General features: G+C 35.2%; 1 protein-coding gene across 1 annotated transcript; it reads left to right on the top strand.

The window, feature by feature from the left end:
- The first annotated feature begins 35,978 nt into the window (after nucleotides 1–35,978).
- LOC131035726 (CBL-interacting protein kinase 23) lies at nucleotides 35,979–65,082 on the top strand. The gene is made up of 14 exons (XM_057967462.2): nucleotides 35,979–36,837; nucleotides 38,096–38,158; nucleotides 38,323–38,394; nucleotides 39,110–39,217; nucleotides 39,410–39,490; nucleotides 42,305–42,358; nucleotides 42,524–42,649; nucleotides 42,758–42,847; nucleotides 42,995–43,117; nucleotides 62,989–63,108; nucleotides 63,372–63,485; nucleotides 64,165–64,221; nucleotides 64,428–64,502; nucleotides 64,607–65,082. Exons 1-14 carry the CDS (start codon nucleotides 36,661–36,663, stop codon nucleotides 64,676–64,678), a joined length of 1,332 nt encoding a protein of 443 aa, XP_057823445.1. The 5' UTR covers nucleotides 35,979–36,660; the 3' UTR covers nucleotides 64,679–65,082.
- Nucleotides 65,083–72,089: the final 7,007 nt, after the last annotated feature.

Genomic DNA, 72,089 nt, shown 5'->3' with positions numbered 1-72,089 from the left:
AATTGTAAATTAATTTGACTAATTTTCAAATTAATTATTGTATATGCAAATATATGTAATTGTAAATTAGACATGTATTGAAATTTAAAATTAAATTTGTAGTTGTTGTTTAAATTTCTTTTGTGCATAGATCTAGAAATTTGTCTTTATATAGATAATTTTAACTTGTATGCATTTATGACGTTTAAATTTCTTTTTTGTATATCTAATTTTTTTAATTTACATGTTTAAATATGTTTAAAATGATTTAAATGTATGTATAATTTTATAATTATTGTAATGTGTACTGCATACATGCACATGTGCAGATATATATATACATTACCCACTCACATCATGTCTGATGAGTCTGGATCCCATAACACTAGTAGCTCTGAACCTAGTGTTCATCCTCCTGGGAGTGAGCAGACATCACATAGGTATGCCACAACTCCACATGAGAGACATCAACTCTACAATCAGATAGCAAAGGCACTCCAACGTGCCCTAGATCATTTAAATATCACATTGGAAAACATGTGTGATCAAAGAAATAAGCAAAGGGGTGAGATAATTAAACAAGAGCTACTTCATATGAAATAAGCAAAGGGGTGAGATAACTAAACAAGAGCTACTTCATATGATTGACCTCATTAATGATTATAATCCATATGACAAGGTCAACATAGAGGAGTTCTATAGATCCCTTTTACATAGTGTACGTGGTACGGTGAAATGGGACACAATGAATGATAGGGTTTCCATAGCTGATGTGAAAACCATGTTTCCTCATTATCAGGCCTTTGGTAGGGTGAAGGGTTATATGCCTACCAGGTGCATGGATGCACTAGTAGCACCTTTTATCTATCCTATATTATTGGCCACTCATCATAGGTGGCCCCAAAAGGATGATTTGCCCCATTATTTTTGCAAACAATTGTTTGCAAAGTTTCATTTGTTGGATGATGTTGACTACATCGATTTTTTGAAACATGTTGAGCAAGGGAAGGGCATATTTTTAGATAAGTTTAGATGACCAGGTGCACCCCCACCCATTAATAAGTGGGCAATGATTATTCCAAACCTTGTGGTTCTTTCCAAGAGTGCGGACCTAGCACATGTTGCAGATAGTGTACCAAATGACACTCGACAGTCCATATTTTCTAGTATTGCTACTATAGCCACATAGGTGGATGAGATGACATCAGATCGGGTGGGTAGATATTTGTTGCACTCTCATACTAGCATTCATGGAGCTCATGATGCATCGGCGAGTGACAATCCATATGTTCAAGTAGACATACCATCGTCGATGGATGTTGCACGCACGTATGACATAGGTCCTTTATGGCAGATGAGCGCATGCTTATCCAGTGATCTCTTGGATTTATATTAGGTCATTTCTATGGAGCATGGGATCCTAATAGAGGAGGCCCCATCATATGTTAGGCATGTACTTGGTAGACCGTCTGCTTCTAGCTGTGGTTGTCAGCATACAGATTCTCATCCTACTGTTGCTACACATCCTACAGCCCCGCCCCAGCATACAATAGTTGGTCAAGATACACCTCCTCCTATTTATACAACAGTTGATCAGGCCACAGTACTTGGTACTGGATTTCTAGGGATGTTCACTACCATGCTTATGGAGCCAGACAGTGAGGGGGATCATGTTGCAGTGGGCTCCTTGCATGATACTGACATCAGCAGGATCAGACGAGCCTTACATGTTGCAGGAGAGGTATGAAATCTAATATATAATATACTAATTTTAATTTAGAAATTTTATATAGCAACTTGATTGTACACATGAACTGTATAGATTAAACTAATTATATATTGGATTGTATTTTTTAAACTATATAGGGTATCACGTTAGGTCGATGTATGGAGATTTGGATGCTGCCACTAGACCGGGTGTTCATCAGGAGACATAGGTATATATAAAATTTAAATTATTATTTTTTTGTTTTTAAGTTCTATTTAAAGGGATATCTATGTGTTGATTAAATAATTTCAAGTTATTTAAATTATATATATTGAACAAAATTTGTGCATTGTCTAGGATGAATGAGTATTGCGCGGGATGAGCCATTAATCCCACAAATGTTCTAGAGTCCAACATGTGCGCGATGGAGGTGTTAGAGGCCCCGAGGTATGTTTATCTACAACCACGTACATGTACATGTTCAACTAGATTCAATTTGATATATATATATATATATATATATATATATATATATATATAAAACTTAATAATGAATGTTTAAATAATGTACATGTGAGTTCATGTGTAATTTATATTGCAAGCGCAGGGGCGATGTTTGAAGATTTGCACATTGCCATCGACCCTATTCATCAAGAGACGCAAGTATACATTATAACTTTAAATTAATTGTTTCTTAAATATTTCAATTCTATATTTAAAGGGTTAGGTTCCAAGTTATAAATATATGTGTATGTATATCTAACAAAATTTCAACATTGCAGGATGCACCACTATCACGTAGGTTGAGCTCCTCATCACATAGACGTCCTAGAATCATGCTTGCACATGATGGTGATGTTAGAGACCCTTCAGTGGTATGTTTGTCTACACATATGCTCTTAATATATGTTACTTAACAAAATTTATTCTAGTATGAATTAAATGTTTAATGTACGAGTTTATGTGTGCATACTCTATTGCAAGCGTAGGGGGCGATGTTTGAGGATTTGCACATTGCCACCAGCCCTGTTCATCAAGAGACATAAGTATACATTATAACTTTAAATTAATTGTTTCTTAAATATTTAAGTTCTATATTTCAAGCATTAGGTTCCAAGTTATAAATATATATGTATGTATATCTAACAAAATTTCAACAATGCAGGATGCACCACTATCACGCGGGTTGAGCTCCTTGTCACATAGACGTCCTAAAATCCTACATGCACATGGTGGTGATGTTAGAGACTCTTCAGAGGTATGTTTGTCTACACAAATTCTCTTAATCTATTTTACTTAAAAAAATTTACTCTAGTATGAATTAAATGTTTAATGTATGAGTTTATGCGTGCATACTCTATTGCAGGCACATGGATCGGGACATGGTTCAGGAAAGGGCCCCGAGTGACCCATTGTTTATATATGTGCATGTGCACACATTTTCTAGACATTTCATATTTGTACATGTGTACTAGACATTTCATACATGTGTACTACACATTTCATATGCGTATGTGTACTAGATATTTATTTTCCATATTTCATGTGTGTATGTGTACTAGACATTTAATACATGTGTATGCGATAGATAGACATATATATGTATGTGTTATATAGATCTACATTTCATACTACTTTGTGTGTATATATATATATATATATATATATATATATATATATAGAGAGAGAGAGAGAGAGAGAGAGAGAGAGAGAGAGAGAGAGAGAGAGAGAGAGAGAGAGAGAGAGAGAGAGAGAGAGAGAGAGAGAGAGAGAGAGAGAGAGAGAGAGAGATTAGGTTTTTGAAAGTTAAGTGTTTAAATGATAGATAGTCATTTGAATTTAGTTAAGTGTTCTAGTTAAGTGTATGTGATTGATATAGTCATTTGAATTTAAATTTTGTATATACATATATGTGTTAGGAATCTACATTTCATACTAGACTTTGCATGTTTTTGAAAGTTAAGTGTTTAAAGATTACATTTTTGAAAGTTAAGTGTTTATGTATATTTTAGTTGTTCATTGTTAAACAAATTTAATCGTTAAAATTTAATTTAGTTGTTCATTTTAGTTAAGTATTTATGTATGTTTAATTAACTTAATTCAAGAATTTAATGAACTTATATTTATATATTTAAATTTAATGAACTTATATCCATGACGCAAATATCCCCTTAAATCCCCTTAAGACCACTTAAAACACCTTAGGATAACATAATTAGATGAGTCCAAACAACATAATTAAATGAAACCATATATGTGTAAATGCAAATTAAATGAATACATAGATGAATACAACAAATCCATGCATGTGTAAAAATATAAAAGAATCCATGACGCAAATATCTCCTTAAATCCCCTTAAGACCACTTAAAACACCTTAGGAAAACATAATTAGATTGAAATTTAATTTAGTTGTTAATTTTATTTAAATCCCCTTAAGCATACAAATTTTGTCGTTAAAATTTAATTTAATTGTTCATTTTAGTTAAGTGTTTATGTATGTTTAATTAACTTACTTCAAAAATTTAATGAACTTATATCTATATATTTAAATTTAATGAACTTATATCCATGATGCAAATATCCCCTTAAATCCCCTTAAGACCACTTAAAACACCTTAGGACAATTAAATGAATCCATACAACATAATTAAATGAAACCATACATGTGTAAATATAAATTAAATGAATACATAGATGAATAAAACAAATCCATGCATGTGTAAAAATATAAATGAATCCATGACACAAATATCCCCTTAAGACAACATATATATATATATATATATATATATATATATATATATGATCTCTTGGATCATGCATATATATAAATGAATCGATACATGCATACATACATTAAAAGATGATTTAATAGGTGATTCACATATTGAAAATTCAAGCTACCTGTGTAACTATATATACAACATAATTAAATGAATACATAGATGAATAAAATGAATTCATGCATGTGTACAAATATAAATGAATCCATACATGTGTTTAAATGACCCCTTAAGACAACATGTAATGAAATGAATTCATACACATAAATAAAATTAAAAATTAAAATCAATACATACATATTCAATGCATAGACACAAAATATTTAATTTAAGAATAAAACATGTAAAATCAACATATAAAACGCAAAATAGATGCATCAGCAAAACTAAATTTCCATAAGTTAATCAAATGTAAACACATGTCTAAATATCTAAATATATATGAGTTTATCAAAATAAGACCTATCTAATATAATTTACTTGTTCAAATATGACAAGTGAACTTAAAGCTCCTGGTACATATAATCTGGATCCTCCCTATCTTTTATAATCTCTAAAAAAAATTCATGATCTTCAATAGGCAACCTCCACTTTTGGTTGCCATGTCCTCTTTTTGGCAATGTCTCCAACTGCAATCTTGTCGCTATTACGAAGTGATGCTCTGCAAAAAGGACAAGGTTAGCAAATGACAAACAACACAAGACAGAAGAAATCATTAGTGTTATTTAACCAAAAACTAATCTAAATAGACATATCAAAAGAGATGCTAAGAACATGAAAGAATATTTAACTAAAGAAGCAAATATGATGAAGCATCTCCAAATGCCTCCTAACATGCCCTTGGCTCCTTCTCCTTTGTTCCTCTCCTCTCTAAGTTCCAAAATAGTGTAGCTCTCAGCAGCTTTTTGCACTATGGATGCTTATGGAGGATTGAGATTTAAGTATTTGCTCCAAATGTAGAATGAAAAGCTAAAATACTAGATGCTATTAAAAATGATTGATTTTAACCAAAATAACAAGATATTAGATTGTTATGCTAAATGTTCTCTTAAAATGCCTATAGGTTAAATGCATACAAGTTTTTAGGATCTAGATTATGAAGAAATGGGCTCTATTTATAGGAAAAATGGAGCAATGGATGGTTGAAATTGAGTAATCTCAACAAGGGTCGGGATTGAATGATATTCAATCCATGTGAGAGCTTTCAACCCAATCCCAGGATGACAAGTGTCAATGCGAGATAGGTTGAGAGGAGAAGGAATAAGCATTAAATGCTTGACATGACCTTGGGAGTTAAGGTCAAGGTTAGATTGAGTGAATAAACATCTTTATTCAAAGAATAAAGCTTTTATCCAATGGATAAACTCTTGTGCAAAGGCAAAAAGGGATAAACATGGTCAAAGCATTAAATGCTTGAGGAGACACATGAGTGCAAGTTGAAATAACCATAAATGGTTATGTAAGAGCCATAAATGGTCATGTAAGAGCCATTAGTGGTCTTGGAAGACTTTAGAGGTTAAATTGTTGAACACACAAAGCATTAAATGCTTTTGAAAGACTTTGAAGTCTTTGAGAAGTGACTCCAAGTTGCTTAGGAATGTGACAATAATCAGGGGATGGATTAGGCTAATTAGGAAGGGGTTAGAAGAATCTAGAAGGGGATTAGATTTGCAAGTGGATTTGGTGGGTGAGGGAAAATAGGATTTTTATTTAAAATAAATTAATATATTTCAATAAATGTGTGCAAGTTGCATTTGTAGGAAAATGCAAGTGGGAGGGGGGATAATGATATAAATAAATGTTTGATTTAATTTATTTAAAAGAAGAAAAGGGGGACTTAATTAAATAAATAGATTTTATTCATTTAATTGATTGGAATTTGATTTAATGAATTAATTAAAATAAATTGAATAATTTATTTAATTAATAGGAGAATATTTTGAAGATGAATTAATCAAATATTAATTTAATTAACTGATGGCTAGTGGATTTTTAATCAAATAAATAGCAAATATTCATTTAATTAAACTGGACAAATTTATGTGACTATACTAAGTGATTGTAGTGTAGAAATTTTTGGCTAGGCATATAATCAATGAATGTTACACCATTTGTATCTATCTTTATTTGTTGATAATAGGTGCCCTCAACAACAACTGAACCAGTGGGATATTGTTGCCCATCATCATCATTGACTGATCCCAATAACTTGCATTTTGGTTTTGTGTATCTTAGTAGATAATAATCTACACTTTTAGTATTGTCAGGATCAGCAATCACTACAAAAATATCACCTACGAAAATAGACCACATGTATATATATTTCAAGCAATATTAGTTCATTATACATTTTTAACTTAATTTTGAACAATATTAAATTAAATAAGAATTTTAAAAATTTGTACATGTACATATATAATTTACAAAATATGCATGCACGCACCTGTAAAAACTAAATCAGAAAAACATTCATAATCAACTAAATAGAGGATCATGAATATCAATAATGTCACTATCTTCGTAAGGAGACATTGAGTAAAATTCTTTCATTTCCCATTGCAAAACATATCTATCAACAATATTCTGACAATGAGTATATGTGTTGTTCGCAATGCAATCAACACAAAAGCATGATTTTCCTCTTGCAAGAATAACACGAGGCTTGCTAAATCACGTAGTCATGACTTATGAAAACTTCTAATACCATTAATTGATTGACAATTATAAGGATTTGATCGATCAATATCTGATAATACAAATTATTTAGTCCATTTAGTTCATTTCACACACACACACACACACACATTTTAAAAATAATTCATGAACATTTGAATGTTTAAGAATATATATATATATATATAAAACTTCTCAAAAATAACGCTTGTTGTAAGTTGTATCACGACCAACAAAATGATTTTTGCACCATTCAATAATATCATTAGAATTACGTATGGTGTTACCTGTACAAAAGCTCTCGCTTTAGAAAATTGGACAACTCGTGTACATACATATATATATATTTAAATTAATCTATGAAGAGAATTAAAATTGTACACAAATATGAAGAGAATTTACCTGCAAGTTCATGTTGGCGAAGTGCACGCTTCACACATGCTACTGCTCCATCATGCTCTCCTTTTCCATGTCCACTCTCAAAGAAGTTAAATAAAAACTTTATGCTACGTCGAGCATGTTGTAGGGATAACCAGTTAAAAGCTTTTGCATACTTAAATTGCCCTGACATGAATAACATATATATATTTAAACTTTTGAACTGTTATATACAATCAAATCATATATAAGAAAAAAATCAACTTATAATCAATTTCAAATCTAATGTACTTACCGGCACATCCATCTGACCAAATCCAATGTTGTGTACTTACTGGAACTATCTATGTGGAATGCCAAGTGGCAGCCACATCAACAAAAATGTTGATAATCTGAAACTTGTGACTTCTTCAAAAAAAATTCAATAGGTAAATTAAATTTATTAAAAAAAATAAAAATACCCTTTTGTAGAGATCGAATTCACGATTCTACTCATGTAATTTTTTGATTATATTTAATATATAAAAAATTAAAAATACTACAAGTAGGTATTCTTTTGTTCGGTAAGAGACTGGTTTGAAAAACAAACAAAAAATATCGAATAACTTAAAAAAAAATTGAAAAAAAAATGGTTCACTAGAGGAGAGAGTCTTCTCCAAAAGTGTATTTTTGGTTTTTTAATTATCATAAATTGAATAGACAAATTATGGTGGGAGACAAAAACTGTCAAATTCTGGTATATTCGACTTCCAAATGCTATAACAAAGAAAATATACATCAAATTTTTTTATTTTTTTTTGATACACTATATATATATATATCATCTATAACGGATATCAAAATCGGAAAAAAAATAAGTTGATTTACATTTTCTTTTGTAGTGGGAACTAAACCCCCTATTTTTCAGCAATAAAAAAAAAATGGACTTTAAAGCTAAAAATAACATATAAATTATTGACAAAGAAAATTCAAAAAATAGTAGACTTAAACTTCACCAAATTTTACACATTTCATCAGTTTACATCATCTTCAAATTCAAAATACAAATGTCACTTTTATGGCGACGAAATTGAACAGTTATTATTGTGTTAACCTTTTCCTTTGTAAAAGTGTGACATAGGTTTGTACTTTTACCCTTGAGAAGATGGTTTTAATTTTCATTCCATTAAAAGGACCATTAAACAAATAGTTTAGATTTAATATCTCTAATATTTTTTGATATTTTACTAATCAAATTAATTACATTTTTTTATTAAAAGAAATCCTTTACATAATCTTAAATTCATAATTATAAAAATGTGACAACTTAAATTATAATATAATTTAAATATTGAAATTAATCTCTTTTTAAAACTTTTATTATAAATTAATTTTAATAAATTTTTAATTATTTAAAAAAAACATTAAAATAAATAAATTATTTTTCAATAATTTAAAACAATTCTGACATTCTTGACTGGAGAGGGTCTGACCATTGGCCTATCAAGCTGGTCTCTTCTTCAGCCAGGGTTGCTCGCTCTCCTTCCTTCAAATTCTAACTTATGTGGCTTCGGGATCCCGCTCTGCACGTTCTAGTTGAGCAGTGGTGGAGGAAGGGGAGGCCGGCCTTTGGCACTGCCATGTTTACTTTTGCCAAGCAGCTGCAGTTTGTTAAGTTTCAGCTGAAACAGTAGAATAGGCAGGGTTTCGGGAACATTTTTCATGCTAAGAAAGCTGCCCAAACAGTGTTGAATGGCATCACCAGCAAAATTAGAGAGCAAGACTTGTCTGAATCCTTGCTTAAGGAGGAGGACGGGGCTCTCAAGGATTTAGAGGAATGGGAACTCAGGGAAGAAATTTACTGGAAACAAAGAGCTCACGTTGATTGGCTTCAAGCGGGCGATAAGAACACTGCTTTCTTTTTCAACTCTGTGAAGGCGAGATGCCATGGGAACTCCATTTCTGCTCTGGTCAATGGTAGAGGTGAGATGTTATTATCCTTGTAGGAGATTTCTAGGGAGGCTCTTCAGTATTTCCGTTCCCTCTTCAGTGAGGATTCTCAAGGGGAATTGGTGGAGGAGAACCAGGTCCTCGCTTGCATTCCTCCTTTTGTGTCTAGGGAGATGAATGAGCAGCTTATGTGTCCTATTTTGTTGGAAGAACTTGAGCAGATTGCTTTTCACATGAGGAAAGGAAAAGCTCCAGGACCGGATGGGTATCCAGTTGAATTCTTTCAAGAGTTCTGGGATATCATCAAAATGGACTTACTCGAAGTAGTCCAAGAGTCCCAGAGGAACAAACAGATGCTTCGGGCCTTAAATGCGACCTTCATTGCACTAATCCCTAAGTGTGATGGAGCCAACATGTTAGGTCAGTTCCACCCTATATCTCTCTGCAGTGTGATATACAAGATCATTTCTAAATTGATTGCAGAGAGGCTGAAGAAGTGTTTGGGGACTATTATCTCAGAGGAACAGAGCAGGTTTGTGGAAGGGCATCAAATTTTGGATGGTGTGGTCATTGCTACAGAGACCATCCACTCTATGGTATCCTCCAAGGAAAAAGCTATGTTTATCAAGTTGGATATGGCTAAGGCTTACGATAGAGTTCGCTGGTCCTTCCTTCTGAAGATCCTCAGGTCTTTTGGCTTTGCTGAGGAATGGAGCCAATGGGTTATGAGTTTTGTCACGTCCACCTCTTTCTCAGTGCTTATTAATGGTGATCACACAGAGCTATTTGGTGCGACTAGGGGACTTCATTAGGGGGACCCCCTCTCCCCTTACTTATTCATTCTCCTAGCTGAGGGTTTAGGGAGGCTGATCAAGCATAATGTGGGTTTGGGTAGTATTCAGGGCTGGATTTGGGGTAATGATCTGCAGCCTCAGTCCCATTTGTAGTTTGTTGATGACACGACCCTGATGGGTCTGGCTCTGATAAGAGAAGCTACTAATCTACAGAAGGTTTTGGATGTCTATCTGGCAGCCTCGGGTCAGTTGATCAATGAAGATAAGTCTTCTATTCTTTTCTTCAACACTCCTGGAGCTATTCAAAGGAGGATTGCTCTTATCTTGAGGTTCCAAGTGGGTACTCTTCCCATGACTTATTTGGGTATTCCTATCTCTCCTGGTAATCCTCCTCGAGAGTCATGGAAGGGTATCTTGGATAAATTTCGCTCGAAGGTGGAACATTGGATGCACAGATGGTTATCTTTCACTAGGAGGGTGCAACTGATTCAGTCGATGGTTCAGGCTCTTCCGATTTATCGTTGTATGCTTCAAGTGGCTCCTATGTGGTTCTTGAAGGGATTGGACTCTTTGGCAAGGAAATTCTTATGGGCAGGCAATCTATCCTTCTCCAAATGGAGTCTGGTTAATTGGGACCTGATGTGTAGCCCGAAATAGTCGGGGGGGCTTGGTTTATGGTAGGCTATTTTATTCGGGGAGGCTCTGACGGCTAAACTGTATTGGAGGTGGTGTGTCGAGCAGGATCGTGGGTGGGCTAAGCTTTTGGCTTTCAAATATATGCAGAGGATCCCAGTTTAGGAGGTTCCAAGATATCCACTTGAGGGCAAAAGGCTCAACTATTTGGTATACTCTCAAGAAGGGGGCAACTCTCATTAAGGAGGGACTCTTTTGGATCTGCAGGAGGGGGGAGGAGGTCCTTTTCTGGAATGACTCTTGGGATGGGTACCCCCCCCATCCTTGTGCAGTTTCCCAATCTTGGGAACCTCAGCCAAAGATTCCTGGAGGCAGGGTGGTCAAGGGTGAGTGACTTCAAGGTGGTTTACCGGTGTGGGCGGTTGGAGATGGAGAGGTGGAAGGCTCCTAGTGAGTGGCTGGTGGTTGGGATGGAGGAAGAGTGTGCTGAGCTGCAAGGCATTATGGCGAGTAGACACTGTAGTGCTCTCAAGGGTAGGGATGGTCTTGCCTGGTCTCCGAATCCTAAAGGCGTATTTACTGTTGCTAGTAGTTACCGGGTTCTTTTGAACAGAAGTTTGGAGGGTAGAGAGGTGCATTGGTGGAAACAAGCTTGGAATAGTTTCTCTTGGCCAAAGTGCAATTGCTTTGCTTGGACTCTAGCTTTGAACAAATGCCTAACTTGGGATAATATTCGCAAGAGGGGATTTTTGGGGTGTGCTTTGTGTGGTAACGGGGAAGAAGATTCCTCACATCTGTTCTTCAAATGTCCCTTTTCTATGCTTATTTGGCACTACTGGTGGGGTGTGTGGAAGTGTCCATGTGTCCATGTTGACTCTCTGGTGGAATTTTGGAGCAGTTTGGGCAGACCACCTATTCTGTACTCCTTCCTCCAGACGGTTTGGTATATTGGGCCCATCTTCATACTCTGGTAGATTTGGCTTGAGAGGAACAAAAGGATCTTTCGTGAGGCCAAACTATTAGTGCAGCAAGTATGGAATAGAACCATGGTTATGATTCGGGAGATGGTGGAAGTGAAGTGTGAGGTTAATCTTCCTTTGAACAGAGATGAGGCAGACATTGTGAGCAGGTTGGGCTGGCATGAGCTATCTCCTACCTCTGCTTATGTCAGAAGAGGTAGATGTGCTAGGAAGAAGGTCCAAAGGGTTGGAAAGTGGAGCCCACCTCAGGATGAGATTATTAAGATTAACACTGATGGCTCCTCCAGGGGTAACCCAGGCCTAACTGGGGTGGGTGGGATAGGTCAGAACTGTATGGGAGAGGCGGTCTTCCTCTTTTCGGTGCATAAAGGGAGGCAATCCAATAATTTTATGGAGGGTCTTGCTATCCTCTATGCCCTGGAGCGGGCCTGGGAGTTGGGTTGTAGGAAGGTTATCTATGAGTCAGATTCACAAATTATTGTTAATTTGTTGATTGAGAAGAAGATGAGTGGGACTCATTGGCAGCTGGCAGGGATTGTGCATCAGATCCTTCAGATTAGTTCTTTAATGGAGCAGGTGTCCTTCATACACATTCCCCGGGAATGAAATAGAGCGGTAGATTGTTTGGCTAAGTGGGCCTCAGAACATGATAGTGATTGGAAGCTTGAAGGATGGGAACATCTCTCCCCGGATTATTGTCAAGTCTTGTGGAAGATTCTTGTTGAGGACATGGAGAGTTGCGATGTTGACTGAGCTTGGTCTGGGCCTAGGGTTCTTTTTTGAAGGACCTTGGGGCTTTGGTCCTCCTTGTAATTTTTTGGTCTAATCTTCAATAAAGTTTTTACCCCTTTTATTCAAAAAAAAAAAACAATTTTTAAAAATATCAATTAATATTAAATAAGTTTTAAAAATTTCAAACATTTTTTTTAATATTTAAAATATAACATGGGGTCCCGTGGGCCCCACCCCTCTGTAGGTCCCACCTGCATGTGTGGGCTTGCACATGCAGGGGCTTGCAGTGGGGGGATGTGTGGGACCGCAGAGTGGGGGGAAGGTTACAACCCTCCTCTCGCCTTTCAAAAAAAATTGTTTTTATTTATTTTATTAATATAAACTTTTTATTTTCTTTAAATTTTTATTTATATTTACATTATTATTATTACGAAATTTATTTGAACTTCGTTTATCATTTTATTATTATTGTTTTTTGGGATTTTTCTTTAATTAATTAAATCTACATTTAATTGATATATATATATATATATATATATATTTCTCTTTTAAAAAAAAACAAAAACCTTTAGAATATAAGAAATGAAGAATTTCTTCCAAAAAATAAATTTAAATATTATGTACATTTGTATATATGTTGTTTAAAGAAAAACTTCTAACTAATTTGATAAAAAAAATGACAGTAAAATATACAAATTTATTTGATAAAGATAAACAAAACATATATATATATATATCAAAATCTGAAATAAAAAAGATTTTTTTGAGAAATATGAGAAATAAAACGCTTATATTATTTAACCATCCTCTTTCAGATTTAAACAAAGAATCTATATTTTAAAGCTACATTTATCCTCTAAATTTTCCATAGAAAATACAACATACATACAAATAAAAATCCCCCCTCTTTTCTCATTTTTTAAAGAAAAACATATAAGCATCAAGAAAGAATGGAAGAAGGGAACTTGGATCTGCAAGATATATGAAAACCTTGTTATTGAATCAAACTCTCATTTCCCCAGCTATCCTTTTTCAATCCTCTTCCTATAACCCAGTAAAGATCTTCTCCAAAACAAGAAAATCGAAAAACCCTATCTCATACTATGAAACATGTTTGCAAAATTTCTCCTACAACTAACATAATTCGAAATAATTTTTCTTAAAAATTCGAAGACTAATTTATCACCCAAAAAAAAAATGAACTCTCTTTTTGAACATCTAGTATTCATTATATAGAAAAAGAGAGCCATTTCCCACTTTCAAAAGAAATTAATGATTTAGAGATTCCTTTCCCAAAATAATTTCATGCAAAATTATTATTGTCATATTTTATGACATATTCCTTATGGCTTGTCATAGTGGGGTTAACACTTGTCCATTGCATCCTCAAATTTAAATTTGAAATTTCTTTTTTCTCTCGTATGCCATGTGTCAAGAATTTTCTCATTTTTCCTACACCATGTGCTTAATTAATATATTAAGTAAATAAATAATTTTCAAATAAATTTATGACCTCATGTGTGTTACCACTTATTAATTCGACCATATTCAATTTATCATTTCTAACTAGCATTACTTGTAAAACTAATATAATAATACGACTGCGATGGTTCAAGTGGTAGACATTAGAGAGAGATTATTTGTGATTCTCCATTATCTGGAATAGTATCTGAATAGAGACTAGACTACTTAAGCTTTCTATGTAATCTGATGAACCGAATGTACAGGAGCTATCCCCTTTTGATAGCACTTAATAATTAAAAAAATTAAATAATAATAATAATAATAATAATAATAGCAAGTTTTGTCAAGGTCTAGAAAGAGGGTTATGACACCCTGACCCCCATAGAGAGCCACTCCCCCTTAATGGACCTAGATAGCCTATCCTCTATGGCTCAAAATATAAGCATCATGAAACATATGATATACAAATAGGAACATCAAAATCCATATACATGAATAGATTGCACAATCTACAAATAGGACTTCCAAAAAACCACCAATCACAAGATCAAGTCCTAAAACCGAGTCATAACCTCAAAAATCACTTTTTTATTTCATAAGCCAAATCAGGAAAGATCATAAGAACACCAATTCAGCAAAAATAAGACCAATTAGATATAGAAATCCAAAATTGGCAGGGATCACAATCACTTATAGCCTATGGAACTAACCAAGAAACCAAATTGACCGAAATTGAAAACCGGGATAAACCCAGAAGGCATGCGTAGTTGCTTGGAATGTTGAGCAATAAAGAAAAACATAACATAAAGACTCAAAACTAAAATCCAAAAAAACCCATTTGAACAAGGCTTGACTATATATATATATATATATAAAGGAAAACCAAATACAAAGATTCACACAAGGATTTCAATCATGCACAAAGAAAAAAAGGACAACTTGAAACACTCAATCCCCAAATACCCGATTTGAGAAAAATTTAAACTTTACAACACATGAATTAAAAGTTGATTTATTCCCAATTCCCCCTAATAATCCATTTTAATCAAAATTGTAAATTAAACCGAAATCTAAATTAGAAAATAGGAACCTACTTGGAAACCTGCAAAGAAGGATGAGAGAGAGAGAGAGAGAGAGAGAGAGAGAGAGAGAGAGAGAGAGAGAGAGAGAGAATTTGTGGGCGAACTCTTAACACAAATCCTCTTCTAATTATAAAAATATCAACAATTAAGCTCAATAAATCGAATCCATGTTTCAAGCAAAACTCATAAAAGCAATCTTCCAATCAATACACAAAAATTGCAAACCCTTCTCCAAAATTCTCCTTCAAAATCTCCCAAATTTTTTTGAAAAGAAAATGTAAAACAAAACTCTCATAAAGAGAATATATATAAAACTCAATTACAACCTAAATAAAGCTTCACAAAAATATGCACAAAAGAAAAGCAAAACCCTAATTCAAAAATCATAAAAAATTGCACTAAATCAATAATATTAAATTAATTTCAAAAATAAAAATCTCCATAAAGCAATTAAATATTAAATCGCCAATTAAAAATACCCTAAAATAATTGACTCCCACTTGACAACCAAACAAATAATAAATAATTAATTCCAAATAAAAATATAATTATCTATAAAAATAGGACAACTAGTTCCACCAAAATAAAATAAAAATATAATAATCAGTTCCATAATAAAATATAATTTCCACAATAAAATAATTCCCACAATAAAAATAGTCACATGCACAATAATAATTCAAATAATATCCAATAATAAGAATATATTTATTAAATCAAAAATATGATTAAAGCAATAATAATTAATTATTAATTAATTTATAACACTCAAGTTATAACTTATATCTATAATTAAGATAACATAAAATTTCACACACTCAACTAAATCATAAAATAATACCAATAGCAAAACAAGACTTGCCATAGACAACAAGGTGATCAGATATTGTCTATATGACAAATCTGATGGGATAAAAATAAAGACTAGATAATTGTCCCTAGGTTAGGACAATGGCTAGGGCTAGATACAATTTGGGTCTTCTACCATCTCTTGTACCACAATTGGGATTTAAAGACATGCTCAAACTTATGGGACTAAGTGGAGTTGATGTTTGGTAATTGCAACTTGCACAAAACATGTTGTATACAAATACACACACACACACACACACACACACACATATCTACTCCCATCTAGTGAAAGGAAATTGTGATGTTGTATGGAGCTTACGAATGAGTAATACAAAATCGGTCATTTCACCCTACTTCCCAAGCAAACAATACAATAAAGATCTATTCTACACATAAAATTCATAAGCATCAATTTAATCAATAATCAATCATCAATTCCAAATAATAACATTTGTTCATTGATTAACATCTCATAAGGCATCATAATAAATCACCAATATATAATACAAATCATAAACCATCACTAACATCAATATGTCCATCTCAAATAATGTATAATAGTAATCATGTCCTAAAACATATAAGCATCATAAAATAGTCCAATAACATGGATCACATGAATGTATCCACACACACACACACACACACCAACTAAATAAACCACACATAACGAGTCAAACATAGTCTAATAAGTATCTGAAGCAAAGCATGGGGGGTACTACAAAATATGAAATTAGTTGCTACTACTTACTTTCCTTCTTTTAAACCAAATACTTTAGATAGTTTGCTAAACTTCAAGAATCCATGGATGATGCACTTAAAAGTTTGTTGAGTTCTAACTTAGTTAGACTCTTTTCATCAATCCATTGAATCCCAACAAACTACTTCCTAAAACATAAAACAACCAAACATTATCCAAATATTATCGAGTTAGACGTCATTATGCACATATATTTCTTTAATAGTAAGAGTGAGGTACAATATATTATTGATAACAAAATAATTAAGGTTGAAGGGACTAATGATAATGCAAATCCATCAATTCCATCATGTAATAATAGATTATAAATTATACAAATACATTACCATATTATTCACATAATGTTGAGGCACATGATATGGAAGATAATGATGACAGTGTTGAATGAGAGGATATAACATATGAGATTTTTTTGTAGGAATATGGAGTCTAATGCCACCACTCCATCTCCTCATGTAGCATCATTGATTCCATTTTCTCATAAGGATCCCAAATTAATCATTAAAATGGTTCATCATATATACTAGGTAATTTCAAGTATTCATAACCTACTAAGTTTCTTATAATATAACATTCATACTAAATAAGAATTGTTTAACACTTAAGTTAGGGATTGAGAGTATGTCATTAAAGGGTTTCATTAAAAATGACAAATAGAATCTTAATCAACACATTAATATGCATCATTGTATGATTGAAGGTTGGACCTAAGGTATTAACTATTTATGTCATAAGAAAAAAATGGTGCATTGGGAGCCTTTGGTGTGGCTGTAGCCTCTACAATGGAGGCCATGGAACAGGAATGGACCCTTATAGTTTTTGCATAGGAAACCATGGTAGTGGGAGAAGGAGATTGAATACTCCAAGTCAAAAAACAATGCAGTGGCTACATGTGTGAACTACATCCCGATGGGTGAGAGGAAAGACAAAATTCCTCTTAACATGTAGGAGGAAAACCCTAAGTGGAATCTTAATGAATCAGGTCCGAAGATCACCAAAGGATCTGAAGCAATCTCACTACTTCCTTGAAAAATAGGTTCGAAGATCACCAAAGGATCTGAAGCAATCCATACAATCTCACTACTTCCTTGAAAAATAGGTCTACTACATGTAATGCATTTGATGTCTTCTTACAAGGTATGAAATGAGCCATCTTCGAGAATCTATCCACTACCACAAATATAGAATCATTCCCTCTCAGTGTTTTGGGCAATCCAAGTATGAAATCCATGCTTATATCCTCCCAAGGTATTACTGGTACTATCAAAAGTTTATACAATCCCACATTCTGAGTACTACTCTTTGCAACTTGACAAACTCTACAACTTTGCACATGTTTCCCAACATCCTTATGAATCTGGGGCCAAAAGTAATGCTCACTCACCAATGCTATTGTTTTGTCAATACCAAAATGTCCGGCTAATCCTCCACTATATTTATCCTTTATCAGATTCTCCCTCATAGAATTCTTAGGTATGCACAACTGAACTCCTCTGAATAACATCCCGTCCTGAATGAAGTAATCCAACCACTTGCTTCTATCTATCATAACCGGTTCTCTACATGCTCTCCAAGGTTCTGCAAAATCCGGGTCATCATCATACAAGGTCTTCAATTCCTCAAATCCTAGTACTGACACACTCATCGTTGTCAGTAAATTCCTTCTCCTACTCAGTGCATCAACAAATTTGTTAGATTTCCAACTTCTATGCTTCAACACAAAGGTGTAACTCTGCAAAAATTCTACCCATCTCATGTGTCTCTGATTCAACTTACTCTGACTGTTCAAATACTTCAAGGCTTGATGATCCATATACAACACAAAATCCTTAGGCAATAGGTAACGTCTCCACTTCTTCAAGGCTTGGACTATGGCATAAAACTCTTGATCATACAATGAATATCTCCTTCAGGCATCATTCAATTTCTTATTGAAATAAGCTACTTCTCTCCCTTACCGACTCAAGACTGCTCCTATTGTTGTTCCACTTGCATCACAATCCACTTGAAATACTTTATTGAAATCCGATAAAGCTAACACTAGTTGCTCAGTCACTTTCTGCTTCAACAGTTCAAAACTTTTGTTTGCTCTAGTGGTCCACTTGAATTCCTTCTGATCTCCCCTCATGGTCTCAGTCATAGGGTTACATACTGAACTAAAATTTCTAATGAACTTCCGATAGAAACTAGCCAGTCCATGAAATGATATTACCTCTCCAATGCTTTCTGGTGTAGGCCACTCAACAATTGCTTTTACTTTCTCAGGGTCCATCTTTAAACCATCCTTAGATATCACAAATCCCAAATAGACTAACTCATCTTTCATGAAAGTACACTTCTTAAGATTTATTAGCAACTTTTCTTCTCTCAACCTCTTCAAAACTTGTCTCAAATGCAACAATTTTCCTCTTTTGTCTTACTGAAAATCTGTCATCCAAATATATAATAATAAAATTACCCAAGAATTTCTTCAATACCTCATTCATCAACCTCATGAAAGTGCTTGGTGCATTAGTTAACCTAAAAGGCATCACCAACCATTCATGCAGTCCTTCATTTGTCTTGAATGTTGTCTTCCACTCATCTCCTTCTCTGATCCTGATCTGATGATATCCACTCTTCAAATCTATCTTTGTAAAGTATTTGGCTCTGCTCAAACAGCCCATTATGTCATCCATCCTAGACAAAGGAAATTGGTATTTCACTATGATTTTGTTTATTGCTCTGGAATTAGTACTCATTCTCCACTTTCCATTCTTCTTAGGTGTTAATACTGTTGGTATTGCACAAGGGCTCAAACTTTCTCTAATCAAACCTTTCTTCAACAACTCCCGCAATTGTCTATTTAGTTCTTCATTCTCTGTCGGTGTCATCTGGTGTGCAACTTTGTTAGGCAAACTAGCTCTAGGAACCAAGTCCATGCAATGACTAATACTTCTCACAAGTGGCAATCCATCAAGTTCATTATCTGAAATCATGTCTTCATATTATGTCAACAAATCTTTTATCTCTTCTGGTTGTTCCTCTTCATACTCTGAATTCTCAGTCTTCCTAGGAACTAAGGCAAAACACACATTCTCATGTCTCAATCCATCTAGGAATTTCCTTCCATCCACCAAAGAGATTCTAGCATTCATACGTATTTCACTCTTCAAAGGTTCCTCCAAGGGCAATAAGGTTTGCTTCATCCCATTGGCCACAATAGTGTATGTATTCTTCCTCCCATCATGTATTGCCTGTCTATCAAAATGTCAAGGTCTACCCAAAAAAATATGATTAATATCCATAGGAATAATATCACACATGACTTCATCATGATAATTCCCTATTTTCAATTTCACCAAACATTGCTCACTTACTAACAACTTATGTTCATCCTGAATCCATGCTATCTAATAAGGCTTAGGGTGTTTCCATCTTTCCAATTTCAACTTATTCACCATCTCTTCTAAAACAAGAATATTTGAACTACCACTATCAATAAAAACTTTATAGAACTTATCGGATATGTGGCTCTTCATCTCTCCCGATATGACACAAAGCTCTCCTCATCATCAACAATTCTCCATCTTCCAGTTTATTGTTTGATTCGGTGGGGTTTTCTTCCACCACTACTGCTCTTATGGCATTATATGTCTTCTTACACTCGAAAGCATGATGATTTCTCCTCCACACTTAAAGCAAGTTCTTCCAAACACTCTCTTGTCTTGTCTTCCAAAATTCTCATTCCGGTAGCCTTCCGGTAGAAATTTCTATCCTTTTCGGTATGAATTACCTTATTTTCTTACTTCCTTGTCCTTGTTCTGATTTGTACAGGTTCCTCTACCTTCGGTATATCCTCTTCCTCCTTGAAATCTTCCTCCGAAAAACCTTCCACCTCTGCCTCTCTGCCTCTGCTCATGTCTTTTGTTTAGCTTTTCTTCTGCCTTCAGGGCATACTGGTAAGCCTCTTCAACACTCTGTAATTTAATCAAACTGAGTTCATCTTGTATAGACACCCCGCAATCCATTCAAATATCTTGCAACTTGTTCAACTTCAGCATCAACATGTCCAGATCTGATATTCAACTTGTAAAATGCTTTGATGTATCCCTTCACACTAGATTCCTTCTATCTCAAATTTTGGAACTTTTAGAATAGATTCACTTGATAATCAACTGGCATAAATTTTGATTTCAACTTAGCAATCATTTGATCTCATGTCTCGATCTTCTCTTTACCTCTTCTCTGTCTATCAACCTGCAAATTCTCCCACCAAAGAGATGTGTGACCTTTCAATTGGGTACATACATATTTCACCTTCCTTTCTTTTGTAGTGTTTTCAAAATCAAAATATTTCTCCATCTCTGAGATCCAATCCATCAATTCATCCAAATCCAACTTTCCATCATATTCTGGTGGGGTAAAATGAGGTTTAGTATTCGCCCTACTCAAAACCTTCAAAAAGATTTCCTCATCTGGATCAACCACCAGTGGTTTACTTGTTCTACCAGGGCTTCTTCTCCTTCTTCTTCACTTACATCTTCAATATGTCGGCCTCTTCTCTGGGCTGTCTCCACAGCTTCCAACTGGGTTTCTATTCCTCACAACATTTCCATCATAGCAGGGTCTGCATTTCCTCCCGCTCCACCATTCCTAGTTCCTCTTCATGCCATCTTTACGCTAGTCCTCTGCAGCTACAAGTTGGATCCACGATCTTCCACCCTACAAAAAAATTCTTAGGACAACGCAATCTCCGAAATGAAAACTCGCTATGATACCACTTGAAGCAGACACTGGTTAGGAGGGACCTCAAAGAGATCAATCGAGACCGATCAGCAAGAGTAAACACAATGGAAACACAAGGACATGATGGAGGCAATTCAGAACAAATTGAATTATAACATGAAATTTGATTACAACCGAGTTACAGAAACTGGCCCACAGGCCTGCTAAAACATGCTCAAAATATAGAACGGGTCACAACCGGGACCTCAAATCTTAATAGATCTATCTTCTATGTTTAGTCTAACTTCTTAGTTACATTCTAATGCTCGATTACAATTATTTATACGATCCAAGGGGATCCAATCAGCCCAAAAAGGGATTAAAACCCGAAGAACAAGACCTAACGTGCAAAACCAACAAGGTTGACCTTCGCCAAAGAAATTCCTCTAGAAAATCCAAAGGATGAAGAGTAGATCATGGAAAATGTTGGCCACATGCCAAGGAACATCAGAATCAACACTCAAGGCTCCGCAAGGTACGAAAGGGATCCAGTAGATCACAAATGCAAATAGGTCCAGGCAACTGGCAATAGGAAACTATCAACCTGTACAAGAAAATTGTCACGGATACTAGTAGCGATAACTTGTCAGAAAATAATCCAAATGCTCCATGGTTTGGGAATAAGGAAGATGATCAAATCTTCAAGCAAAATCCAACTTCACAGGATCCGGTGAGCCAAATCTGGGACACAAAGAAAGAAATGCTGAAACTGCAAACATAAAGGAAATATTTTTGGTTGATACAAGATTGCCATGAATCGGGGATGCTCCTGCATTAGGATCCTTCAGAGGTGATCCTAGGGCATGTGTGGATCTAAGAAGTGATTTTTGGTTTAAAAACCAAAACATAAATAATCAATGGAAAACAAAACCATGGGGTGGAGTTTGCTGGCCCAACAAAGTTTTGGGAGAAACTAGGTAGAAAAGAGATCTAGCTTTTGTAAAGAAATCCAAGAGTAAGATGGTTGTGCTCCCTCCAACCCTTCTTTAAAGTTTTGTGAATCTATTTAAGGATAGGGTGTTATTTATCAAGTGAAACGGATCTAAGAGCTTGTAGGAGGAGATTATGGCTTGGTGGAGAGAATGCTATCCAGACAAGTTATGCATTCAACCCCTTCAAAATAAGTTTTTCTTATAAAATGCATAGATCCTAATTTGAAAATGGAGCTACTATATGGTATGCCTATTTTTTTTTAGGGCTCTAGTTTTTATAGAATCAACTGGAACTTAGGGTTTGATCCTCGAAAACATAATATAGTAAAAAAAAAAATGGATTAGTTTGGTAGACCTCCCTTCCAAATTATGACAGGAAGAAAGCCCTAATTAGAACAAGAGATGCATTGGGCACATGTCTAGGTATAGAAGAGGACTTCCTAAATGGGAAAGCAGATGATGTGGCCAACTTGCATGTGGAGATTGATTCAAAACTAGGAATCTATAGAGAACTAGAAATTGTATCATAATTTGGCAGATGGAAGCAAAAAAAGAGGAATTGAAGAATTAAAACCCTAGGAAATGTCTGATGAGAGAAGACATGAAAATTGGGTGCTCTGCCCCCCCCCCCCCCCCCAACGGGATCAAACAATCCCAAAATGATCAATATGGTCATGAGAGTTAATGAGGAACAACTAGATCAAAGCAAGGAAGGGAGTTTTGCAGAAAATATGGACACACAAAACATAAGAATATTGAACCAGGAAGCTGTTCAACCAGAGAAATAAATTATCGAAGACAACCTAGCTTATCAGACACATATAACCATAGAACAAACTAAAATGAATCTTGAAGAGGTGAATGAGTATATAAGTCTAGCATAAATTTAGGGGCTGAGAGTTTTGATAAGATTATAGAAAATGCAAATGTAAGCTTCGAGAGGATCCTGGGGAGTATTGAAGGGGGAGTTCCATAGCCAACAAAGTAGAGCACAAGAGAAACTTTTATTGGCGAATTAAATGACTTAAAAAAGGATAGTGATGTTCTCAACAGGGATATTTTTTATCAGATGAATCTCCTCAATGAAAAAGGGACAACTGAGATGATAGAGAAATCAAATGAGGAAAGGATCCCTGAGACAAACATGGGAAGCCCTGGATATGGGAATTGCCCATTAAAACTAGATGTTGTATGTGAATTTATAGGTTTGTTCCCTTTAGCTGACATAAATCAAGAGATTCTTAGAGAAGCCAATTACAAAATGGTGCAGAGTGTCCTGGAAAATGAGGGGATAGAAGAGATGGAGCAAGGCTTACCGTGGGAGAATCAAGATCATGCTAATTTGGAGGAAGAGGAAGGAGGTTAGGCGTGTCTGGGATTATGCCTCTGCTGCCCTCAGAAAGAGAAACCATACTATGGAGAATCAGGAGGGAATAGGAGAGGGAGGAAATCTCTAGATTAACTAAGGTTAATAGATGGATTTGTTGTAGATCAAACCAAGATAACATCAATATTGAATGCAAGGAAGGGGAGAATCCTTCCCAAGGAAACATGAAGCTACTAACTTGGAATATTAGGGGCCTCAATGTTCCTAACAAGAGGCGCTTAATCAAGCGCAGTATTAAAAAGTTGCAACCAAAGGTAGTTTTTATTCAAGAAACAAAACTAAACAAGGAGGAAATGATAACCCTTTTCTCACTATAATAATCATACTGATGCTATAATGGTGACCAACAATAAGGCCTATGAAACCAAATCCTCATTAGACAATTCACAAGATCAACACATATGCAACATCTCAAAGAAAAAATACATAATCAATGCTCCAATCTCAAATAACAATTTTTTTTAACCCCATGTCAATACCATGCAATCAATAGAGATAATAAGTATAACATGTGTATTTCTAAGACTCAAACACCAAAATCAATGCTAGATCTAATTTTCCAAACAAACCCACAAAGGAGTAACCATAGATCAATAGGAACCTTCCAAGCAATCATGCAAACCTGTAACTGTCTCCATCCAAAACACCCAAAATCTAGTCTTACCATAAGTCCACATACCACATATTTTAGTTAACATGTAAAACTTACAAAATCACCTTTCTAAATTTCAAATCCACTTAAACATCCAAACATTCACATTATACATGTCATCTCAATAATAAAAATATCATAGATGTACAAAACCCAAAAGCTAAAAACAAGAGATCATTGAAATTGAACAAGCAAAGGAAAGTTGTATGACGACTTAAACCATATGAAACTTATCAACTCCAAAACTCACAAAGAGTTTGATGGCTTATCTTCCAGTCCTGGCACGTAACCATGGGCTAAAGCCATGAACCCAACATAAGAACTCCATTTCATAGTCCAACCAAGTTGTGCATCTCCATATCACTAGATATCAATACCCATCCAACATGAACACCTTCTCACTGCACATGACCACAAGGTAAAGGAGCACAAACACAAAACAAGAGGATACAAACATATTATCAAATAGGAGCTCCAGGTTACCAAACCATAACCAACTCCATAAAGATCCATAAACATGAGTTTCAAATTCTCAACATAAATCACATTAATAATATCCATGCAAACCTGCAAAAAAAAGTTAACTCAAAGAAAATTAATTGTAGTCCCAATAGCCTTCCAACAATCTTTAATTCCTTCTAAATTATTCCCACAATCTTTCCATGCTAAGAAACCAAAAATAGAGGAATAACTAGAATTCGTAACCTTCAACTTTGATACCAAATGTTGCGAAATAAATAGGTTCAATATTAAATATTATGAATATCAATCTCTATCCTATAAACTAATCAAAAGATAAGATACAAGGCTTGCATAGTTGCACATGAAAATATGAAAGTTAAGTTGCCTTAATATGGAAAACCAAGATTAAATCCTTCTTATTTATGATTCCAAAAATAACATGTTTATTATGCTTAATCAACCTATATTATGTGAAGTTATAACAACATTAAATAATGATTAACATCAGCATAAGATAGCAACAATGAGACATGAAATTAGCAAAATAAAATCAACACATAACATAAGATTTGCGTGGAGAAACCCTTGCAAAAAAAAGCTCCACCAAGAAGAGAGGACACCACATTCATTATCAACAATAAAAGTGCTTACAATACAATCACTTTCATTCTCCTCTTTGCCTCCATCATAGTAGCACCTATGCATATAAACAACCTCCTTATACCTCTCATTTGTCTTTTGTTCTTGCAGAGAAATCTACATTTAATTGTTACATACAAAATCTACACCCAAATGATGAATTTATATAATGGAAATAGCTCCAAAACCACCAATTAAGGTTCCCAAAGGAGCCTTCTCATTCCTCATGACCACAACCCTTAGAATGTCATGACGAAACTCAAAAAGAGACCAGTTTAGCTTCCAATACTTTCCCTCCAACTTAAGTGCCCATACATGCAAGATAAATATTACATTAAATATAATAAATGATTGGATACCAAGAGACACATGTTGTTGTTAGATTCAATGACAACCCCAAAGACACTAAGAGGGGGGGTGAATCAGTGTCTAACCGGTTAGTGGAATATTTAAACGTATTTATAACTATGCAACCCAAATCAATGTACTGGTAAACAAGAAATAATGTAGTAAAGAGAAATAATAGAGACAACATAAATGCACACCATAACACATAATATTTTAGCGAGGAAACCCGGTGTGGGAAAAGCCTCAGTGGGATTTGTGACCCACAATATTTACTCACTGGAAAATATGAATAAATATTACTTGCAATAGGGGCCTGCACATGCAGGAAGGCCAACAGCCTCAAGCGCATTGCTCAATGAAAGAGTCTCACTGACTACAATATGGATAATTAAATCCAATACAATGTACTGCTCAAAATAGCATCTCTAATGCCTAGTTCAGTACCGGTTTAAGCTCACTCAGATACCTTAACCAAAAACCTTTCGCTGTCTTACATATACCAATAATATTATCCTATCCTTCTTCTTAATTACCATACAAAATCATCTATAAGATCTCATACATATATGAGTCTTTTACAATACACCAAGTCGGCTTACAAATAATTAATTATATTTACAATACAATTCATATAAGCAAAATTGTGTCCCATGTCGGCCTGAGTGCCGGTATACTTCATTTTCGGTGTAATCTGGATGTTGGTGAATGTGCCTGCCGGTGTATGGTGCCTACGATGCCGGTGCATGTGTAGAAACCTGTTGCTAGTTGGTTGCCATCAATGACAACATCAACCATTCTCGTTAGAGTGTAGAATGCCAACAATCTCCCCCTTTGGCATTGATGTCAACACTCGTGAGAAAAATCCAAAGCTATTATCCAAGAATGAAATCCAAAAGAAGTGTTCTCCCCCTGAGCAAGTGATCTCCTCTGTGCATTTATTTTTCTCCATACTACTCCCTCTTTGGTATCAATGGCAAAGGATGCCAAAAAGAATCAAATAATACAAAAATGCTACCTCATAGCCTATAACCAGTTGGTTACAATTTGAAAAAAATTTCACCAAAATTAGATTCAGGCTTTCCATGAATTTGTTACTGTCGGAGAGAATGGTCTCTGTCTATTGGATCATGTCGGTTAGATAGTGCATCTGTTGCTCCGGTGACCATTATCCTTGAACTATTGCCTTTGATAGCTCAACTCACTGAGTAATGAGATTGTCCAATCTTGGACCAAGTTTACTTTTGAGTTCCCGGGCCGTTAACCTTATCCTTGCTTTCTCTTTATCAATTTTCTCTAACTTTTCCTCATAGACTACCATTTCCTATTCAAAAATTGAGGTAAGTTTCGAAGGACCTATCATATTATCATCAATGTCATCTATCTCCTTCTGTGTCTTCTTGATTTCCTCATCAATATCTTCAGTCAGGTGGTGAGGCTTGCAAGATTCTCTATAGAGCTCCTTATATTCCAAAATTGTTGAGTTAAGTATCGGTAATAATGAATCCATGTGCTCATTGCAGCCTTTGATGGTTTTCTCAAAGAATTCTCCTTTCTCTTTATCTCCTATTTCCTTACAGTTTCCTCATTCAGCTTATCTATAGTTATAACATTTTCAGCAATGAATTTGGACAATGCGTCCAATTTACCTAAAGAATCATTAATGTGATCTATCTTGCAGGTAGGTGCAATCATCTTCAAGATAGGTAATGTGTTATCAATAGCCTTAAATGCTAAGGCATTGCAATCTGTTATCCTCTTGATATAATCCAATAGAACATCTGTTATGTTAGTGGGTCTGAATTCTCCAATTGATGTGCTTGGTTCTGCAATGGATTTCCTTTCAATAGATACTTGCCCAATTACCTTCACTATTTCCATCAGCTGCTTCCTCTTTACTTACATTTTATGTCGGTTTCTCTATCTGTGTATGTACCTCTGCTTCTAATGATTTCTCAGTGTTAGTGTCCTTAGCCTCTGTCGGTTTCTCAGTCTCTAGTTCCTTAGATTGTGTTGGTATCTCAATCTTTTGAGAGTCAACAGTGTGTACCGGTGACTCAGAGATCTCACTATCCTCAACATCAGCTACCTTAACCTCTGTCGTCTCTTTATCCACAACAATGTTAATATCTTGTGTATCTACATTCATGGTGAAAAGAATTTCAGACTCCGGGTTAGTATCATCATGTGTTACTTCTTCAGTTGTCTTATCCGGTTGATTGTCTGTATGTATCGGTGATGTTGAAGTTGTTGGAGGGGTGTCCTGAGCCGGTGGAGGGATGTTATCTGTTACCCTTATAGAAGGTACACCACCAATCTTGCCTTTACCTTTGTTGTTTTGGTATACCTTTGCAAAAGATTTGTCTATTTTTTGTCTTTCCCTTTCCTCTTTCTTTTCCTTTTAAACAAAAAATATATCCCAGCCGTCTGCAATTTCATCAACAATCTCTTTCGCTCTACCAGCCATAGGCTAACCTGCCAGTGTCCATTGACAAATACTGACCGGTTTGCTCCAGAAATTAGTTCATCAATTTCCTCTTTAGAGTTTATAGGGTGCATTGCCAATAATGTTTCAACTTTTAACTTTTTATCTAATTCCATTACTGACATTCTTTTAGCCTCTAGTCTTAGATACAAGTCATTCGGCAGATCATCTACAACTTCAATCAAAACCTTCTTAATGATGTCTAAATGAAAATAATACTAGCTTCTATTGTTTCCTTGTCAGAATCTTTGTAAGAATGATAGTATTTATTTACATTGCAAAGATTGCCATCTTGTGTTATCTCATTTACCAACTCCTCTAGTGTAAGGGTATCTGATGTCTTTTTTTGTTTCTTCTTTGGTGTTAGCTTCTTCTTAGGCTCCCTTACAGTGTGCTGCGTCTTCCTCAACATTCTAGTCCTTTTGGGAGAAGGAGAGGGTATCGGTGAAGGTTTCCTCTTCTTTCTTTCAACTCTCTTGAACTCAGCTGCTTTTCCACTATCTGTATCCGAAGAAGTGACATCCGATGAAACATGAGCTTCCAGTTTCAATCCTTCCAATTCACTAACAGATATACCACTCAAGTTCATTACATTTTCCTTAATTTCCTTAGCCATCTTGGGTGCATATCTGATAAACTTTTCTCTTCTTTTTCTTCGCTTCTGCATTGAGACAACACTCTCAATGGTCTCAGAACTACCAAAGAATTTTTTAGATGGTTCCTTAGGTACATCAAGAAGTGTTTTAGCATATGCTTCAATAGCATTCAGGTCAACTTCATAACCCATTTCTATTATCCAAATGGTTCTAGGAGTAACAACTTCCATCCATGTTTCATCTCGTTTGGTTACAAATCAGATTTGTTTGTCATACTTATCTACTATGCTCTGTGGTAACCTTTCTCTAGCTTTCATCTTAGTTTGAAAGTTTTTGAAGTAGTCTGCTATAATGTTGTCACTGTTAGAGTCCATATCAGTGATAACTTCCATAATTTGTTTGCCTACTGGGATGTCATATCCAAAGTCCTTATGACCAATATCGGGTATCTCTTTGGTGAAGTAAAGCATCAAACACACAAGTAGGTTGCCAAAACGAAATGTCCCCTTCTTGCCACCCTTAATCTTTTTCAGGTTATCTATTAGTTTATCCTTGAGCCATTCACAGATATCAATCCTAGCATTGTTCTTAACCATCTCATATGCACTATGAATACATAAGCTAGAAATTGAATTCAATATGTTTGCATGAGTTACTCTATACCCAAGTACCATACTCACATATCTCACATTAGCATCAGTAATGCCATTAAACCTAATAGATCTGTTGTCAGATGTAGCTCCGGTTAACTCCATAACTCCTTTGTTAGGTATCTTCTTGGTTTTGTTGGGCCTACTACCAGTTGAGGGTAAACCAGTAACTGCCTTGATTGCTTTCTTAGAGATTTTAAAAATAGAGTCAAGCCACATGAACTCTCCATGAACTCTACTCAGAACAAGACAAGCTACCTCCTTTGAAAATTCAAGTATGTTCAGTATTTCAAGGAGTCCTAAGTCTTCAACTATCTTATGCTCCGGTTTAACTAAACCTTGTTCATCAGTAATAACACCACTGTACATGTTTGTCAAATCATCGGTTCCTAAATTTTCTATGTTACAGTGAATGTAGATTCTAGGGTCTTCAACAAAAGCGACTCCCTTCGGAATTTTTGAGAAAGCTCCGATAGAATCATCTTGCTTGGCAATTTCAGGGATGATTTTAAACACGGGCCTAGGGTGCTTAATGTTTTCTACCACAGTAGGGTTTGCAATAAACTCAGGGACAGAAGATGAAGATGCCATTTCGAAAGATAAATACCTCTTGCTTGAAATCCTTGAATGCCTAAAAAACACTTTGTTGCTCGCCTTTAGTATGTCTTTGCTCAATTTCACACTCTCTGAATTATTGAATGCTCGGTGGATGATAATGAGGGTTTTCTGGTGCTTTATAGCCAAAAATGCTTTCCAACTACCATATTAAATGCTTGTCGGTTAAGTGAAATCTTAACACATCTCCTGATAAAGAAGAAATGTATCTTCTTCCCATCAACTGAGGGTAGAATGCATGATTTTCAACTTGTTGCCATACCCCCTAAGGATTATTCCTTAGTTAGATGAAGAATCTCCTAGCGGTGGAGGGTTACTCTGTTCAACTGGTGCAGAGACAAATTCATCAACTCTCTGATATCCCTTCTTAATCCATTGTTTTGAAAATTCTTGCTTTATTTCATTTACCTTTTCTTTTCCCTTCTCATTGGATCCTTTATTGTTCGCCGATATAGTCTTGCTTCTACAGAATTTTGTAATATGCCCAATCTTGTTACATGCATAACAAGTTACATTATTCCTTTGAATAGATTTTCCATATCCTTGACCGATTTGTGATCTGCATTGATTAGATAAATGTCCAAATCTATCACAAACATAGCATTTCACATTCATTCTACAATTTTCTAAATTGTGACCAACTTTATTGCATTTGGAACATTGACCAGTGGGTAAATTTGTATTCTAATTATTTCTAAATCCGCACTGATTTTCTCTATGACCAAATTTGTTGCAATTGAAACATTTCCCATTAAATTTATAAGCATGTTAGGCTGTCTTACCGGTTTACTGTGATCTTGATTGTTTGTAATCTTGAAACTTTCTCCATGTTCAAATCCAAGTCCAACTGTATCTCCATTAGGTTTTTGTCTTTTTAGCATGTCATCAAGTCTTTCTTAACTTTTCTCGAATTTGTCTTTGTGTTCATTTACAGTGATCGACTCATTTTCCAGAATCCCAACTTGTCTCATAAGTTCCTCTTTATCACGTTGCATGTGAATCAGATTTGTCTTTAGCATATCAATTTCATGACAAAGTCTCAGATTTTCATTACCTCCATCATTAAGTCCTCTAGTCAAATCTTCTTCATTCTTCTTCTTGTCTTCAATATCCTTACATAGCCTCATGGTCAGATCTTGCATTTCATTCCTCATATTACTGTTCTCTTGTCTTAACTTATCTTCAATATCACTAAGAGTTCCTTTTTCATCATCATGTTTTTGCATTTGCTCATGAAGTTCTTTCCTCTTGTTTTGTGCTATAACTAGGTTCTCCTGAAGTCCTTTAATGAATTCCTTAGCAGTCCTCAAATCATCTTCAAGTTTGATATTCTCAATTTTTCTGCATCAAAATCTTCAAGAGCTCCTTCCAACTGTTTTCTCAAATTCTCCATCGGTACCGGTTTTAGAATCTTCCTCAAGCTATTAGGCTTTTGAAAATAGAGGACCAGGCTCTGATACCAATTGTTAGACTCAATGACACCCCCAAAGACACTGGGCGGGGGGTGTGAATCAGTGTCTAACCGGTTAGTGGAATATTTAAACTTACTTATAACTTTGCAACCCAAATCAATGTACCGGTAAACAAGAAATAATGCAGTAAAGAGAAATAATAGAGACAATATAACACATAATATTTTAGTGAGGAAACCCGGTGTGGGAAAAACCTCGGTGGGATTTGTGACCCACAATATTTACTCACTGGCCAATATGAATAAATATTACTTACAATAGGGGCCTGCACATGCAGGAAGGCCAACAGTCTAGAGCGCACTGCTCAATGAAAGAGTCTCACTGACTACAATATGAATAATTAAATCCAATACAATGTACTGCTCAAAATAGCATCTCTAATGCTTGGTTCAGTACCGATTTAAGCTCAGTCAAATACCTTAACCAAAAACCTTTCGCTGTCTTACATATACTAATAATATTATCTTATCCTTCTTCTTCATTACCATACAAAATGATCTATAAGATCTCATACATATATGAGTCTTTTACAATACATCAAGTCAGATTACAGATAATTAATTACATTTACAATACAATTCATATAAGCAAAACTTTGTCCCATGTCGACCTGAGTGCCGGTATACTTCATTTCTGGTGTAATTTGGATGTCGGTGAATGTGCCTGCCGATGCCGGTGCCTGCCGGTGTATGATGCTTGCGATGCTGGTTGGTTGCCATCAATGACAACATCAACCATTCTCATTAGAGTGTAGAATGCCAACAATTGCCTCTTCCATGATCCCACTTGGAAAATCACAAAGTTTGTTCTTTTTCCACTTCCTTAAGACATTAATTATCTTATTCTAAATGTCCATAAGTGGGGAAGACAATATTAAATAACTGTGTTCACTACCCACTTTTACTGGTACTAGTGGAACCCACGCCCCTTATGAATAAAGATTACAAATTATTTTCTCAATACATCTTAAGTGTCTTGGGACACTTTCCAAGGATGTTGGAACCATGTCATAGGATTTACAAGGTAGATGAAACCTTAATCCTAACAGATTGTTAGGAAAGCATTTTTAGCCTTTACAAAAGTGTTTTTAGTCATGTTAAAATGCTCATATTTCCTTTTCTTGCAAGGAGGTTTCAATTTTGCAACTACTATTCCAATTTCAATTTGCTAACTTTGGTAAATACAAACTATAAGTCATTATTTATAGACTTGAACAACTATAAGGCCAACCATTTTGGGGCCACTAAATCTTTGAGAAATTTTGGTGAATGGTTTCAACTTAAGAGAATATTTATACTTTAGCTAGCACAATTCTAGTGGGTAGAAATCAGGTAATTCATGATTGTCATAATTTATTTTCAATTTGCACACATGTTGATTTATGTCCTTTCTTCGAAGGAACAACTCATAAACATCATTAATGAAGATCATATGTATAAGATACATGTATGATGCATTATGCACACTTAATGATCAAATTATTTTTAAAGTTGTTAGGAGACATCATTAGATCTAAAGTCAAGGGGGAGGGGGGTATTTGAAATGTTTTGCTCATATTTTTTGTTCCATGATGGAAAGATTGTAGTAGTGGTATAGCGAGATATGCACATATTTCTTCTTTTCACCTACATGATGAGAATGTATTATCTTTCAATAAGGTGAACAAATTTCAAAAAGTGCATATGAATCTTGTGGGCAAGAGTCTTCATAAAATTCTATGGATTAATAGGCAACATTTGATAAGAGAGTGATCTAGACTCTACGAGCATCACATTATGGTTTACTATTTTGGTACAATCAAGTTGGAACTTTAAAGTTTGCACTTTCCTATAAATTTAAGATGTTATTTGGTTTTTGAGATGTAATGGGGTTTTAGTAAAAGTTTGATGAGGTGTGCTTGGAATCTTGATGTTTGCATCTAATGAGTCAATTTAAATTAGAATTAATGTTGAGTTTAATTAATGTTGCTTGAGGATAAGCAATTTTAGTGAGGAAGGACATGTAATGTCTCATTTTTGGTCCATTCCAACATCCTTGAAGACCCCCAACTTTATTGGAGAGTGTTGGTTTTATTGAAAAGGTATTTTGATAGTGGTAGATAGTTCCTAGAGCTAAGCCAAGTACAATAATACTTTTCATGTGCATATTTGACATTTTAGGATCACTCCACACTTCTTGGAGAAGTTTGTCATCCCGGGAGAATGCTAATTCTCATATAGATAGATATCTTATGCACTTAAGGTATTAATGGTGTGGTCGGAATTCATATTTGGACTATTATAATGTTTTTCATAAATTAGTTTGTTGTGTGAATAATAATTAAATAGTTAAAAATAAAAATAATAAAATTACTTTTTTAGAAAAGATAGGAGAAAATAAAAAACACTTTTTTGAAATGGACAAGAGGTTATGCATTCATTGTTTATTACCAAATTATCTTTCCTTGAAAGATTGAACTTTGTTGATCTTCTTCACCTAGGATAAAAACCCTAAGGTACAAATGGTTTCAAGGATGAAAAGTCTTCTAACTATTTGAGAGTGATTTCATCTAGAAGTCGGGTTTGTGTTAAAGATATTGGGTTGGGGACAAAAATGTTCCCTCAACATCCATTAGAGAAATTTCATATTGAAATTGCTAGTGTGCTCTGATATTATGAGATTTGTAAAAATTTGCATTGAAGTTCATTGAAATATCGAAATATCATTTTCATTATTTTTTATTATTGCTAGTTTTATTTGAGATCAACCGATGTATTATAAATATGACAAGTATTTTAGTTGTGGTACTTAATATTAGCTGTTGATAATTATATTTAATTAGACCACTTAATATTTCAAACCATTGTTGCATTTTTTGGTCAAGCTAAATGGTTTGAATTTCTAAAAGAATAGTCCATAATCAATTCTAGAACATCATACAATCAACAAGAAGATAGTTTTCAAAACAAGACAACCATTTGAAAGTAATTAGATTTATACACATATTAGAAACAGATTTGTGTGAACAATGTATTATTCCAATTATATCAAAGAATTATGGACAATCAACATATTAGTTAATATTTTGATTGTATTTTTTGAAACATTAGTTGATTAAATTTTTATTCAAATTGTATGATTGATTTGGTCTTACTGTCAAAAATAAAAGAAATTAGTTTATTCATTTCAATGGTTATTTATATGCAAGTTCCTTCCATGCATCTGTCAATTAGTTGTTAAATGTGAATTGTATGACAACTATTTGCTTAATGCATGACAATTGTTTGTGAATACATACCTAGATAATGTAAAGGATAGTTGCTTATGTTCCTCATCATTAAATTCATATATATTGATTGGTTCAATATTCTACCAATTGTTTGACAAAATGTATGTGTATGTGTTTGACAAAATGTATGTGAGTTAAAAGTTGAAATTTTTGTAAGTTTGTTAATAAAAATTGATAGGGACCTTACATTTTTTTCAAAAAGGATTTTCCTAGGGTAAATTATCGTGTGATTTTCTATTCTATTCTATGTGATTGTATATTGTTGCATGTATGTATTATCTTTTTTGAAATGAATAGATCTTAGTTTCTATTGCACGTCTTTCCTATGAGAATTACTAGAGGATGTATTGTATTTAATGTGTTCCATTCTATTTGACTTTCTCTCACATTTTTGTGAAAGTGGCTATGCAACCACATAAAAGGTAAGTTATATAAGAGGAAAAAGGCACATCAGATTATTTGTCCCTTATAACTTAAGTTTTATGTGGTTGCTAATCACTTCCCATTTTTGTAGGGGTGAAATTTTTTATGCATATAAAGATTATATCCATAAATGCATCTTTAAACCAAACAAATCAAAGAATATTTTAATATTCCAAAGTCATTGTCAAATTGATTTAGACTATTCATTACGAAATCAAGTCAATTATAACATCATAAAAAAATTATTTTCAGCGTAGAATAATGATATACTTTCAATTATTTTGTTGAACTTCCAAGTTAATTATAATATCCAGCTCTAAAATCTTTGTTTAATTATTTGCAATAGTTTGAATTGTAATCAAAGTATTTACTTACTACACTATGGCTAGACCCACTCAAACTACATGAAAAAGGTAGTTGGATAAGCTATAAACACCATGATGGAACATGAAAAAGCCTGTCCTTTTCCTTCTCTTCTTATCTACTTTATTTTTAAAATAAATTAATCCCGTTTAATCAATCAGCAATCTAAGGTCTGTTGGTTTATCCACAGATATTAAAGCACGGCGCTTAATAGTTCTTCAAAATATCTCTCTCCTCATAAATTCTCGTGTATTCTCTCTCTACTGGCTACTGTGTGATTTTCAGTGAAAACAAGCCCACGAGCTCCGTATGCTTTCCGTCTTTGCATGCTCTAAAGATTCCGTTTCCAAAGTTTTCTATCCTTTTTATCTCAGGATTGCAGTATTTACAGAAGATACATTAAAAAAAATTCACAGAAGATCTCCTAGCTTCCTATTTTGCATGCTTCTGAGAGCCCAATGTCTTGGAGGCTGAGTTGTGGATATCTAAGACTCTAAGGCAGCATTTTGAGGCTCTGATTTAGAGGTATCAGCACCGAAAGGAGAGATTTACGGCTGCAAGAGTTTGATAAAAAGAACAAAAGTCCAAGCGGTTCGGGAAGGGACTCGGATAACACGAGGAAAGTTTTCGGCGTGTTTTTTCATTCGTACGAACAAATAATGCTGAATGGAGGTGTTGTATTTTCAGTTGTTTCAGTGGGTTTTCTGAATGCGCGACGATATGTATCTTGAGTCCAATTTTTTTGAGATCTGGCGGCGATATTTTGATCCTCCTGACTCCCGCGATTGATTTGCTCACAAAATTCGTTTGTTTTTGCTTAAGTTCGTTATAAAAAAAACTTTTTGAGCGAGAAAATGAGTGAGTGCGGGGAGACTGCGCGTACGCGAGTGGGTAAGTATGAATTCGGTAGAGTCATTGGACAAGGCTCTTTTGCAAAGGTTCGGCTCGCAAGGAACACACAAACGGGTGAACATTTCGCCATAAAAGTGCTCAACAAGGAGAGAATATTGAAGGATAAGATGGTTGAACAGGTACGCTTTTCTCATGTATTTTTAAGCGACGAGATATGAATGCATGGCTGTAAAATCTACATTTTCTTGAATTGTAAGGCTGGTCACAGTAAATTTGCATCTTTCTGGCCTCAGAATCACAAAACGAAGTAAAAGAAAGAAGTAATACAAGAGCTGTGTAAAGGTTAGAAGAAATAAAACATTATAGGAATAGTATGAAGAACGACGACGGTAAAGAGTTGATGTTCTCATCTTGATTCGAACCATAGGATTTTATAGGTTTGAAGGTTTTTTTGATGTGAAATTTATTTATTTTCTTCATCTTTTGTAATTTATGGTTTTTTTTTTTGTAGTCTTTTCCCGCAGCGGCAAAATTGTATAGGTTTTAGCTGCAAAGCCGTAAATTGTTTTTGTCTTAAGTTTCTAGCGTCTAAGGTTGCTAACTGCTAGCGTTCATTTGTTTTAATTGCTGCGATTTTCTGTTATCGAGGATTTTACCTCTATCAGCACTGTACAGCAAGAAAAATCTAGCCACAATAGGAAAAGATAGCTTCTATACAAAATACTGCCGCAAAATTGTGCATGCGTTCATCTTTGTAGCCCGAAATGTACTCTTCTTGGTTCAACTCGTAGGGTTTTTTTTGGTTGAGGTACGTGGCTATAAAAATTAACCATCGCCTTAAATAGTTTTTGTTAGCTGCAAAATCCATCACAGTGCTGATTTTACCACTCTTCAACAATTTACGCCAAAAGGAGAAGTCGCAAAGTTGATGCAGATTGCAGAGTACCTGCTGTAAAAATCACAGCATGATATAAGATAGTTTCTTACTTAGCGGCAAAATTACCTGCAAAATTGTATTTGTATTCATCTTAAAAGCCTCAAGTTTGTAAAATGTGCGTTTCTCGGTTTAGATCTTGAGATTTTATTGCTTAAGGTTCTTATCTGCAAAAATGATACATTGCCTTAAAAAGTTTTTAGCTGCTGCTAAATCCTTTTCAGTGCTAATTTTATCATACTTAATAGTTCTCCGAAATAAATGTTTATCCGTGACGTCCCCATCTGTAAAATTGCAGTGTCTTATTGGATAGTTGTTTCCATCACAATTTAGGCTCAAAAGTTTAGATAGCTTGCATCGCCCAGGCTTGACATTTTGAGTGCTTCTTTTGCCGTGGAAGATGGAATGTGTTATCTAACCTTTAGCTAGTCTCTGTGTGGTTGTAGCATCTACATTTTTTGCGGTCATTAGAAACTTGAGCTAATAAATTTTGTTGTTTTCAGATTAAGAGAGAGATTTGCACAATGAGGCTGGTTAGACATCCTAACATTGTTCAGCTTGGTGAGGTATTTTTCACAATGGATGTGTAGGATCAGTTGTTCTTAGTATATGGTTACAAATTCGATATGTGCCACTTCACATTCTTCAGGAAACTGGCAACTTAACGTGTTATTGAGGCCTCTGGATGATTATTTGATATTAATATTTGCTTTTACTTTTTTGGATGCAGGTTATGGCTAGCAAGACAAAAATTTATTTTGTTCTTGAGTATGTCACCGGTGGAGAGCTTTTTAATAAAATTGTAAGCTTTAATCTTTAGGTTAATAAATTTGATGAATTTCATGCAGAAGTTTAATCTGTATGTGCAGTATATGCAGGTACACTTAATGTTTTCTTTTAAAAAAAATTTCATGCCAACATTGTTACCTTTTTAATTAATTGGATAACGTCTTCAACAAATAATGCTCAGCTACATCTAATAATCTCATTAGCTTCATCCTGTGAAGAATTTCCCTTTTCTTCCTCTGTTTTGGGTCTCTTGCAAGCCAGTATATGCTTGCAACAGACCTTTACTCCAATTTGGTATTGGGGCATCCATCAGTTGCATAGGTGGATGTAAATTATTCCTTGACCTCAATTAAACTGCTTCTTTTTAAAGAAAAAGCAAAACAGTCTTAAAGACACAAGGATGAAGAGAGTTAAAATTAACTCTTAAGATAAGGATCTATAGTAGTTTAGCATTGTGTCCTGTTAAATTTAAGCCTAAATTTAGTTAAACTGTTAACATTTAGAGTACTTTCCTTTCTTGAAATTTGATCTAATTATTGAGGTTTTTTCATGTGTACTGCGATATATCAAGCTGCAAAGAGACCTCGATATCATTAGTTTCTTTGAGATAATGCTACCTGTGAGCCGTGGTTGTCCTCATGGTTTCTTCCCATATGTGCTAGTTGTTACATGTTTGCTACCACAGCTAGAAAGTTTCTAATACCATTTAATATATTTTCCAATACCAGGCTCAACAACGGAAGCTCAAAGAGGATGATGCTAGAAAATATTTTCAGCAGCTTATAAATGCAGTTGATTATTGTCACAGCAGAGGAGTTTATCATCGAGATCTCAAGGTATGGGAAAGAAATCTGGGCTCATCAACTTCTATAGCATATGAGTTCAAGCTTTTGATATATTTTTTATTTGCAGCAGAAATACATGAACAGTAAAATATTTTAATGAATTTGTCAGAATATTGTTAACCATGATTCATGCATGTTGAAGGAAAAATTGTCTCTTGATTTTTAATTTAATATGATCTCCAGCCAGAGAACCTGCTTTTGGATTCAAAGGGAAATCTGAAGATCTCGGATTTTGGTCTGAGTGCTCTCTCACAACAAGTGAAGGTAATAACTAGCCTAACTGTAGCGGTAGTTCTTTCAATAATGCTCTCTTATGATGAATTTCAGTTACTCCTGAAAATTTGTACTAAATACTAATGGTTTTTCTTTATCTTTAAATTATTTGTTAGTTCGTAATTCATTTGTTCTGTTCCGGGATAAACTATTGCTCAAAATCACAGAGCAGCTATAGGGCTCAATGATTCAGTTCTTTAAAAATAAAATGCATGGCTACCATAAAATTATCCTAAAAATTAACTTTTGCAAACTATTTGCAGAATGAATTTTATAGATTTGTATACTACCTTATAAACGAAAGTTAATAATGTGAATGACATAAACTTGTTTTCCAACAAAGAGCCACATTAAGAATTGATTTGCTAAATTAAGTATCTATAAGATTCATGAACAACTTGGTGCTAATCGAAATTTTGAACAGTTTCCACATTCACAGAAGCCTCAAACAGAATAAATGGTCCAAAATCTGTGGGAAATAATCTATAAATTTTATCTAAATATTTACTTTTTGTTCAAATCTCTTTTGTGTTTGGAAAGGCAGCATTTTTTTAAGCTCTTACAATGCAATTTGGCATTTATTGTTTTGGTGAAGGAAAAATTTGTCAGCATCAGGTTCACATGTTTCTCATATGTAACCTAATATTGATTCAGCAGTGAGGAATTCCTCTTTAATGGACCTCTCTCGATGGCCTTATATTTCTCCCCCTGCTCAATAATCTTGATATTGATTATTTTTTCATGTATTAAGGCAAAAAATCAACAATGCTCCCCCAAGTTTCTGGGATGGGGATGGCAGGTGACAGCTATCAAATAATGGAGAAAATTCTAAAATATAAGGAAATTTCTTTTATTCATATGATAACATTGATTAGGCATTCATCATAGACATTATAGAGATTTTGTGAGCATGGGTAATTGAATAGGAATTATGATGTTCTATATATATGAACATGAGTTAATAAAGACATGCCTGACTGGTGTGTATATTCAGGTGAGGGATCTATTATTGATGTTTACCTGAAGCATTCAAGACTGCATGTTCTGTTGTCTAAATCATTAGCAAAGGGGAATGGTTAAATAAAAGTTAACTGTTTAAATTCCAATTTGACTTTAGCTGGGATACTAATAGATGGGATTGTCGTATGATATGTCTCTGCAGGGCATGATCGACCCAATTTTGCATTATGAAAGTGGCATTTCTTGCTGACTATGACTTAAGCCGATTCAGCACTGTAATGGCTGTAGCATGCCAACTTTTGTCAGGCACTATCCTTGTATATTGAACATGTTGTCCAATATATGATACAAGATAATCCTTGACTTTGATTTCCACTCTGAAGATGCAGAGATCTGCAACAGGGGATATTTATTTTGTAGATTTTGTGATCATGATTGATAATTGGTTTATTACTTGGTCAGACATATAGTTTGGTGGGGGTTGGGGGCAATGCTCCTAGCAGGGTTGAGCAGCAGCACCCTTCATGGGGGTTTGTGGGTAGTGCCTCCAACAGCGTTGAGGAGCAGTGCCCTTAGTGGGGTCAAGGGTCAGTGCTCCTCGCGAGGTTTAGGAGTAGTGCCACTAACACATTCCTTGTTGCGATACAAGGTAGGGTCAAGTGGTAAGGTCCCCACCACCAAGCTCAAATGAAGAACTTAAAAATCACACAAACTTTCATGGCACACGTCATTTTCATATTTTGCTGTAAATCTTAGATGGGCATGTCATAGAACAAACAAGGATTGAAAGGTTGTAAATTTAAGAAAAAGGCAACTAAAATGTGCTTGGGTATGTCAGGGATGGCTAGCCATCTTTGGGATGGATGGGGAATGTTTGGATGTCCCGTAGCCATCCCCTAACGTACCTAGGCATGCCTTGCAGATTTGTTGATGTCAAATTTTGAAAAAAAGGGTATGGGGTGGGGACATTTCCTATTTGCTCCCGTGTCCTCAAACATCCCCCTATAAGGGATGGGATCATTTGGGCAGGGGATGTGTCCCCAAGGAGCAGAGCAAAAAATGTTATTTTGGTATATCGAGACCATCTACGTGCTTGTTCTTATTGGTTTCATTTTCACAAGAAGTGCAAGCATGTGCATTTTCACAAATAGTCATCACGTGTTAGATAAATGCCATCAGATTGTGTGTGGTTGAACTTGTTTTCTTTTCATTATGTACGAAAACCCACACAGTATGATTATAGTTATTGGCACGTGTGCATTCAGAGCTTTAGGGATGTAGCAATTTCTTGCAAGACACTTGAAGGCTTGTCTGATATTGTTTGAACAACATTTAAATACCATCCAAGTCTCCTTACTTTATAAAATTGTACACATCTGGCAATCTTTCTTCTCTTAACTGAGGTTGGCCACAGGACATAGGAAATCAGAATACCTAGCTAAGACTTTTGCATCTGCATCGTTGTCCAACTTGTATTAGTTATTCGGTTGGAAATCTTTGTGAAATTCTTTTTTTTGATGAGGTTAACTTAAGATTTTTTAGCCTGGCCCAAGCCAGAGAGGCCACAACTGGGGGGCCTACCATCCCTTTATTGGCAGCTTTCTAAAATTATTTATATCTATGCACGTGCATGTAAATGTGCCTGCTAAATATAATTTGCATGTTTAGTTCTTACCATTTATTACATAGTATGCTAGGCTATTTGTCATGAAATCTGATCTTACAGCCTGCACTTTTATAAATAACACAATAAAAAAACTTTTAGGTCAGATTATTTTCCTATTCAAAACATTAATATTGCATATTTATTATGGTATTGAAAGAGTGGATGTCATATCCTTGCAGGAAGATGGACTGCTGCATACTACATGTGGAACCCCCAACTATGTTGCTCCTGAGGTGGGATCTTTTTTTTGCCTTGTACTTTTGTGTTTCATGTTCATTTTGTCACACAGATTTGTTTTAATAACATATATGATGTGACTGGCATCACAATTTTCAGAAAAAAAAAATCTTCGTATAATAAGAAATTCATGGAGTGTTTTTGAATGCTCTGTTTTGCAGGTTATTATAGACAAGGGATATGATGGTGCCAAGGCTGATCTGTGGTCATGTGGAGTCATACTTTTTGTTCTCATGGCAGGCTATTTACCATTTGATGAACCTAACATTATGGCCCTTTATAAGAAGGTTCATTTTCTTTTGCAGCAAGCTATTTTGCTTGATAAAGAAGGAGTCTTCTTCTTAGATTGAAATAGTTCTGTGATCATTGCTATTTCTTTTCCATCTGTTTTGTAGATATACAAAGCAGACTTCACTTGTCCAAATTGGTTTTCTCCAGGGGCCCGGAAACTAATTCTGAGCATACTCGAGCCAAATCCTAACAATGTAAGTTTTTAATTGAAATATAGTATTATTGTACTTCAGTATTGTATTTCATTGCTGTTAGACACAGAGTCATTTTCCTTTATTGGTCTGATTTTGACATCCAGTGATTTATTAATATATTTTTGGCTTCCCTTTTTGATGTGGCAGCGCATTACAATACCTGAGATACTAGAAAATTCTTGGTTCAAGAAAGGATATGTTCCAGTTAAATTTCAAGAGGAAAAAGATACCAACCTTGATGACATTGATGCAGTATTTTGTGATTCTGTTGTAAGTGCTTACATATATGCATCTTGTTTTATTCTTTCATGGAAATATGAGGGTGACATTGCAGAAAATTGATTTGGAAAAAGTAAAAAAATTGTATCTTATTTTCATCATCACATCGCAACATGAGGCTCTGCCTTTTGCTAAGCACCTATCCAGTCCAATTTTTTGCAGCCAGTAAATACCAAGTTCAGTTAAGAATTTTGTGATAATTAAGAATTCTTCATTTATTGCTATATTTTAAAACTCTTTTGTTCCATACCTAAATTTACTTCTCATTGATACTTAAATTGACATGAAATACACTTCATTTTCTGGATCCTCCTCAAAGGTCTTGTTTTTGAACTTAAACAAGCGGGTTGTAGCTGTGATACATGGCCATAATGCTGAGGGTTTGAAACATTTGAAAATTTACTTGGGACCACACATCTGCCTCGTCTATTTTTCAAAAACTAACCTTGCATGCAGTGCACTTTGACTTTATGGCCTCTAACTGAACAATGTAGGGTTTTCAATGTTGCTTGTCTCATCCTCAGTGCATAGGGTTTGTCTCTTCTTGAGTCCAAAGCAATGAAGTTGCAGATGGAAAGGAAAGGAATTCAAATAAAATTTCAGCTTATGACTCCAAACCATATTTTGTAAAAAAATTGTATTTTAATATTATCTTTTCTAATACATTTATTCAATTTCCTCATTGCTATCCTTTTTGCATTTTATGCTCTAATTATTATCCTTTCTAACACGTTTATTCAATTGCCTCATTGACAGCCTTTTTGCATATTATGTTTTAATTTGATAAACTCATCTTGTTTCTGATTGCCATTATTTTCTGACATATCGTAGGAATCACATTGACTTGCCAATTGCTGGGGTTCATGTTCAAGCTAGTTCAAAAACATGGCAGACCTAAATGTGACTTGGACTCACAAAAACTTCAGCTAAAAAAATAATAATTTTCAAATTTGAGCAAAAATTTAGTTTTCACAAGTTTCTCCTACAAATTGCCAAGTTCTCTCAAGTACTCACCATGAGTTGCTTTGTAAACTTGGCAAACTTGAGGTCAAGTTGCTGCAGAAAATTACTCATGAGTACTTGATGAGTTTTAAATTAATGGTCTATATCATTTAAATTTTAAAGAACTTGGTAGTAATTCTGCCATTAGTGACTCTATCTTGATAAGTCCATAAACTGTCAATGTACTTGAAAGCCCTTGGTAACAAAGTCATAGTTTTTGGTGATTCTAATCTGTCTTCGTAAATTTATAAAAACTTCATTGAACTTCAATTCTTGTGTTGGATTACTTAGCTTATATGTCTTTACCACCCTCAATCCATTTAGTGTCTATATAGATGATTGTTTGGATTCTAGAATCTAATTGCTCCTTTAACAAGTACCTTGTTCATTCAAATGGCATGTGACACCATTTTGAACATGCTTGATTTAATGTTGTGTCAGAGGTCATACTTAATACTATTATGGCCTGGGTAATTTATTAGTTGTAGGTATTTGTTGTGACATGCTTTTCTTCACAATGCAATTTTTCTTATTCGTTTTTCTCCCATACTTGTATTATGCACTCTTTTTGAGCTTCTCTGTTGCAAGCTTTCTAGGACGCCAGCTGCAAACAACATGGAAGCTACTGCCTCTTGATAATATTTAAACAGAAAGTAGTGTGACATGTAGCGAGTTATTCTGTAGGCCCATAAATTAATTGACATTCTTTAGAAATTTGACATGTGGTGAGCTATTCGGTATGACCATGAAACAGTTGGTCCTCTTTCACCCCCATCATTCTATTCTAGGTGTCATAACTTATGAGTTAGATACAATAAACTTGTTTGTTTTCACATGACTGATAAGGGCTCAATGATAAGTAAGATTCTAAACTTTTTGGTCAAGTGTTGTACAGTCATTAACAGCCTTTTTGTTCCCTTGAAGGCATAGAGGCCAACCAAGTTATTTTATGATTTTCTCAACCTAGTGCTTCTGAAAGAGGTTATTGGGACATGTTTGCTCCTATGCCCATTTTGTCAAACATTTCTTTTATGATAATTTACCTGCACTTTTATGCTTGCTTGAATCATGAAAATGGCAAAGCAATGGGAAGGCCCTCTTAAGTGACTTGGTCATACATTGGCATGTCTTAGGGAATGATCTCCTCCATGGCATTCTGAATAAGTATAATAAAGTCCCAGTGGGATTATTTTATTCATCTTGAACCTTCTTAAATTTTGATCCAATCCCATCTATACAATAAATTTTCTTGTTTGATGTCTCGGGCTTTTTGATAATCTGTTTTCTTCACTTTGAGATAAAACAGGCAAGACTTGTGGAAAGAAAGTTTTTAAGTTGTTTACACCATATGCAGAACCATAATATAAATTGTTTGAGCATTGATGAAATCATCTAAAACTCCCCGATGTTTCACTGACTTGATTCTAAACAACTGGTCAGCAATTATGTTTTTCTCTAGGATGAACCACAATCTTAATGGTGAAGTCTTGTGGTAAAACAATATCATCTAGTCAATGCTTAGCCTTTCTTTTATTACTAGCATTATTATTATAGTAAAGCAACACTTGTAGGTCAACATGAAAATTAATGTATTTGCTGACAGGCAGCGATGCAATTTCTGGATTGTCAACATTTTTCGGGATTGAGGGATAATTTGTACCATAGATACAATGTTTTTCCTCTAGAAAGAGCTAGTAGATGTGATTTATTTGTCATAAAAATTGGCTAATAATTAAGAAATGCTCTGAGATTGCTTGTGGCTTGCTGGAATGCAGAAGGTGCATTCCATAATCCATAAAATCTATAACCTTTGTAATCACTACGAATACCTACATGCTCTGCTTCCTCTTTGAGAATTGTGTTAGTCAAATTGATATGCTTCATTATAGGATATTTGATTTTGAATTATAATTAGAAAGTAGGCTTTCAATAAACTGATGTTTCTTTAATCAATTTGTTTTGGGGATTTTTCCAATTTTTTGTTAGCTCCTCAATTTACCATAATGCATGTTGATTACTTCTGTTTTTTCTTTGTATTGTGAAATCTCTGCCACTATCTCATTGTCAAACTATCATCGTATTAAATTCTGCAGGATTGTTTGCTTAAATCTCTCTATTTCTTTAAATGACACGCCCCTCCACCCTCTCCACCCCCTCCCCACCTCTCTCTCTATGTATTTCGAATTTGCTCTGGTGTCTCTTAAAAATGGACACATAAGTGGTGGTACCAAGTTCTGTCTTTGAAAGAGTTCATTCTCAATATTACTGAATTTTCTCAATCTGTAGTCTATAATATCCTCTTCCTATAGTAGAATAATATAAGATTTGCATGTGGTCGAATTGTCTTGTTAGCACCAATGGCCTTGTTATTTCTATTTCTACAAGGTTCAAGCTATCCGTACAGATTTCCCTACACAATTTTCATTTCGAATAGTATATGCTTCCCCTTTACACACAAGTAAACCTCTCCATATAAGGGAGTTAGCTCCTGCCCAAGCCTCCTTTGGTTTTGTTATTCACATCGGCAACCACATCTTATGCATTTCCAGGCCCAATTTCCCTCACAAAATCTGCCTCAAAACAATCTCCCTTAATCTTTTCTTCCTCATTTCTTTTATCAAACAAATATCCTTAAGTTCAAACATTTTCCTATGTATCCCATATATACCTTATTTGGTCCTTTCTTCTTTATATGGGATAGAGGTTTCTCAAATTGAGGATAGAGTATAATAAGTAATCACTCTTCTATCGAATATGCATAAGGTCAAACATTCTCTCATGTATCGCATATGTACCTTATTTGGTCCTTCTTTATGTGGAATAGGGCTCGTCAAATTGAACAAGGAATGTAGAAAGTAATCACTCTTCTATAATCTGCGTCTCTCTCTTTGATATAATCTTCTCAATAAAGGGGCATATGTGCCATGAACTAATAAACTACATTCTACTCATATTGAAATATTGTAATCTTTATTATTGTTGGACAATGATGTTTACAATTATATTCCGTTGCAAAATAAAATTTGTTTTTGGGATTCATCTTCTCTGGGAATTAATTTTGTAGTTAATGTTTAATTGATTTATTTTACACGTTTTTTTATGATATCATTCTTATATAATAATGATTGCATGGAGGAGCAAGGCCATTCCTAGAAAGGTTATGAGTGGTCTATGACTGCATATGGATCCCTACAAGTGCAAATTGATAGCAGGAACAACAATATTGTTTTGACATCTCTTGGGACACAAATATATTTACATAAAAACACAACTTATTCTAGTATATTTGTCAAACATAGAATATGTAGCTAGAGCAGCAAAAAACTTTTGGAAGAAAAGTCAGCAAACCAAATGTATAAGATTTTCTCAAAAGTCGGAAAAAAAAAAGGAAAAATTTGGATTTTCAGAAAGCATAGAAAAATGTGAAAAAGAGTGAAAAAGCTACTATTTTTAAATTTACAAGAATTTTAATAGCGTAAAGATATAGGGAGAAAATAAAAATGAGATTTTACTCAGTGAATTGGGGAATATAGATTTTTTTTGTTGATGTTCAGCATACTACATGGTGCACAAATGATGATTAGATACTAATCTATGTTACACCAAGTTTCTGGGACGGATGGAAAGGGACAAGGTAGCACATTTTTGGGACAAATTTTTTGGGTGGCCATTTTTTCGGGTGACGGGACAACTAATTTAAAAATAAGGAAAATTAAAAAATATAGGAAATTTCAAATAATCATATGATAGCATTGATAAGACATTCATCATATACATTATACAACCTCAATACATAGCATCAGAGTTGAATTGAAATTTCTCTAGTTGATAAACGAATTACCAAAATTTAATTGCTTTAATTGTGAATGTGCATATATATATTATAAAAATTACAAAAAAATGTCAAAAGGCTACAAGTTTCAACTACAAAATGACAAAAACATAGAAAATATGCTACTTCCCCTATTTAGCATTTGCCCTTTACATGAAAATTGAAGTCTAAGTTTGAATCACTGCCATAATGACAAACTACCTTATCCAGTGGAACCCCAATCAATCCCTCCTATGTCTCCTCATCAACATGTGTGACATCTTTAGGATCAACAACTCACATGCAATTGGAGTCCAACAATACTTAGGAATCTATCGATCTTGAAGACCCAAGACACTATGCACAACCATCAACTTATCTAGTCCTCAAGAGGTAAGCCTATTCTTCTTGATGGACTATATGAAGTTGTAAGCAAAATTGAGGGGCATGGGATCTAGAGGCAGTACCTCGGGTGTGCTCCCTGTCATGATACAAAGTGGGGTTGAGGGGCAAAGTCCCCACCACTAAGATCAAATTAAAGCCTTTGAGAGTACACAAACCTTCAAAGTATATGCCATTTTTTTCAAGTTTTATTGATTTTAAGTTAATGATGTAACATAGGAGATGTGTCACTAGGATACATTGAAGAAAAAAAAAGTTGTAAATGAAGAAAAAAAATACGTTTTTTGTTTGGTAAAAAAGCATTATCTTCTGGTCAAATCAATCAATGTTTTGATTTCATTTGTGCTATCAACTTTCCTTAATCCCCTCATAACTTCAAATTTTTGCCATGTGATATGCAGTTCTTTTAGATTGTGTGAACTTGGGGCAAATCTTTTTGTTCTATGGTGCATTCTTTGTGCCACACTAGGAGTATCATGTAGTGAATTGATCCGATCAACACATTATTTTGTTTCAATTGTGATATTGTTGATCACAAGCCAAAATGATGCAAATGATGATTTTGGATTGGAGGGAGCATATTTCTCTATATACTAAGCATTCTTTGTGTTGTGAGCATATGATTCTGCTAGTGAATCGATCACCCACCCACCTTTGACATATTGACACAATGTGTCACAATCCACTAATCTAGCGATGGAGCCCAACTATATTATGCGAGACCTACGTGAAACCCTAATCCCCCCAAAAAACTTCAAGTTGAACATTAAAATTAGCAAAAAAAATGTTGAAAACCAGTCAGAAATTTTTATGCTGCATCTCAAACGCAATTTAAATGATTTAACTGCAATTTAAGCATGAAAAAACTGATTAAACATAATTGACCCCAATTTCTTCAAAAAACACAAAAATTTCCAGATTTTTGCTTCTGTTCACCTATTAATATTATACTTATTGGTGGAAAGAATATGAATGGCTTCACTCTAGTCATTTTAATGTATACGATCTCTATAAGTAACATAGGTCTTTATCAATTGAGAGTAGTTCCTTTAATACCAATCTACAAAGCAAATATAGGGCAATTTATGATAGATGTGTTTTATGAAGCATGTATGAGGAGAGTCATGATGGATGTGTTTATTGCAGATAATTACCATTATATGACTATCACGCCTAAGAGAACAACAAAAAATAAATAGACCTAATTGCATTTCACTCTATTGCATATTCGTTTTATGGAGGTGTAGTTAAAAACTTTTATACATATAGAACATCATCTCAGAATACCATTATACAGTGGCCATCTATCTCAGTACATCCATGCTCAACTAGGTGAAAAGCAATTCAACAGTATTATGTGTTCGCAGCTTGACCGTGATCTTCCTCCAAGCTTGTGGCATCTCTCTTCATTTGTTGTTAGCATGCACAGTTGTGGCATAAGTGGGTTCAAATTGCATTGGGCAGATATATTTTTAATTTCTTTATTGCAACCTCTCCTCTTCTCTTTTCTGCTTCATCATTAATGATTTTTATACCTGGCTAAATAGAAAAACTTGTCTTGGATATCTCAGTGGTATCACAGTTCTATTTTTTTCCATTGGTTCTTGGAATTCTTTTTATTTCAAATTGTTTGTGTTCTAATATGAAGTCAAAGTTTAGATAAGGTTAATGTTAAAATTCCCAGAGCACTGTAAACTGTTGTTTTGGAAGTCCAAACCCATCCCCTTTGTTTGAACCCCGCTGATATGAATTTTTTCATAAACTGTAGTGTTTTGAGCAAATAAAGTTGTGGCCTTGATTGTGTGGCCCTTAATGGTAAGATACCAATAATTACCTTTCAGAGGCCTATGAGGCCAAACTACAAATGCAAAACTAATCACAGTGCACCAAATTTTGTAGCAGGTTTACTGGCCATGCTGCAGACATTATTGTGTCAAGTGTCTTCTGTCACCACACCATGTGTTGGGTCTTCTGGTGTTCAGTATACACTAATGCATGCTAAGTTATGCGGGGGGTCCTTTAAATTTTCTTCCGAATTGATCTGAAAGTGAACATAACTATATGGATATCCTCAAATGTTTTTTGAGCTTCAAAAAGAAAATTAATGAACTTCCATTTTCTTTATCATTTCAAACAAATAAAACAGGCTAGGAAGAGAAGCACACTAAGCCAATAAAATAATATCCTATTTTAGCAATATTTTTTTTCTTGTGACAGAAACACGAGGAATTTGAAGCCCTTTCTCTCCACTTTTGGTCTCTTTCCTCGATGTAGTAAGAACTGTAACCATCTCAATCTTTGCTACTTACTCTGTTTATGACATCATTTGCATAAAGAGGATTTTAACATTAATGCCTTTCACATGAATTTATGTGTGTTTCTACCATCAATCTAAATGCAAGCTTCAACCCATTTTATCTTTGAATGAAGAATTTTTGTTGGAACTTTTTAAAGTTGTATCTGGTATGGAATTATTGTGGAAGCCTTACTCTGTGGTTACTCTTTTCTTTTTCTGCATCATTTTAGTTATATACTTCTGATTATACGACAATATTTTAATGATTTATCCACAAATAAAACATTGATCTTTTTAACTTTATTTCCCAAAATTAATTTTCCTGAAGGAAACATAAAAAAAAGCTGGAAGGGAGATTCTTAATAAATTAAATTTCTTAATTCCACTAACCCCCTTGCCTTAGCTAATTGGGCGTAGTCCTTGCTGCTAGGTGGGTTAAACTTTCACAATGTTGGGTACAGCTTTCCTCATCATGTGTGGCCAATGGCATCTTTGATGTGAGCATTTAAATAATTCATAAGTTGTATAATTCGCTACACTATGCATTTATGTTATCAAGGACTATATTTTGGTCTCCTTACCAAGCAAACCACTTACCATGTAAATCCATCAAAAGCAAACCACTTACCATGTAAATTCATCAAAAGCATAAGCTAGAGAAAATTTAGTCATCAAGCTGTTCATAAATCACTTTAATCACTATAAGGTTGATGAATCACTGCTACAGAGTCTCACAATATAACTTTCCTTTTGCTGCTTATTCTTTTCATGCTTGCACTTTGGTTTGGAATGATTGAACCAAAGCCATTATTTGTAATTTTGTGCTTGTAAATTTGCCTTAGAAAACTCAATTCTGACATTGATAACACAGTTATGATTGTATCTTCCACATTGTTGATGTGTTTTTTAGGCACGCCAAACATATTTTACCCTCTCTTGAACAAAACACCTCAGATGCTAAATATCTGATCAACTAAGACGATTCCAAGGTTTCTACGGTCAGTTCTTGACATGTGGGTAACTCAATGGTTTGATGTGAATTTCTCTTTTCACTTGGGGACCATTGTTGTTCTAAAGATGTCAAACTTATCATGAATGGACATGGGTTTGCCAATGATTTCAAATGACTTAGGATTTTGCAATTTAAGCTCTCAATCTATTCTAACAAAGATCTTAAAAAAAAATGCAAAAGGATGAGGGTTTAGAAGTTCTATTCTAATCCTATCTTAAAACCTAGAATGCAAGAAGTAATGAACAATTCAATGAAATTCAACTAGGCTAGGTATTGCCATCAAAAGAACAACTCTACACAAGCTTAGTGCAATCATCTAAGGTAAATCTATAGATGTTCAAATTCATACTAAACAACATAGACACCATCAATTGGATGCATATCAATGAGTAAGCATAAATTAAAGTTAAGTTCAAATCTTAATTCCAGTTGACCATGCAAGGCAAACTTGCAATCAACAAGAAGCTAGTGGTGGTATGGATTAAACGAATTTCATTCAAATGCATTCAACACTTATTTCAGTCAACTCAAATACTTGAAAACAAATTCTAATCTAAATTTTGGAGGCAATGAGAACCACACAATGCTTCGACTCTCAACAAAATCACCAAACATAAAATTCAAAATTGCATCATATAGGCAACAATTCTAAAAAATCTCTCTTACAAATGAGAGGAAGGGGGTTAGATGGAGTCTCAAATGAAATGAATGGCCAAGATTCATTTACAATCAAGGGCCAAGATCATGCCAACATTGCCCTAATTAGGGCTTACATCAAAAAGTGGAACCAAAAAAGGTGGTCCAATGGGATGATGCCTAGTCATCAAGTAGGGAATCTTCTAGAAGATTTCAGCCTGCATCCCTCTCTCTAGTTGCATACTCAACAAATCTAGCCAAGACTGAGTTGAGTTCCTCAATTGTAACACTGGGTAGACCTTCCTGCTACAAATTGATCACATCCAAGGCATCTGAGCAAGCATCGAAAATGCTTTCCCAATCCGGCATAAGCTTCTGCAAATTGTTGATGTGAATCATGAGAGAAATCAAGTCATCTAGCTGATTCTTCCTTATAGATTCCAATTGTTTGAAGTAAATAAACTTCTTTTTCTCCTTCAACTCTTCCAAATTCAAACTATTGGAAGTGTGGACATCTTGTCCCAATAACTCTTCAATAGATGTAAGGATCTTGGATTGTATCTCTTGAATAGATCCTTCCATCTCCATGCACTCTTGCTTTGCATGATCATACATCGACTTCCGCATGGCCAAAGAACCATACCGACCATGGAAATTGTACACATTACCCTCCTGAACAACTCCCTCTCGGATCAATGTGGACATAGGAATTCACCTCAACACCTTGAAGTGAGGAATAGTCTTTTCTTGCACTGGTTGGAAATCTTCCCACACTCCTTCCAAGTACTGCATCCTAAATATGAGCATCACTATCTTATCAAATGCTTGGACAAACTGAGTTAGGAAATCATCCGCTTGCTTTGAAACATCCTCTATTCATTTTCCAACTTCCTGATATGTATTCCTCATTGCCTCATGATTAATGGGGGATCCATGAGCAATAGCAATGGGTGAGACAAAAGTAGGATCCTCACGCCTTAGGGAATTCATCTCTTCAATATACTGTTTGAGTCTCTAGTTCTCACTCTTAAGCATCTCTTTCTTATCAATGGTTCTATCCATTCGTGCTTCAATTGCCTTGACAATATTATCAAGCTCCTGAAACTCTTGTTTCTTTGTAGTAGGTCCAAGGTCACTTGCGTTAACCTGATAATCCATTGGAGTGATCACATCTTGATGTAAGACAGGATGGGAGAATTGATTTAATGACTGTCTAAAACCCTAGTTACCTTGCTAACCAAGTCACCGTGTGTAAAATTGCTAAACTTCTTTTTCTGTACGAATTAGAAACCCAAATCACCAACAACAGGAAGGTGAGTCAATATTCTATCCATACATATGACTGTTCAATCAAATGGAATCCATACAAGACCATACAAGTGTAGAAATAGAGTAATTACAGAAAACGAGCTCCCAATTAGTTGCCAGTGATTTCAAAACAAAACTTCAGGAATTCAAATTTTCAAAATTCATATTGCATCCCCAAAAATTGTTTCCAACAGTTGGCTTACACAATTTATACCAAATTTGTGCTCTTTCCCGTGGTCACAACAGACCGTTGGGCTACAAGACTATTCGACTCCCACATTTGAAAAATCAAATCTGAATACTAACATCGGAATAACAATTCCGAACTGACAAAACACCACTGGACATCGACATCGGGATAGCAATCCTGAACTGAAGTCTTTTTCACCCATCAGAATAACCAACATCGGCGGGATAACCTTTTTGTGCAACTCCGACATAAGAAGCTTATCCCGATGTCCCTTTTTCGGCATAGCTAGACCGAACGAGGCAATTGGATAACCATCAGCATAACCTTCCATAGTCGGTTAAACAATATTTGCCAACCCTGATAGAGGAAACTATCCCGATGACACTGATTTCAGTATAGCTATACCGATTGAGACAGTCGAAGGCCTATCGGAATAGCCCTACAAAGTCGGCTAAACCGGTTTTAGCAATCCCGATAGTAATAACTATCTCGATGACCCCTTTGACAACTTATTACAGTAATAACACATTATCGATATAACTTATTCCGATGACAACATTTGACAACTTTTATAGACTCGCAAAATATGACTCCAAACTTGACATACAGACCTGAAAACATGAAAATTACAAATGGTCTCCATAGACCTTATTGAATCAGAAAGACATGACCCCTAACTACTAAGACTCAAACCTCTAACTGACGTAACAACTAGACTCTAGGTACTCTTGCACCACATCTCTAGTCTTATCACCTGTTGGGACAACCACTTCCGCAATGCATGCTCCTGCATCATCTCTAGTAATCCTAGAGAACATGTTCGCCTTTTTTTCCTTTTCCTTGCCGAACCTGGCTAGCAAGTCATCAATATCTTTTGTGGGCTCTGCACCTCTATCACTTTCTTCTTCTCCATGCTCCTAAGCAACCAATCAAGAATTGTAGAGAACTCCATCCCATCTTCAAGGAGTTGATCTTCATCAAGCCCTCTCAAGGCTGAAATAACATCATCATTTGCTTCTTTCTCCGTAGTTAAATCTACAACATTGTTGCCCAAATTGACCTCCAGATGAATTGTAGGAGATCCTAGCTGTCCTTCATCATCATCATGTGGTGCCGATTGTGCTATAGCATGTAAATCTTGATCATTCTCCAGTAGGATCTCCATGTCAGAACCCTGTTTGGACTTATTGTCCTTCTCTGTCATATCATTCTCCTTCACGGATGAGGAACTCACGGTAGACTGAGGAGTATTAGACTCGACTAACAATCTCCTCGTCTCTTGCTTGTAATCCTCCAGGCATACCTTTCCTTCTTTTAGGTGCCTGACTCTCCTCATCATCGTACGTTCTAACATTGCTTATTGTCCTTTCATCATCATTGAGGGAGGACTCCTCATTTCTCATCTTCTTGTTGTCACCGGGATTTGCACCCGATGCAAGCTTGATTTTCTTGCAATCCTGTGCAACATGGGACTACTCGCAGGCTGTGGGTATCCTATAGCGAGAGTAGACCTCCAGATTATGGCTGGCTCCCCTCAGATATCCTAAGAAAACTAATGACAAAAACTTAATTTGGAAAAGGGATGGAAGGAAGATTATAAAAATGAAAATGAACAAATAGGTGATGCACCAATTACTGAAAAAATGACTTGCTATGATAATGAACTCACAATGATCCAATAATGAAACTAAAATGCTCACATCTCCCTAATGTGTACTCGCAAAAATGATTCTTATGAAAGGATAGCTTTCTGTTGTTCATAAAAGGATAACATACAATGTTTCTCACAATCTTGACACAACAAAATAACTTACACAATCACAGACCTGCACTATAGCATTCTACACCATGAACTGAACATTGAAGGAAAATAGATAAAAGGAAGGATTACTTGAATAATAATCACAACTGTTTCATCCAAAATGTACTCACAACAATATTTAGACTTCGGATACAAGAGAAGGAACTCGCTTTTTATTGAAAAGGAGGAGTTTCTATTACGAAGTCTGAGCAATGCTCATCAGGAACGAGTTACAGAAGTGTGAATATCTGCTGCCACAGAGATCAAACCTAGAACCTTTCTTCTCTCTGAATCCGCCAAGCCCCTTATACTGAACTTGCAAAAATTCAAAAATGAAAAAATGAAAAAAGGCTCTCAAAACACTGTTGACATTTATGCACCAAATCAAGGTTGTGACTGAAAGAAAAACTCCCTTTCGCGTTGATTCCACCTGGATGCTACTGGACTTGGGCCTGCTTTCTAGTGATTCTGTTGGATGTCATTATTTCGGATCGCGCACCTTCTTATCGAATTATCAGCGTAACATCAGAATAGTCCCGCTGATAACCAATGGCGCGCTCCCAACAACATTCTTTCTTGCATTGACTTTGCATCCTCTTTCGAGTCTTCGGAACAACATTGGAATGAATTACTCGATGTTCCAATGCTTCCCGCATTACCTTGCGCCCCTTCATTACTCCGCGCTTTTCCTTCGGGTTATCGGGATAACATTGGAATAGCTCCTCCCGATAACCGATGACTTGCTACGCTGCTTGCTTGTTAATTTGCCTTTGAACCATTGAACCGGTTGAACCCCTGAACCGATTGAACCATCATTGAGCCATTGAAGTACTTTGAACCATTGTGGAGCCATTGAACTGTTTTGAACCATTGAACCAAGTTGAACTTCAAATTCCAAGTTGATCCGCTCGTCTGCAAACATTTGCCACGTGTCAGCCTTTGATTTGCTCGCAGGTCCACTTTGTCTGCCATCTGGACTTGGTTCTTCATATTCTCTCTACCACGTGGCGCATCCTCACTCGTTTTGAGCCCACCTAGACGGCCACCTCAACTGCCACCTCACTAGTCACCAAGTCGCATGAGATAACCAGCAAGCATCTTCATCATGTGGTATATCGATGGCGGTTGATCTGCCCTCAAACTGCTTGAGCTTTAACCCCGACTGATCTTCTCGTGTCACCCTCTAATTGGCTACATGATCCACCCGGGCGCCACTTCAACTTCCACCTGGACGCCACCTCACCACCACCGGGCCCACCGTTTTACTTTGGTTTGCTCGGCTTCAACCTTTCGGCTATCCATTTTTGTGTCTCATTGAAATCGTAGTTTCATCGATGCCTTCACTTTTCAATGGAACCGATTGATATTTCTTCGATGTGCCTTTGTCGATGGATCCAAGCACTCAGTGAACTACTTGTCTTATCGAAATCTTAGTTTCATCAACACCTTTCATGTCGATGAAACTGATACCTTCGGTGAGTCCATATTGAGATCCATCGAACCCACGGTCTGCTCGACATTCATCTGCCATCTGTCTGCCACATGGCACCCTTCGATTGGCTCCGAAGTTTACAACTGGGCGCCACCTATCGCGAGGGTATTCATCCCGGGCTCTCCACTCTGACACCTTAGCATGGCCTCCACTAACCGCTGGAATGAACCACCTACCTTAATCGCTTGCATTAACTGCTGGCCATGGTTCACCGCTAGTGGTTTGTCGCCAAGTCGCAGGCGATATCTGGCGAGCATTTTTATGTCGCGACATAGCGACAACCCTTGGATCCATCTTGATCACCATTGATCTTTGTTGATCTGCTCTACCCTTAGCCCCTCTGAGCGGCTACATCCTATGCCACGGTGCCATCACGTGTCTACCACTTGTCTGACACCTCATAACCTGCGTGTCACCACGCAACACCTCATGACTTGCTCAGTGCTTACCTCGATGCCACCTGGCCTGCCAGCTCATCAGTCGCCAAGTCGTGGCTGTTAACAGTCGAGCACTTTCGTCTTGCGGTATAGCGATGGCCGTCAGATCCTTTGCAACCTGCTCACCTGTTAATTTACCCTTTTACTGCAAAATTTGACCGCTTTGAGATGTGTGCACACGCGGGAGGCCCACCAACATTGAACTGCTCCATGTCAAAAGCCCGTAAGCTTTGACACTTAAGATATACGCGGCCTTGCACAAAAATACTGAAATGTTCCTCCCTGCCGCCAATGTGGGATAAAAGATTTGCCTTAGCCTTTTCCAGCAGGTCGTCGGGATAAGATGAAAACACTCCCTCCGATAGATGATGACTTTGCACACCACTTTGCAATTTCTATTGGGTGACCGGGATTACATAAGATAGTTCCTTTCGATAACCCGATGACAACATTTTGTGCTCCGCACTACTCTTTGGGCCTTCGGGGTAAGTCTTGCCGATCGGGGTGGGTCATGCCGATAAGGCAAAAATTCAAGAAACTGCAAAAAAACACCCATTTCCATCAACATGTTGGGCTCAACCCTCATGGGAGCCACATTTTATCCCACATGCTGTCATTCAATGAATCAAAAAGTTATTTTCCCTCTGTCTGCACATGAAGCAAACAAGTTAGACAAAAGCATGTATTCTTTTCATACTTAGCACTTGTTTCTCCTTCTGGGACACATTGATTTGACATCTCCTGCATCCTGATTGAGCTAGCAGCGAAAATAGGTAATACTTCTCATAGGTAAAGGTGACGTTAGTTTTTTTAATTCATTAATGTACTTGTCTACCCATTCCCTGGAGTAATCATTTACATCTCATCAAAATATTCAAATCTTCCAATTCAGGTTGTGTCCAACAAGGCAACGAGATAGGCCTGTCTTTCTCCTTTGCGTACTTACTTCGGAGGGATGTGATCCCCATCATCTTGCACTTGATCTGGAATGGAGAAGAAATTACACTTCCTCATGAAGTCCACTGACATCCGAGACCACATCTTCCTTCTAACTACGAACTCATCCATGAGATTAGTCCAATAGTCCTCGATGTCAATCTCGTGTATAAACTTCCCTCCCTTAATCGTCACAATTCTCTAAAATGGATCAAATTGATCCCTACCTCTATAGATTCCAAAATGATAGAATTCCAATTCCTCTTTAAATGTCTCTACTATGGTTGCGGTATGGCATACCTCCATCATCTTCCCAAGCATGAGACGAAAATTTATCCCTGTTTTGTGATTCGCCTTGTGGATGAAATCATACTCTAAAAGCTGCCTCGCTACCTCAAGTAACACCATCTTATGTGTCGGATACCTAGGAATCTTGTATGGTTCCGAAGTGAATCCTTGAATCCTTAGGTATGTGAAAGTAGGAAATTGGATATACCACGATCTGTACTTCTCAATAAGTGTTGTTGCCTCTTTGGACAATCGTTTATGTATTCTGCCTTGTAGCAACCTTGTGATGTACATGGTGAAAGCATTGTTCACCCTCCTATAGTGTTCAATCTCATGCAAGTGGAGTTGTGGATAGCACTCGTAACCTCTGTATTGTCCAAGCCCGTTCCCAACTTCACCTTTGTACACAATATGTCTGGCAAGCATGTAGACTAAGTAGGAAGTCATGTTGAACGTCCTAGTCTTCTCCAAACCTCTCAACTGGATGTCGAGGTTATCACTTATAATCTTTGCCCAATTGATCACTGTTCCTTCGGCTATCTCAATAAAATAATACATCCACGGCTCAAATAGTGCCCCTTGAGCTGCTCCCATGATTCAGTTGAGTAGAAATATCAAATCACTTTACTCCTCCTTGAAGTCTTAGCATAAGAGTCTCTTGGGTAAAATAAAGTGGTGACGCCTTGTCTCAAGGACCCACTTCTTGTTGATAACTGTCATACATGACTCCAATCTTCTTTCAAATTTCGCTTGCGCTTCTTCCTTGGTTCTCTCTTGCATGTCCGTACATCTAGGGATCCCAAATACTTCCCCAATTGACTCTTCAGCTAAGTATGCAAGCACCATCCCATTAGGTGTTTTAATCATTCTGGTTTGTGGATCACAATGCTTCGCACACTCAACTACGAGCTCACTGCACTGAATGGATGGTGGAAAACCAGCTGTGTGGTAAATTCCACTCTTCATGATATTAGCTTCCAAGGTGGATGGAAGATGATTTTCGTTCCAAGCATTCTTTGCCTCATCCTCTTCATGTCGAGGTATTCCATGTTGGTGTCTCCAATCTTCTTCCATCGGGATGTTATTTGCGACTCCGGATAGTAACCCTCTTGTACAATCTTCAATTGACTCTTCCTCACTGATATTTCTGCTTTAGACATGGCACCTATATGAAGCTGGAAGTTAATATCATGGTAAAACAAAATAGCTCTAATAATTCATTTTCAAAATTTTCTGAGTTCTGGTTTGAAAGATCTTTCGCATTTATGAGCTCAAAACCAGAAATTTGAACAATAAGTAACATAAATTCTGAAAAATGAATGAATTTTGATCAAGGCAGGCATATCGCCTTCTGAAAAGTTGAATTTTCAGACTTAGAACAAGTCTGATCGCATTATGTAAGTTTGATGATACCCTGGCAAACTCAGAAAATGAAGGTTTTGATGTCAAAAATGTAGTTCCAGGTCTGGTTTTCTGAATTTGGAGGTCTGAAACACCTCCGCAACTGCAACTTTGATAGCTGGGATCACTCAATAATCATGGTGACACATATACTTGGTGCGATTTTGCCCCCAATTGACTAAAAATCAACACGTTTTTGGCTAAATGGGTGGCTGCGAATGGCGATTTGGTCTGAGAATGATGGCTGGAATTGATGTTTTGCCAGCAATGGCAACCTTAACAGCAATGTCGGCCCCCTTTGAATACTCACAAATTCCTCCAATGGTGGCGCAATCAGCCCCTTAGGCAAAATCGCATCCTCCCTTAAGCAATGGTGCACCTTCAATCAGCCTTTCCAGCTCCCTAACTGTCAAATCAGTCATAATATAATAATATATAAGGCGCTGGACTGAGTGTTTTATTCATGTTTTCACCTTGTAAATTCACCACACAGCCAATGTGGGATAAAACTTTGCCTTCACCAGCCAAGCGGAAAATCGATTTGCATTGTGATTCTACACTTGGCACATTTCACTTTGTTTGATCCTGAAATATGTGTGGTAGGGGAAAATCGATGCCAATTGGGACACATTTATCCTTGAAATTTCACTTGAATTCAATCTTCAGCCACTTGGGGAAAGTCGAACTCTATTTGGACACATATTTTTCACTTAATCTTACCCCAACTTGCAAATTATGATCTTGAGGGGAAAATCAACTCTCATCTGGACAAGTTATTCTCATCGCTTAATTCATTTCACTCACAAATCCATTTCAGGGGAAAATCGATGGCCATCTGGACAAATAAAATTCATCATTTTCATGTAAATACCCCTTGGTGGAAATTTGCCTTTCATCGGGACTCAAATTCCCATCAAAATCTTGTCAAATTCCATCACAACACTTCCAAGGGAAAATCAAACCTCCTCTAGACAAGTAAATTTAGCCATTTTCCATCATTTTGCCCCTAGTGGAAAAACACACCTCATTGTGACAACATAAATTTATCCACATTTCACTTCGTTTCACTCACTTTCCTTTCTGGTGGAGATTCGAACCTCATCTGGAAACTCAAATTCACTCCACTTAGTCATTTTACCTCCTAGTGGAAAAATGTGGGTCATCAGGACACACTTTCCTTGTACATTTTTCGCTCGTGAAGGCCTGGTGGAACAATGACCTCCATCAGGAACACCTCAGTGGAGATTCCAGATGCATCGGAATTTTCCCAAAAAACACTTGCAAATTTTGTCCATGAGGGGAAAAACACACCTCATTGGGATTGAGACCATTTTCATCATTAAAATCACTTCTTTCTCTCAAAAAGGAGTGGAAAATCATGTTCCATTGGGACAAAGTCCATTTTTACCTTTATTGCTTAGTGGAAAAACGCCTTCAGGACTTCTCACTTTTATGCCTTAATTTCATGGGGGAAAAATGTCCTCCATCAGGATTGTGATGATTTTCACACTCTAAAAGCCCAAACTTGTCAAATTTTATCATTTTGTGCAATGGAAATTCTATTTTCATCGGAACTTTTAACACTTTAGCTGGATTTGAGGGGTGGAAAACAGGAGTCCATCGGCACTTTGTGCATACTTGACTTATTCTACCTCCTAGAAGTGGAAAAACGACTCCTATAGGGACATTTGACGCTCTAGCACAAAAATCACACCAATTTGCAACATTTAAAACACATTACGCTCACATTCTAAAGGCAAGTTGCAACCTCAAAACTTGGAAAAACTTAGGATCATCTTGACATTTTTAAAATTTTCTAACACTTTGATCCTATTGACTTCAAAGCTCAAAATTTAACATTACTCACACACTGAAGACCTATGGGCATGATCACATCAAAAATGAAACTCAGGCATTGAAAGCTCAAAATCGCCACCCTACTACCAAAAACCCTAAACTAACAAAAGCAGAAAAGAGGGGGTCCCCGTTTGCAATGGGGCGATGTGTGAAAAGGTCACAACACACATCAAAACTAATATGTTGCTCAAGCTGATCTTTAATCAGTGCCGAGTACTTCACCTTTGGCGTAAAATTCTTGCAAATTACTCCTCATATGCATTCCTCTACGCTTGAGTGCAGACAGCAGGAATAATCATAAGTAATTACTAATAAGGTCAGTGGGAAATCTCATCCTAATCATTCCAGTGCCTTAACTAGTATATCGCCATCTTTTTGAAGTGATAATTGTCAATAATGTGAAGTTAGGATGCCCAAAATCAGATTTAGGACCTATATTCGGAATTGAGCTTGTTACTCTTAGCTCCAACAATAGTGACTGCAACTTCTTTATTGCAAATTTTATGAAAAGAGCAAAGTCAGTCGGGTAGTTATAGCTTTTTCCTATCTCTGGAAGCTTCGATGAGCATGATAACGGTCTTATATAAATTGCCAATATTAGGCATACAGAGAAGCAATTTGGGCATGCAAGGTTGGCATTCCCTGCTTACACAATAGCTACATTTTTGAGACTGCAAGGGACATCTTAAAAGTTACATGTGACTTTTTATGCTTTTATCCTTGCTCTCCTTTAACAGTACATAATTCACTTGTGCTCTAATAATCAGTTATATGTGAAGAATTACTTGGGCTTTAATATACATCTGTAAATAATAAATCATAGTTTCATTGTTCCAGTACATTATCTGCAAGTTGCGTCTTCTTTGTATTTTTACAATTTTGTCCTTGGAGTAGACTGGGTCTGACAGGTCATACTTTTATAAATACTATACCTGAGAGTTGATAAATGTCAATTCAGGCTTTGTAACAAGATGTTAACTTTGTCAAACACAGGATCATCTTGTAGCAGGAAAGAAAGAACTAAAGGGGACAAAGCCTTCCCTTATGAATGCATTTGACCTCATTTCCTTGTCAAAAGGGCTCAATCTATCTGGTCTCTTTGAAAGAAAACAGGTGTGTTAAATTTTGAAGTATTATAAATTTCTCTATATTGAAAAATATTATTTTTTAATGTTTAATATTAGACTGGACATTGTGGCATTGCAGTCATATTACTGAAGTAAATTCTAAAAATCACACTTCCGAAAGAAAAATCTGTAGAAGTAAACTTGTACCATACCCACATAAAACTGTTCTTTTTTTCTTGGATCTTTTTAGTTTGAGCTAGTGAGGCTTAGGGCTCAAACACTAAAGCGATTTTGTTATCTACTGTGCAGAGTGTTAAACAGGAGGTACATTTCACATCCAAGTATCCAGCTACTGAGATCATCACAAAAATGGAAGAGAGTGCAAAGCCTCTTGGTTTCAATGTTAAAAGAAGAGATTACAAGGTTGGGTTTTTTCTAAGAATCTTAGCATTTCATATACTTGTGGTCTCTTACATCCTGATGATAGATCACAGAGTGTGATCCGAAACGTTGATGGTAAAAAACTTGTTAACACAATCAAATCCAGAAACTCTACAATAATTTACTATGGATTGTGGAAAATTGATATCTTTAATCTTGGCATTAGTTTAATCTTATTAGTTGATGTGGTAATGTCTGCTGTCTGCCATATGTACCAACCTGTCTTATCCGTGCAAATCAATACATTTTTTTAACAAACATTCTTAAGTCCCAATGCCATGCTCAACTTCACCTTGTGAAGGATGAACTTGTAATGCTGAGCTTGAGGGAATTTTGTTGAAATGATAGTTATTCAGCAAAAGCTTGGTGGGATCAATACGAAAATGCCTACAGGTGTACCTGGTCCTTGCCTGCATCACAACCTACCTGTAATAAATACAGAACCACAGTACATCAAAAAGACATAAGAAGGATCTTGAGGCTTCTTGCCTGAGCCACAGAGAGTCACTATCTCTTGAACGAGAGATGCCTTTGTTACATATAAGCCTTGAGAAATTAGCCTTTTTTAAAATTATTTTTCAATATTTATATAAATGTTTATTAGTGTACATTCATAAAAATGTATCTATATTCATATGATATTCCTCGTCTCTTTGCACAGATGAGGCTACAGGGATCTGAAACAGGTCGTAAGGGGCATCTTTCAATAGCTACAGAGGTAAGCTAATTTTCATTTTCTCGTCCAAAATTCTGCAGTTTGCTAAAATTTTACTTTGACTTAGAAGAATTGGAGTCAATGCAGAAAAATCTGAATTCTCAGCTTTTTAAGCCTTCGCCAAATTGAATGTGCACACAAGCCTTGTTGCTTTTGCTCTGCTAGTAGCAATTTATTCCTTGGCTAAGATCGCATTGAAACATGTGTAGGTTTTCGAAGTTTCTCCCTCTCTCTTTGTTGTGGAAATGAAAAAGGCCGGCGGTGATACACTAGAATACAACAAGGTAATCATTTAAGAAAATACAAATTTTTATGTCTCCATTTCTTGCCATAGATTTAAAGCTTGGATTTTGTATAGGTGCTGATGATGTTTTTTTAACTAGCACAGTTCTATAAGAATTTTTCTACTGCGCTGAAGGACATTGTATGGACATCTGAGGTAGACCAACCCGAGGGATAACTAAATGCTGCAGAGGTTGGGGGAACTCTTTGAAATTCAATTTGATTGGAAAGGACTTAATTGAAATCTATCTAGACAGACCTTTGCCTATGCTATAGCATACTTGAGGCTGTAATGCCTTCTATAATAAAGAACTAAGCAAACTTATGTTTGGTGGTGTTTGAAATAGCATTGTGCTTACTTTGTACAGATATTAGTGTATTGATTGTTAACCATATGATAATGACACAATCAATTTCATTAGCGTTGGAATTTGTAAAATGATTGTGAACCAGTCGCTAAAGTTGGCATCTGAAAATTTGAATGTTTTATGGCTTGTTTGAGAGTTGGGCTCTGGTGCTATTAAATCAGAGCTCTCTTCTACTTCAATTCAAATCATAATGCAAAAATCACAGATTAGAACACATGTTTGAAGACTTAGATTTCCCTTAAAGAAAATGTGTTGAAAATATTAGAGAGAATGAAATGTGAGAGCAACGTTCCATAGATTTGAATTGAGCACCTTATAGGTGCCCACAACATGGTTTAGCTGTTATTGGACTTTTTAATGAAATAACTATCCAATTATTATTTTATTTTAAACATTGAGAAACATTTGTCATATCAAAATCATCAAAGTGGAGGAGCCCACACAACCAAAAAAAAGGTTCAAATTCTGTCCATATGTAGGTGGCTGCTAGAAATGATTTATAAATTGTCATTTAATATTTATTATTATTTTTTTAAGGTTAGAAACTTTAATTATTGGATTTAAAATATTTTTTAAGAATTGATTGACTTGTGCTGCACAATTAGGGAAATTGTTTATCTTAATTTAAATGACAATTAATTAGTTTTGTCATGTTAATACTTTTTGAAATATGATTTTTAATAGATTAAAAATAATATAAAATCTCAGAATAAAGATTTTTTTATAATTATCAAAATAGATTTTAAATCTTGAATTTCCTTGTCATATTAAGAAACATTAAATATCTAATATTTGTTTTGTTCTAATCTCGCAATATTGCCTAGCTAAGTATATGAACCATAAAAAAGGTAAATTATTTAAATTGCTATTTACACTGGCTTTAAACATATCACTAGCAAGGATTAGTCATTATGTGACATTTGTTTTTTAATATTTAAAATAGTAGTATGCTTGCTTTATATAAATATTAGTTTATTGGTTGCTAACTATATATGATAGTGCCAAGGTCAATTGTAGGGGTCAATTGTAGGGTTAGAGTATGTGCAAATTTGAATGTTTTATGGATTTTATTGGATTGTTGATTGCTTCTTGATTGATTGTGATCTAATTGATTGGAGCGTGTTTGAGCGGTCGGTGTTAGTGATATTGAATCAAAGTTTTCTTTTAAAAGAAAGGAGCTAGTGACCATGTGGTGCTTGCATGAAATCATATAGGATCTCAATTTTTATATAGAATATGACATGGAGTCTTATCTATTTACAACTAAATATTGGAGCTATGACTCGTGCAATTTGTGACCTTAGCATATTCAATGAGAGGTTCTTTTAAAATGAGTTTTAAAGATTTGATCAAAACTTTTTATAGTAATCCCTAGTTATTGAAATAATATACTATTTGTCACCAAAATAATATCCTATTTTTATTAACATAAACTTATATACAACATAAATGATCCCAAAATCTTAAAATGACCATAAATCTTATTACAATGAAACCTTATTTTCGCATAAATTATAATAGTTGGAACAAAATATATATATATATATATATATATATATATATATATATATATATATATATATATATATATATATATATATATATATATATATATATATATATATATATATATATATATATATTTTAAAATAAGATTTGTACCCAACCTAAATAACTATAAACTTGCTTTGATAAATCTTTAATATAGATAGTCCTTATGTGACTGCAAACTATTAAACCTAACCCTAAAATTTATATCATTTAGCTTCGTCTTACTCAACCAAACATATCTTATCCTAAACAATTCAAGTTGAGGGCGAAAATGGATGATTCTAGATCACAATGAGCCATGATGTTTGTGAGCCACTGCACTCAACAAAATCTAAGTAGATGGGGAGACCACTAAGCCCTTTGAGACATAGGCAAAATGTTTAGAAATTTAATATGGTAGTGCTCCACTTAACAGTAGGCATGAGTTCATCTACTCCATATGATCCCCCAAAGTGCATTTCTCCATCAACATTTGACTCTTTCATATAACAATTCTAATCTAACCCTACCATGTTATAACATAAGCACTTGTGAGTAATTTGACGCGACCCAATTTTTAGCTATGACCATTTGAAATAATGTATACTTAGTTTTCTTAGTTTTCTAGACTGATTTTGTGGATGAGTTGCAATCATTATGTTAAGCTTCCATTTGCTTTAGTTCATTGTCTTCCTTGTGATCATGTGCCTTTCATCAATATTAGATTATGATATTTTATGATTAATATTATATTAAATATTGAAATGAGTAGGAAAAATATAATCTAGATTTGTTGTGTGTGTTTTAAAATTCATGAAAAGCCTTCAACTAATTTGGGTGTTTATTAAAGTCTATAAAATATTTCTAGATCGTTTTGGATGTAAATTGATGAGATGATCCTTTGACCTACATTGATATCAAGTAATATCTATTAGCATGAGATTGTTTCTTTGGGCAAGTTGTTTGGAAATAAGTTCTACTTCTATTTACTCGTCTCTAGTCTTGGCCTAAGATTTCATGTGTCAGACTCTAATTTCCTATAATTCGAAAGAAACTTATGCTTTGTCTTACGTATTTTATATGCTTTTTTCCCAGATAATCCATCTTTAAGTGATTTCTTTACCAATTTGACAAGTTTATGTGATTTTTTTTAATGAACTTATGTCAAATATTTCTTTGTATAAAGATAAAAATACAATATATTCACAAAAGAAGTGGGTGGAAAAAGCCACACCCCATAATATATGCAAAGCAACGCCTTAAACAACATATGTGAAAATAAAAACAATAAAATAAGCAATGGACCAACTAAACAACAAGAGATATAGATCTACTAGTGGGGGAGGATGTTGAACACACTCAGATGTTGAGAATGGGGGCAGGGATGAATCAACATTAACTAAAACTTAAACATCCATTTGCAATTTATCCATTAAATTAGATAAGCCAAAGGAAAAAATTGAAACAAAGCATGCTCCACACAAGAACACCAAGCTTTGTACATGGAAAACCCAATGAGGGAAAAATCATGATGATAGTTAACTCACACTATATGAAATAGATATTACAATAAATTTTTTAAGGCTCATTGCTCCCTAATTGACTTGCAGAGAAAGATACAATGAAATAGGTTCCTGGTGAAGAGACTCATTGTTTGGTAGCAGAATACATGAATATTACAATGAAAAACAAGAACATGAACTATTATAGAAGAAGCATTTGACATATGTTGATGTTGCAGTCCCTTTGTAGCACAATTAATCCATTAAACTAACTTCACACACTTCATGCTCAATTACTATTCTTCTTACCTCCCTCATTTATTTCACAAATGATTTGTCCTATAAATACCCTTCGCAATGCCTCAAAACATCAATTAGGTTGGCTCCAAAAATGCATTTCAAATGAAAAATGTGATCTAATATAGGCCGTCTCCAAAAAGACTTTTCAAATGAAATGTGTGATCCAATATAGGTTTGCTTCAAACACATGTAACATAAATAAAATAGGTTGCAAATCAAGCCAAGGTATAACTAAACTCAAATACATCACAAAACATCCTCCAAAGCAAATAAGATAGGTTAGGATCAACTACAAATGAAGGAACTCAATCTATCGGCCCAAATATCAACACCGTTGTTAAAAGTGTTATTAGTTTACCTTTACACTATCAGGGAGAAACCAAAACAACATGCAAACCAAAATAAAAGCAACACATACCATCTACAACATCTCCTAAAGTAATGATCATCAAATGTAAGTGTAGGTGGAGAAACCCATTGAATTGATAGAAGTGGGGCAATCAAGTTTGACCGATACACTTCAACATAATGAATATTGCATTGTAGAGCATCAAAACAATTGAAACTCACACTATTGAATCCTTATCCCTTCCTGAACAAATTCCCAAGTCAACATAACAAAAAATATAAAACTAAAATAATGTGGAGCATATCAATAGACTCGGCTAATTGTATAACATTGTCTAGTACATAGAAACTTGTATCTTTATAGTTGAGGGAGATATCACCTAATATCCCAAAATAGCATGTTTATAACTATATCAATCTATTTATAGAAACACAAGAAGATATCTTGTGTGGAGAAATGTGGACCAAAACATCAGAGACTTTACCTTAGAGAAATTATTGTAGACGCCTTAGCCAATAATCTTAAACCTTCCATTGCACGTAGAGCATCAAACTGACATAGTATCAAAGTGGGAGGTTGAAGCATATCAACAAACATTTAAATCCTCATTCGTATCATACTTGAGTACAAGAGTTCTAACAATCATTTATGTCTTCATCATCATTCATATGCATATTAGCATCCTTGTCAAATCATCTCTCTCAAATCTTCCATTCACTGCATTAACACTAAACTTGATGGATTATCACTGAAATCAACAATAGAGGAGATGTCAACTTCAATAAAGATAATCACAAAATTGGGGACTCTTATGCAAACTACTAGCTTGTAGGCCAACAACAAATTTCTTATCAACATGTATTTGATCCAAAGCAAAGATACAAGCTTTTAAAGAAGGTGAAATTTGCTAAATATGAGGATTGGACGAAGCTCATGGCTTCTCTTAGTCAACTTTGAGATGTAGGTATCTAATTCACATTTTTTTAAATATGGTTTATTTTTTAAATCTCTACACCTAATGGATATAGTCATGAGTCTTCTTGTTTTACAAGTGAATCAATCTTGTAGATTCACCAAGATAGTAGTGAATCCTTCATTCATTTTGTAATCTTTATCAATCAATAAGAATGCATTGTGGCAAATACGGACCTCCCTAATTCCATCCAATTTAAATTTTCATATGTAATTATGCATTTCAATCAAGTTTCTAAGTCTTGAAAAATGCACATCATCTAATGCTCCAAGCCAAAGTCAACCCAATGGTTTTGTATGACTTTTATAAAGGGTGAAGAAAGATTTCATTGAAAATCCCTAACATTGTCACTTGTGGTAGTGTAGTTATATAAAATTTTAAAAAGGTTCTCTACATAAGTATCAATAGGTCCCACTTCCTTTGTCAAAATAAGTTATAACTTAATCAAGACCATGCCTCATGTTCCCAATAATTTTCAAATGAAAAAGGGATAACTACTCTAAAGTGTAATAAACTATCTACTTTGCCACACACAAGCTTATCAAGTGGCTCATAATATATCTATCCATTGCAATATAGAATTGCTCCTCCTTGCATTGCAATAATATAATTTTGACATATGTGTCTTCCCCTCGCCATCCTAAGCATTTATAGCACTAGGGAAGTAGAGGTGTGGTAAATCACATCTAGAATTTTAAATTTCCAACAAAGACAAGACAAAGTATTCATGGTATTAGTAGTCTATACTACCTAGAGAGAGAAGTTGTACCTACCAACATTGCAAAAGTACAATATTGGATGACAAACTTTATGAGATAAATATCAAAGATCATATGTCCAATAAATGAGAAAAATAATTAAGGCACAAAAAATTGTAAAGATGTCTTTCCCTTTATGGATTTCAAATTGTATATGTATTTAGGTGGGAAAATCATTATGGTATGGATAGACAAGTCTATAAAGATCACCCTATGTGCCATTCAATATAGATGATACTTTTTATAGCTAATTTTTAAACTTCATGAATTATTTGATTATCATTTCTCATTTTTGCTCTGTAGGGGAGTTTCTATGTATGTTCCTTGAAGAGTATGCATGCAACATTGTAATGATTAGTATACTTAAAATAAGCTAGTATTTTCCTCAATAATTATTAATTTGTCTTTGTTTCCTATTTATTGTTATGTGTATGTTTTTCTCATTGATTATTATATGTGTTGTTAAGCTTTAATTTAATCTTTAAGACTATATCTAAATTTGGTATGAATATTGTTTTGCTTTAGTTTTATTCTTTCAATATCACTTCCCTTGTCGTACAACAACTATATGCTTATCATTAATATAGATAACTAGTTGGCCCTCCAATCCTAGAGACTATCTAGCAAGGTCCACCCTCTTTATCAACTTGCAATGTTTTCTATGTTCTTAGCCTTGCATGGTGCATTAACATTTAAATATATATTTAGATAAAACTAATAATCTCCCTTGAGAAGTGATATAACAATGGTGGGAGTGAATGAGAGTAGAGTAGAGGTGCGAACGTGGGTGGGAGGAGCAGGCACTGAATTTTAGGGAGTTGTGAAGGAACTAGCAAGGAAGAAATGCGGAGAATAGGAGACAAAATATCCTAAGGTAAATTGGAATGTTGATAGGAAAGAATTAAAAGGGAAACATATCCCTTAGTGGGTGTATGAGCAGCGTAGATGGGTGGACAAGTATGCCTCGAGAAACTAAAGAATTAAGCCAGTATGCCCGGATTTGAGAGGCGAGTGACAAAGGAATTTGTAGGAGCGCAATCCAAACTACCATCCCAGAGAGACATAAGCAGAGAAGGTTTTTGTGGATGCAAAAAACTAGCCAAAGAAGAGCAAGTATAGGAGGATTGGGTATAAGCAAAGTCATAATGGATATAAGAGAAAATTATATTGAAGGTTTTGGAGAAAAGAAAACCCTATTGCAGACTCATCAAATAACTAATGGTCCATTAATATGAAAAATTGAGGAGGGTTAAGATGGAACAGAACGAGCAAACCATGGAGAGATAAGACATTCACAAGGTAGGAGCATCATCAATTCAAAGAATCACAAGATATGACCTCGATCCCTAATCCAACAAGGGATAAGCACTCAATGTGTATTTAAAACCTCCAAAGCAAGAAATCAGTTGAAAGGCTAAAAGAAGTAGGTGTGATCCTCAAATAGGGAAGGAAATGACCTACAATTAGCAAAATTTAGGAATGGGGGCTTGAATTATGGGGGGAAAAAACCAAGGTTAGTGCACTAGCCAATTGGTTTCTTCTTATTAGAGTTTAATTCCAACAAGGAGAAGTGGGAATTTATTTCAAAAGGCTCGTACACTATACATGGAATGGGTGTGCACACCAAGGAATGGTGCCCTAATTTTGATCCATGGAATTACGAAGTGAGTGAGAACCAAATTTGGATTCAATTATATTATCTACCTATGAAATATCAAGCGAAAGAGACTTTAGCAGAACTCAAAAATGGTTTGGGCACTTTTATGATGACGAATGAGATATTGGAAGATAGCTATCTAGGAAACCATG

This window comes from Cryptomeria japonica, chromosome 3, assembly GCF_030272615.1.
Source record: "Cryptomeria japonica chromosome 3, Sugi_1.0, whole genome shotgun sequence".
Taxonomy (NCBI): domain Eukaryota; kingdom Viridiplantae; phylum Streptophyta; class Pinopsida; order Cupressales; family Cupressaceae; genus Cryptomeria; species Cryptomeria japonica.
The sequence above is the reverse complement of the archived record's forward strand: the minus strand, read 5'-3'. Positions and strand labels throughout refer to the sequence as shown.

Coding starts and splice junctions, on each gene's coding strand:
- LOC131035726 (XM_057967462.2), top strand. CDS start 36,661: ATGAGTGAGTGCGGGGAGACTGCGCGTACGCGAGTGGGTAAGTATGAA. Junction 42,650..42,757: donor TTATGGCCCTTTATAAGAAG/GTTCATTTTCTT, acceptor TCTGTTTTGTAG/ATATACAAAGCAGACTTCAC. Junction 64,222..64,427: donor ATCTTTCAATAGCTACAGAG/GTAAGCTAATTT, acceptor AAACATGTGTAG/GTTTTCGAAGTTTCTCCCTC.